Source organism: Cynocephalus volans, chromosome 1, assembly GCF_027409185.1.
Source record: "Cynocephalus volans isolate mCynVol1 chromosome 1, mCynVol1.pri, whole genome shotgun sequence".
NCBI lineage: Eukaryota > Metazoa > Chordata > Mammalia > Dermoptera > Cynocephalidae > Cynocephalus > Cynocephalus volans.
Genome location: NC_084460.1, coordinates 172,807,934 through 172,880,022, shown reverse-complemented (window position 1 = coordinate 172,880,022; position 72,089 = coordinate 172,807,934). Strand labels below are relative to the sequence as shown.

At 39.7% G+C, this 72,089-nt stretch overlaps 2 protein-coding genes across 2 annotated transcripts in view; one reads left to right on the top strand and one right to left on the bottom strand.

Moving 5' to 3' along the window:
• JAM2 (junctional adhesion molecule 2) overlaps window positions 1-6,979 on the bottom strand; it is a 55,513-nt gene extending 48,534 nt beyond the window's left edge. The window contains exon 1 of the mRNA XM_063101827.1: window positions 6,376-6,979. Coding sequence (XP_062957897.1) covers window positions 6,376-6,442 — 67 coding nt within the window. The 5' untranslated portion in view covers window positions 6,443-6,979. The remainder of the gene's footprint in view (window positions 1-6,375) is intronic.
• A 27,304-nt stretch (window positions 6,980-34,283) lies between these two features.
• On the top strand, window positions 34,284-56,307 carry MRPL39 (mitochondrial ribosomal protein L39). Its single transcript, XM_063111551.1, has 10 exons — window positions 34,284-34,381; window positions 35,303-35,509; window positions 37,300-37,439; window positions 39,485-39,584; window positions 43,155-43,222; window positions 46,009-46,121; window positions 48,855-48,920; window positions 49,830-49,983; window positions 53,348-53,395; window positions 56,082-56,307. Exons 1-10 carry the CDS (start codon window positions 34,309-34,311, stop codon window positions 56,127-56,129), a joined length of 1,017 nt encoding a protein of 338 aa, XP_062967621.1. The 5' UTR covers window positions 34,284-34,308; the 3' UTR covers window positions 56,130-56,307.
• Window positions 56,308-72,089: the final 15,782 nt, after the last annotated feature.

Sequence of the window (72,089 nt, the reverse complement as noted above, 5' to 3'; positions counted from 1 at the left end):
AGACCACTCCAGTAACATCTAACTGCTCTCCCCACTTGAACTCACCCCCATCTGTCCATCCTCCGTCTTCCGTCCAACAGGTTCTCTTTGAAATGTAAATCTGACTGATATTCTGTGTTAAAGAGCCTTCAATGGCTTCTCCAGTTTTCTAAGTACGCTGTCAACACATTTAATTCGCCTTAAATCTCTGTAAAATAAGCACTATTATGGGGATTATCACCGTTACAGATGAGTAAACTGACACACAGAAGTTAAATAACTTGTACAGGATCAAATAGCTAATAAGTGACACAAAGCCCAGCATCAGATATAGGTTCTTTACTGCAACTTAATGCCATTTGAAATACAACTCATAAAAATACAGATTTATATCATTATGAATTATTATTTCAATGTAAAAGTTATGGTTGCTCCATGGAATCTAGAATATTCTTGACCACAACACTGATTACATTGCTGCTGTACATATCCTAAGTCTGGTTGGTGTGGTAGGCAGAATAATGATCCCTCAAAGATGTCCATATTCTACTCCCAAGAACCTATAAATACATTACATTACATGGTAAATAAGAATTAAAGTGGTAGATGGAATTAAAGTTGCTAACCAGCTGATCTTAAAACGGGTAGATTATCCTGGAGTACCCAGGTGGGCCCAATGTAACTACAAGGGTCCTTACAAGTGCAAGAAAAAGGCAGGAGAGAGAGAACTAGAGAAATGGCAGCCTGGAGGCCACACATGGGGCCACTCATGGTTGGTCCAGAAGCTGGGAAAGACATAGAAACAGCTTTTCCCCTAATACATCGGGAAGGAGTGCTCCCTGCTAATTAACCTTGATTTTAGCCCAGTTGTACTTATTTCAGACTTCTGATCTCTAGAACTTTAAGATAATAAATTTGTATTGTATTGTTTGTGGTCATTTGTTTCTGCAGCAACAGGAAATTAATGAGTACAGTTGGGTTGTTTTTCTGAGTTCTAGTCTTGTTAAGAGTAACATTTTCTAAGAAAACGGTGCCCAGTTTTCTTCTGCTTTTGCTGAAGGAAGCACCTGACCCCAGTTCTGTTTCTCCTTTTCCATTCTCATCCTCATCTTTCTCAAAACAACAGTCTGGCAATAGGAGTATAATGGAGTACTGACTCAGCAGGGCTGCCACTATATTATTATGGGATGAAAATAGTTATTTTAAATAACTTTCTTTACAGATTTCTGGTGGTCTGACTTCAACCCAGAAACAACAGCTCTTGCCTCTATAGTCCAATATACTTTCTCCACCAAAAAGGCCTGTAGGAGGAAACCAGTGTAGAGGAAACCATGGGTAGTGAACATCTGTAAGCTCACAAGGGCTGCTCTCATTAAACTGCTCATGTGCAAGGATAAATGAGTGTTCTCAACTATAGGGAACTCACTGTTCTCTTCAGGCTAAAGTTTATGTTTTTGACTCTTTTTTTAATGTCATTTCTGTCACAGAAATGGTTATCAGGTCCAACAACAAGCCATTTTGACCTTTATGTTCATCAGATAATTGAGACCATGCCAGGATGGAACCAGTTCTCTACAGCAAATTGATTATGACGCTTTGCTCTTAACAGTGTTTACAGAGGGCAGAATTTTCCTTGCATTGGTTTCCTAGAGTGCCGTTTTAGGTCTGTTCTGTCACGATTTTACAAAAGATCCAGACTTCCCTCTCCTACCACAGTCCTTATCAGTTGATGAGAAATTACAGACTCAGGCCCAGTGTCTGGCTTGGGTTCCAGTCCAGATCTGAGTACCAGCTGCAACCAGCTAGGCAGTAACTACTCTCATTCATGCTCAAGTCTTTGGCTCTGAGGGATCCCCCAAAACCCTCCCCTCTCCCCCACCCCCCATATGGAACACTCATTCCTATTGTTTTTTGAGATACCAGTTTAAGTGTCACCTCAGAGATATCTGACATGCCACTTACTTAATATGAAGTAGGACTTCATGATTTATATTGCAACTGTTAATTCCATCCATACATTTCTTCTACCTACCCTATCTCATCCCCATCTCATCTGCTATGGTCTGAATGTTTGTGTCTCCCCAAAATTCATATGTTGAATCCTAATCACCAATGTGACAGTTTTAGGAGGTGGGTCCCTCAGGACGTGATTAGGTTATGAGGAAGACCCTCCTGAATGGGACTGCCTTATAAAAGAGGCCCCAGAGAGTAGCCTCGCCCTTTCTACCATGTAAGGACAGTGTGAAGGTGTCATCTATGAACCAGAAAGTGGGCCCTCACCAGACTCTGAATCTGCCTGCACCATGATTATGGACTTCCCAGCCTCCATAACTGGTAGAAATAAATTTCTGTTGTTTATAGGCTGCCCAGTTTATGATATTTTGTTATAGCAGCTGGAATGAATTAAGACACCATCTAATCAATAGGTATATATTTAAACCTGCTATTAGCCACACACTTTGGTCAGCACTGGACATACAGGGGCAAGAAGATATCAAGAAATTCCTTCCCTTGTGGAGTGGGAAAGAAAACTATAATTAAACTAAACACAGAAATAAATGTCCATATATCAACAGGGATACTAAAACCATAGTTTAAATAACAGGGGACAACAAAAAGCAGACTACTAAGAAAGATATAAAGAATGTTGATAAATAGCAGAAATAAAATGAAAGAACGGAGTGAGCGTGATATTACACATGATAGGATTGGGACAAAAGAGTGGTACTGTTATATTTAGGAGGAATATTAAAAAGATAAGTATGAAATGCATAATAAACACACTAAGTCTTTAATAAATAAAATACTACTGGATTATCACCCAAGGTATAAAACAAATACTTATGAGCCCATACTGTTAGCAAACAAAAAAAGATTAAATAAATAAATAGATACATAGAGGGAAGACCATGTGAAGATTCAGGGAGAAGATGGCTACAAGTCAAGGAGAGAGGCTTCAGAAGAAAGCAATCCTGCTGACACCTTGATGTCAGACTAGTTTCCAGAACTGCTCCTGCTGCATGCTGCTCCTGACTCTTGTGATACTCAGCAGCCAGCCTCACCCAGCACCCCCTTGGATGACTCTGCAGTGAGTTTTATAGGCATAGCACTTCTCCATGGATGGCTTCCCTGGCACTCTCTCCAGTGGCTTCCCAGCAAGTTCTGGGGTATGTCACCTCACCAAGGATGCTTTGGTGGCTTCTGAGGGCGGATTCCAAACAAGTCCCACTGGTGCAGCATCTCAGGAAACTTCTTGGCCATCCACTGGGTCATGGTTGTGCCCTCTCCAATAAAGTCAGGCTCAACCTGAGCTGGGTGGGGCTTTTTCAGATTTTCATTAGAGTTCCTCTCATCAGTTGGTAGCAAATCCCCTATTGTTCCAGTTTCTTGTTAATGCTTGTGATAATCTAATGTGTCAACTTGGCTGGGCCAGTGTAGGGAAAATACAGGAAAATGGTCAGGGCCCCTCAGATGTTCGGAATCTTGCCGAGTATTTGATGTAAATATGCACGTGTGCCCAGGTGTTCCCTGGTTACTGTCTAATGTAATTGCATATGGGTGCCCAGGTGTCCTGGGTTATGGACTTAGCCACTACTGCCGCTAGAGGCTGTTGCTGCCAGGGTCCCCGGGATGCCCTGAGAGGCCGCCACCACTACCGCTGGAGCTGTAAGCTGCTGCTGCTTCTACTGCTGAGGACTGAGCTCACGCCATCTGCCAATGGCTCCAGGGATTTTTCTCAATTACCTAGCGTGGACCTGCGTATGAGAGGTCTAGTGACCCAGCCTGGCATGTGAGGGGTCTGGTTACCCAGTCTGTACAATGGGTTTGTAAGGCCTGTGAGCCCTAGCCCTGACAATACAAATGGAAACTTTTAACTAAAATAATGAAATGTTTTGGCTTCAGTTATGAATTGCCCTAGCCAGACAATTGGCCTAGTCCCCAACCATACACAGGGTGCCAGGATATTTGTCAAACTTTATTCTGGATGTTATTGTGAAGCTTTGAAGGTGTTATTTAGATGAGATTAACATTTAAAATTGGTGGACTTTGAGTAAAGCAGATTACCCTCCATAATATGGGTGAACCTCATCCAGTCAGTTGAAGGCCTTAATACAACAAAGACTAACTTCCCCTGAGCAAGAAGGAATTCTCCTAGCAGACTGCTTTTGGACTCTTCCCGGGTTCTCCTGCCTGCCAGCTTATCCTACAGATTTTGGACTTACCAAGCCTCCACAATTGTGTGAGCCAATTCCTTAAAATAAACTTCTCTATACACACATAAATAAATGGGGGGGGGGGCGGGGAGACACACATTTTCCACACAGAAGAATTCCGAATAATTTATGAAGGTATTCCACTCTCAAGGAAATGGAGCACTACTCTCCTTCCTCAACTGTGGGTTGCAATAGTGACTTCCTTCCAAAAAATATAATATGGAAATGAGGGAAAAAAGGATAGGTAACCTGTGAAGAAACCTGACCAACACTGCCTTAGCCAGGTGACCAAGGTTAACATCAACAGTAATGTGTTTATAGTATGTTCCCTGGATATGATGTGATGAAAATGGCACTTTTCCTCTGTGATCTTCTTCCAAAGACCCATAACTCCAGACGGACCATGAGAAAAACATCAGAGAAATATCAATTGAGGGACATTCTACGAAATATATAGAACTCTCTATACTAACTTGGCAATTTTTCTTTAAATCTAAACTGTTCTAAAATAAAAACATTTATAAAAACCAAAAAAAAAAAAAAAAAAAACCACCAAAAAAAAAAAAAAAAAAACCCAAAACAACGTTGCAATGCCAGACCTTTTGGCATCCCAGGAACAATATAGAAAATGTCCCCACAACACTTCCAAATTCATCCCCTCCAGGAATCAGGGTTAGCAGAGCCAATAAGTTATGTTTACCCAAAGCTTGAAGACGGTATTTGGCCCATTCATCTAAGCCTTTGTTCGCCTCAGGGTTATTTCTCAGCTACAATTTCAAATTTAGGGTGTATTGTTTCCATTTTGATTACTGAACAGGAATAGTAGAGTAAAACTATTTTCTCTATTTTTAATTACTGACAGGTCTACACTAAAGTCACAGTCTCTTTAGTTTGAAAGTTAGGATTTCAGCAGAATACATAGCTTTCCCAGTAGTTTGGTTACAAGTCTCCAGCCTGCCTTTTTGTTGCCTTTCAACATGAGTGCATTTTTTCCTGAGTGCTCAGTATGATACCAGTGTCAAAACTGCATAAGAGTTTTATTGTGAAACTTTACCCCCCTGATTTGTTTTTCTATGATAGAGGTCAGCACATGTTCCTTCCCTGAGACAATCAGTACCTTCCTTCCCAGCTGAGGACATAACTCACATTACATTGAGCTGAGCAATGATCACTTGGGCAATGAGGGCGTGAGAAGTCATTGTATTGTCATATTAGAAACACATCCAGCAGATTATTTTAAGTATTGTAGGTATTATATTACCAGAACTTGAATAGCAATAATAATAACTCATTTTACCAAAAATAAAAAATAAAAAGGTGGGGGGTGGAGGAAAAAAAGTGAGAGGGGGAGGAAGAGAAAAACGAAAGAAAAAGCTAAACCAGGACTTCATTGCTTAAGGTCTATTGTAATTTCCTCCTTTTTCCTAAAGAGTTGACGCGAAGAAAACAGAAGGAAACGTTTCCAGGATTTTAAATTGCATGAGTCCAGAATCCGTGAAAATCCTGTTTAAAACCACCCTGTGAAATTGGCTTTGGGACGTCTCCCTAACTACTTGATCATTCAGCTTCTGCATCTTTCTAACAATCGTCCCGTTGGACGTCCCCTGAGGACACAGGAGCTGGCTAGAGTCGCCAGACCAGACTTCTCTAACTGAATGTAGAAGCGCAGGTAGCGAGGATAAAAGTAATTCTGGCTCAGCAGGCACGAACTCCCTCCCCCACAGGTGCTCCTCATATCAGCCGCACAGATGGATCCTAAGAAGCCAAGACCACTCTGACACTGCCCGCTCCTTCGGTACTTAAAGTGTGGCCGCGCCTGCCTGCGAGTGATGCCTTCTTTCTTGGGATCTCAGCATCTCAAGAGTAGTGAGTGATTTTTGCATTCTGATCACGTCCCAGTGTCTTTAAAAACTTACCCGAACTTTGCAAGAAGATGAGAATCTGTGGGAAGGGGACCCTTAATTTTCTCAAACTAGAACTAACAAACTCAGATGTACATCCAAGAAACTCAAGACCTCCCGCCCCCGCCCGCACCCCCAGATTCCCGGCTGGCTGGGTGGGACGCCCGGCGGACCCTCGGCCCAGCACCGCGTCTGGGGACTGGGGACTGGGGACTGGAGGTTTGGGGGAGGCTGGCGCAAGCAGGAGTGGGTGAGAGGGTGGAGGTCCCCGAGCAACTTACAGCCCAGGGCGACCACCAGGTAGCGCAGCAGCAGCAGGAGGAGGCGGTGGCGGCTCCTCCTCGCCATCTTCCCGGAGCCCTTGCTGGCTGCTGCGGCGCGGAGGACCGGGGTCCCGGCGGCAGGAGCGCGGGAGGCCGGGCGGGGGCCGCTGAACTTGTGGGGCGGGAGAGGAGGAGAGAGTCGTGGAGCGGAGGGAGAGGCGGGTCTTGATGGGATGGCAGTTTCCCCCCTGCGGGGGCGCGTCCTCAGCTGGCTGCCAGCAGGCAGGTCTTCCAGCCCTGGAAAGGAGGGTCTGGGCTGTCCTTTTTTTGCAGAGGGGATTCGAGGGGGAGGGCGTGGAAGCCGGACGAGGTATCCGCGGGGTCCTAGTGAGGGGCCAGGAGAAGGCGAGCCGCGGAAAGGAAAGCCCTGGCGGGTCGTCCCCCCGCCCCCGCGCCGCCGGGATTGATCGGCTTTGTGTCTGGTCCTGCGCTGGGCTGCCAGCTGTCCCCAGGGCGAGGAGCCCGGAGGCGGGAGGCCAGGGCCTGGGGACAAGGAGGGAGGAGGTCTCCTGTGTAAGGGGGATGGGGGACTCCGCCTGCCTCGCCCCGACTCCTTTCCTCCCCTCCCTGGCGCAAAACTTCTTTTGGGGTTTTCAGCCTAGGGGTGGAGATTTTTGGGAAATTTCTGCTTAACTGGCGAAGCTGCGGGGGAGGCGCTCCGAGGAGATGGGGTTCGCGGGCTCCGCCTCGGACTCGAGAGAGAAAAAAAAAAAAGCAGTCAAGACTCGTGCTGGAAGTCAGTTCTCAGATTTTAGCCATCACCTCGGCCCTTTCTCAGTTTAAGCTTTTTGTTCCTTGGACAGTTAAGGTGTCCTTTGCCTTCTTTGATTTTTCACGTGTCAAAGTTGGAAGTTCATTTAACGGTGTGAAATATTTATCATGTTTCTTTCCAGTTACATAACTGCTGCCTGTGGAGTTTTCCACATGTTAAAACTCTACAGCTGCCCTTTGTCAGGTTTATTTTTGGTCTACCGTGCTTTTAAAAAGGAAACCCATTATGAATGCTCTGTTGCGTGCTTTAAAGTTGGCCCGCACTTATGTTGTACACACGTACAAGGGCTAAACAGGCAATTTTTAACATTTGTCCCCGGGGACCACAAATGTCGGGTACATTCAAGAGTACTGACAGGTGTGGGGAAAGGCCATTTCCAGGAGAAGTTGTTACACATTAGTTTTAGAAGATGGAATAATGGATAAAGTTCTGTATAGGAGATAGTTGGTTTAGTGGTGCACGTATAAGAAATTCAGTCAGCTCAGTGGACAAAGGCGACCAGAGTAAAGGCTGTGTGGAATGAGGCATCCCTGCTGTTGCCTTGGTGACAGTGATGAAAGCTTAGTACCGGTGGGGGTTGGGAAGCAGGGACAGAGGACCCAGGGGGCCCAGAAAGAAAAGCCAAAATGGCAAAATGTTAGAGCTCATACTCCAGTCAAACAAGGAGAAGGGATGCAGATTTAACAACAGGCTTATGCCAGTTTTTCTGGGCAGTAACAAGGGAGATTGAACGTTTAGAAGGAAAGTTGTTGGTGTCCTCTTTTTTCTTTCTTGCTACAATTGTAGCAAGAAAAAAAGGGAGTCTTTCACTTCTCCCTAAAGATATACACACAAAAAAGGCATATTTTATACTTTTTTTTTAAACCTGTGACATCCTTCCTAATTGACTCAGTTTTTTATTTGCCACTCAGCCAAGACATCTGTCAAGTGGCTACAATGTATTAGATGCTAGGGGACAACAATGAACAAGACTGAGGCTTTGATGTTAATGAGCTCACAGTCTTGAGGAGAGAGTCAGTACCATCTGGAAAGACTTCTAATACCCCATGATAAGTGTTGTGGGAGGACAGAAAATATTATAATAACAGCTGTTTTTATTATGTGCTCTCTCAGTTGTGAAGGCTGAATAATGCAGTATGTAATCCCCCAACAACTGTGTAAGGGAGTAAATGTGATCAATCCCACTTTACAGATGAGAAAACTGGACTGAGAGATGCTAAATAGGATAAGAGAACATTCCTTTTGTTGGGGGTGGGAGCAGGGATTTCTTTATTAGGCCTTGAAAAATGGGTCAAATTTTAGGGGGCTAGCCAATTAGCACGACTGGTTAGAGCACGGCCTTGTAACGCTAAGGTCAAGGGTTCAGATCCTCCTACTGATCAGCTTCCAAAAAAAAAAAAAAACCCCAGAAACATCAGTACTTTTAGGACCTGCCTGTGCGGAGCAATCTGGTCATCTTTAAAAAAGAAAAAAAAGAAAGAAAAATGGGTCAAATTTTGAAAGGAAGGCAATAAGGAAGGGCATTCTAGCTAGATCAAAGAGCAGGGTCAAAAGCTGAGGAGATCTAAAAATTATGGCTTGTTTAAGAAAAGCAAGTTTCAACAGCACTACAGTACATGTGGAATTGGGATGGGGGCGTGGTGGTGGGAAAAAATGAACAGAAGGTTGGACAATGGAGGTCATTCAATGTCATACTACTGACTCTAGACCTTATCCTACAGGTAATGAGCTTTTTGACAGCAATGGGGTAGAGTATAAAAAACATTTAAAAATTCTGCTGTTCAATATGAGAGCATCTAAATCTAAATGGCTGTATAAGTTTCAATTGAATTACATTTAGCATTCAGTTCTCCAGTCACAGCAGCCATATTTGAAGTTTTCAGTAGCAACATGGGGGTAGGGGCTACCACATTGGACAATGTATTCAATTTCTATTATCGAAGAAAGTTCTACAAGACAGTACTGCTCTAGAATGATGATTCATGTGGAAATGTAGAACATGGATTAGAGATAAGAGAATCAGAATGGTAGATAAGCCGGAAAAACTATTACAATATTCTGAGTAAGAGATGAAGGTAGTAACTGAAATCTCACACTGTCCTGCTCCATCCTGCCCAGGATATGAATTATTCCTTGTATTCATGCTGTATAGTGCCCAGTAGTCACTTAGTAGCTGCTGTGGATTGATTGAATTGTGTCCTCCAAAGTTCGTATAAAGCTTAATTCCCACTGTGACAGTGTTGAGAGGATGGGAAATCCTATTATGGTAATTGAAAGGTAGGGCCTTGAAGAGGTGATTAGATTGTAGGGCCATACTGTAGTGAATGGGTTAATAATGGTTAAGAGTGTGGTTCTTAGGGATTTAGGAGAGTACATGAGAGTCTTTCTCTCTCTCTCTCAGGTTCTACCATCTCACACGGTGATATTTTGCATCACCACCAAAGAAGACCCTCACCAAATGTATTCCCTAGACTTTGGAATTTCCAGCCTCTAAAACTGTAAGCAATAAATTTCATTTTCTTACAAATTACCCACTCTCAGGTATTTATGTTACAAGCAACAGAAATGGACTAATACAGAAAATTGGTACCAGAAAAGTGGGGTGTTATAACAAATACTTGAAAATGTAGAAACGGCTTTGGAACTGGGTGTTGAGGAAAGTCTGAAAGAATTTGGAAGAGCAGGCTAGAAAAAGCCGAGCTGCTGGTGGGAGTTTAGAAGACAAGAAACCCAGGGAAGGTTTGGAATGCTTAAGAGACTGATTAAATGGTGGCGACCAGAATGCTATTAGAAATATGGACAGTAAAGACCATTCTAAGGCAGTCTCAGGTAGAAATAAGAAGGGACTTATTGGAAACTGGAGCAGATAGATCACACTTGCTATGAACTGGCAAGGAACTTGGCTGCATTCTGTTTATGCTCAAAAGTTCTATGGAATGTGGAACTTCAAGGTACTGACCCAGGGTATTTGGCAGAAGAAATTTCTAAGCAGCAAAACATTCAGGAAGCTGGATGGCTACTTGCAACAGCCCATGCTAAGTTATGGTGGCAAAGGCATGATATCGGTTCAGAATTTAAAAGGAAACTGAGTGTAAAGATTTAGAAAATTTGCAACCTGGACACATGGTGGAGAAGCAGAGAGCATTTTCAGGAGAAAAATACAATGGTACAGGTCAGTGACCATTTGCTAAGGAGATTAGTGCAGAAGAAAGGATTATCAAGAGAAGGGAAAAAAGACCTTGAAGGCATTTTAGAGATCTTGGAGGATGTGTCTTCCATTATAGGCCCAGAGGCCTGTGGAGACAAAATGGTCTTGGGAAACAGGCCCCAGGCACCCTCCACAGTCTTGCTGCCTAGGGCTACCTCACGAAGCTGCTTCTAGCACCAGCACCCCAGATGCTTTGGCTGCTCCAGCTGTGGCTAAATTGGCCCCAGGTAAGGCTGGACCCACAGCTTTGGAAACTATAAGTCAGAAGCCTTGGCAGCATCCACGTGGTGTTAGGTCTGCAGGCTCACAGAATGCCAGAGCTGGGAAGGCTTGGGAGCCTCCACCCCGATTTCAAAGGATCTGTGGACAAGCCTGGGGGCCCAGGAAGAGATCTGTCATGGGAGTGGAGCCACTGTATAGAAACTTCGCTAGATACCAAGAGGAAATATGGGGTCAGAGTTGCAGCAGAAAAACCCCACCAAGGCCATGCCTAGTGGAGCCATGAGAGCGGGACTGCCATGGAGACCCCAGACTTGTAGAGTAGTTATAGGTAACTGAGATTTCTAGCCTGTGGAGCTGTGTGTGATGGTTGTCAATAGTATCATTATCTGAATAACAAACTTAGAGAGCACACGGTTCCAGCAGGTTTGTGATGAGTTGATAGGGGAAGGTCTAGCTTGAGGTGGCCAGCAATCTGTTAGAATGATGGGGCTAGAGCTCAAGAGACCCTCAGGATTGACAAAAGAAATGATGTAAATGTCATCAGCATCTCCTAGAATAACGATCACCAAGACTATCTGCTCCTCAGAATCCCCTGAAGATCCATTAATACAATTCTTTCCTTAAAATTATGGGAAAATTCTGAGTTCCAGAAGTTTCCACCTCAGTGACTGCTCAGTAGCCATACTTCTAACAAGTACCCTGGTTGATTGGGATGCACCTAATCCATGGGCTGGTGTTTGAGGACCTTTCTGGAAGGCAGGAGAAGCCATGAGAGTGAATGAGATCAATCAGGAAAAAAAGCGAGTATCAAGGACTCATCTCAGGAAATAACTGCAATAAGAGGTAGGAAGAAGACCCAGGGAAGGAACACAAGAAAGAGAGTCAAAAAAGCCTGAGAGGAATTGGGAGAGAATCAGGAGAAAAAGGTGGAGGCATTTACAGTGTCAAATGCTAAAAAGAGGACTGAGAATTGGCTCAGACATTTAGTAATTATAAGGGCATCGATCACTTGGATAATAGAGAAAGCAAGCCTCCAAAAAACTTGTAGAAAAAATTTCCAAACTTACGTTCTATATTTAATAAGCAACTACCACATAAGATATGTTGAAGAAAAAATTATTCATGGCACTTGTTAAAGATGGTGAGACAGACTTTATTCAAAGGGGGAGGCCACGGCAATAGGTTGGGGAGCCTCTACAACAGGGTCTTACAGTCGAGGGGAAAGATTGGACTCAACTCTGATGCCAACAGGGACAAGTGGATATTTCTAACCAAGGAGCAGGTGGGGTAGTGGATGGAAAATTGCTAAGCAGAAACATCAAGAATAAGGGGTTTCTGGCTACACTGACTTGGTAGGATTATTGCTGAAGCAGGCCAGCGTGATAAAATACTGAGGGTGGTCAGATACCAAAGGTGGAGGGTTATCACTAAAATGACTTGGCAGGATTTTTGCTCAAACTGAATCCTACAAGAGTAGGAAGGCCAAGGTTGGGCCTAGTAAAGTAACGGACTCAGAGGAGCCTGAGTAAAGTTTTGGTCAAAGGAGAGAGTCTTCGTCAGATAGAAACAAATAATGAAATGGTTAAAAAAACATCAGGAACAGGATGGTGAAAGGAGTTGCAATAGGTAAAACTGCTTCATTAACACGTGGTTGGGAGTTGGTGTCATTATTGTTCAGCTTGTGAGAATCCGTGCACGAGGGAACATGGGCCGACTTGCAGGAAGGAACAGAGAGGAAATACCACGGAGTCCCTCTAAACTCTGTTCCATTCTCCACGATCATATGGCCCCCCACCCCACCTGTTACAATCACTTTCACACTATAACTAGTTTTGTCAGGTAACCATAAATGGGGACTTGGTGTTTTAGGACATCTTAACCATTCTTTATTTTTTTCTACCCACTCTAATTCTGAATTCAAAGTAATGTTGAGAAGCTGTTGAGGCACATTTCCTAAAACAAGCAATAAAGGAAAAGGCTCGGTTTAAATTGAATGATTCTCACAACACCTCAGACTTGGTATTTCTGTGTTGGATAGGTTATTTTTCTTCATGGGTGTGGAGAAGGTGCTGGAAAGTGCCCACACTGCAATTTATAGAAAAGGGAGAAAAAAAAAAAGTCTTCCCTTTCCAAAACCACATAAATTTCCAAGTGTCTCATATAAGTTATATTTTTAAAAATTAATTAATTTAAAAAAATATGACTGGTAAGGGGATCTTAACCCTTGACTTGGTGTTGTCAGCACAATGCTCTCCTAAGTGAGCTAACCGGCCATCCCTATATAGGATCCGAACCCGTGGCCTTGGTGTTATCAGCACCATGCTCTCCCAAGGGAGCCACAGGTCGGCCCCCATAGTTTCCCTGTTTTTAGAACATTTCTACCTAGACATATCACTCAGAATCAATGTCTAAAATTAAGCTGTTCATCTCCCCATCCTGCCTTATTTTTCTCCACTTTTTCCCCTTTCTCTCTCATCCTTTCTATTATCCATTATCTAATGTAAAATAAGTAACTACTACAGGCCAGCCAATGTGCTAATGGGTAGGGACACAATTATATGCAATAAATATATACAGTGTCTCCTCTCGTGGAGATGTAGGTGGCGGAGGTAGGCACTGGGGGAGCTGTTAAAAAGTGGTTTGCCTAGTTAAGGAAGGCTTCTCTGGGGAGTGACATTTAGGCTGAAATGTAAAGGAAGCAGGAGAGGACAGGTGGAAAGAAAAGTATATGAAAAGGGAACATGTGCAAAGTCCTTGTGACAAGTACTAGAGAGAGATGGCTGGTGGGGCCGTAGCACAAAGCTCAAGAAGAGGAGGATGGAGACCATGGAGTGCCTGTGGTTAACATCCTCAGTGGCTTCCAGCAGCTTTAAGAGTAAAAGCAGAATAAACATAGGGCTCCAACTTTTTTTCTCCTCAACCACCCACAGAGCCTTTGCATGTGCTGATTGAGTTGATTCTTCATTCTTTTTTTCTCTCTAGAATTATCTAGAATTTATCGAGTATTCGCTATGTGTTAGGTACTTTGCTAAGCTCTTTTCATATTATCTAATTTAATCCTTGTAAAGTCATTTTAAATGAGGAAAACTATTATTTCTCTTTTACAGATGAGGTAATTAGGACAGAGGTTGAATGCCAGGCCCAGAGTCACAACAGCTTGTGTGCTTGTGATGGACTGAATGTTTGTGTCTGTTCTGCCGGCCACCGCCAGGTTCATATGTTGAAACCCTAACCTCCACTGTGGTGGGTATTAGGAGGTGAGGACTTTGGGAGGTAAGTGGGTCATGAGGGTGGAGCCCTCATGAATGGGATTAGTGCCCTTAGAAGAAGAGACAAGAGAACTTGATTCCTCTCTCTAACATGTGAGGATAAAAGAACACAGCCAGGTGTGAACCAGAAAGAGGGCGTTCACCAGACACCAAATCTGACAGTGCCTTTATCTGGGACTTCACAGCTTCCACAACTGTGAGAAATAAGTGTTTGTTGTTTAAGCCACCCAGTCTATGGTGTTTTGTTGTGGCAGCCTGAACTGATTACGATGTTGGCATGTTGGGTAGGAGCGTGAGGTTTACAACCACACCGGCTGACTCCAGACTTGCTATGCACTTAGCTGTTACATGTGCTGCTCCCCATTTATGTCCGTCTCGTCTGCTCAGGGCTTACTTATCCATCTGCCTCTGCTCAGCTGCCATTTCCTTAGGGAACCTTCCTGCCCTTCCCAATTAGATCAAGCCCTGCTATTGCAAGCTCTCTTTACGACTTTCTCTCTTGCATAATAGCTGGGATTTTACATTTAATTGATTAGTCAGTAATGAGCAGTAGAGTGTAGACTCCTTGAAGGCAGGGTCTGTTTGACTTTTGGCTCATTATTGTATTCTCTTTGTCTAACAAAGTGCTTGTCAGTAAGTGCTCAATAAATAATTGGCTACTGGATGAATGTATAGATCCATGTATCTTTGACAAGAGCATGATTGTAAGTTTTTAAACCTAAGTGTCTTTTTAAAGCCAATAGTACTTTTAAGCCTCGATATCTTTATATGCCCATCTCATTGCTAAATGAGATTGTCATTATTTCCTTTGATCATACATATGGAGGAACTGAGGGTCACAATGAGGGCTGATAAATTGCCCAGGTCACCTACCTGGCCAGGTCTGTCTATATCTGAATGCTTTATGTTCCAACTCTTATAACCATCTTTCCAAATCAGTCAGTCTATTGCAACTTCAGTCTTGATGGCTCCGTTGTATTTAGGGATATAATAACTTATTTAACAGACTCATTTTATTTACTGCTTGGTTGTTTTGATTTTTTAACATTATAAAGAAAGCTGTGAGGCACCTTTTTATGTATTTATGCCTTTGTCTAATTATTTCCTCAGGGTACTTGTGTGTACAAAGTTAGGCGGTTTTTCAAGTTTTTGATTCATGAGGCCAAATTGGCAAGCAGTAATACCTGAGTGTTTAGTAGTGGATTATATTACCCTGCCCATTTGCCAAGAGAATATTTCTGCTATTGTGCCAACAACAAGAAAAAATGACTTCAAAAATATTCTTTGCATTTTTGTTAATTTGTCTTGAAGTACAGGGAAAAACAAAACATATTGAATCTATGGTATCCCTTTTTCTTTAGACCTAGTCCTTAAGGCATTCTTTTGAAGTATAGAATTTAGGCAGATAAATAGGAGTATATGTAGCAAAAAACAGGCTGCTTATGAATTATTTGGTGGTGGTTATGTATCCTGAACACATTTTTCTCTAATGTATCTGTATAAACTTTTATATATTTTTTGCATAATCAAATTCTTACTACTGATGAAATTCTTTACTTAAAATTGCATATCAGTACCTTGCCTGCATTCTTTCATCTATAGAAATCTTTGGGAAGGGGTCAGAGAGTGTGAATAAACTTGATCTACCTTGCTACAGTGAAAATTGGATGCAATGGACAAGGGACATAATAATGCCTTTTCACTTCCAAATATTTAGGAATTCCACTATGTTCTTGAACTTGTCCCTTATAAACCAGGTGGATGGTTTTAGTCTTTCCAGAATGCTCTTTTTGGCCCTGATGAAAGGAAGCTAACTGGAAGAGCAGCAGCAGATTAACATTTAGTCTCACAAAAGATATGCTTTAAAGTGACAACATCCTGTTCACCTTGCAAGCTAAGTTTTCTGTTTCTCTGGAGAAGTTTAGAAAAGTTATTTTCTTACACCACAGCCTTTTTTAGACACACTCGTTGTTTCACTGAATTTTAAGGCTTGCCTTGTGCCTTATAGATGTGAGTGCTCCTAGGAATGAGATCAGTTTTCAAGAAAAAAATGTTTTCTTCTTGGAAGTATAAGATTATAAAGAAAGCCAGGCTGTTGATTCCTGGAGTGCTAGGAATCGTCCACAGACAGAAGTTCAAATGCTTGTCTGCTGGCTTGGAGCCAGTGCACGCCAGGGCGAGGAACGGTGGAGACTTTGAAAATGCCCCTTGGGGTGGGTAGTGTTTAACAAACAGGATGCAGAGTTAGAGCCTGCTGTGGAAATGCACATCCTTGTCATTCCTTCCAAGGACAGGAACTAAACATCCTGGAGTACTGAAAATCAAAGGTGGAGATATACTGGCAATTCCAGAAGTAATGATTTTTTCCCCCTAGACACAGTCCTTGACAAGCTACCTAACTTTCTGGAACCTTAGTTCCTCATGTATAGAAAATGGGACTGAGATATGTGATTTTAAAGGCATTTTTCAACTATAAAACTAGACTGCTCTTATATTGGAAAAAAATTCAGAAAGAATATGCAAGTCTTCTAACAACAAAACCATATTATATTACTGCTTGGAAAGTTGTCAAAATGATAGGCAACCTGCACTAAACTAGTACAGATTATTTTCTCTCTTCCTACCACTAGCCCCTGAAAACTCTCTCACGCACTGTTTAAAGTACACTTAATTTTATTCTGCTAAGCCACGAATGTTAGAATAAGAAGGGATATAGGGAGATAGAAGAATGAGATGCCTTGATTATGGCAAATGCATCGGGGTTTATAAAGCCATCTCTTTTTTTTTGTTTCTTTCTTCTGATTTTCCTCTTATCATCACTTTTTTCTACACTCCCTTCCCTTTCTCCATTCAAAAGCTTCAATGTGTTGACTGAGATTCTTAATTGAGGGAAAGCTACTGGTATTTAACTAAATCTTTCCACAGCATTTTCCAGTAAGGAGTGATTTGGCTTTTGGCCTAACTTGACCACAGTTTTCATCAATAGTTTAAAATTAAAGAGAATTTCACTTTCTACTGTCAGGGCCCCTCTGGAAACACCAAAAAATAAAATCTTAGCTGGTACTTGGACCAATTCTAACAGGTCCAAATTTTTTTCTTCACTTCCTGCTAGTAGGAGAAAAAGTGATGGGAATGATAATGGAAGCTTTCTGGACTGGAAATCTCTTCACTTTAGCCTCAAAAGTGTTAGTTAAGTAAATCCCATCTTTTACAGAAAAAAAGTTATTTCTTTTTAAAAGATACACACTGAAGAATTAGAGATAAAATGTCATAATATTTGTAATTTATATTACAGTACTTCAGAAAATAAAGAGCAAAATGTGGAAAACTGTTAACCTAGGTGTGGGTATATGGCATTTGTTATACTATTTTTTCTTTCTGTGTGGTTGAAATGTTTCACACACATTTCACACGTTTCAAAATTTTGCACACATATCAAAAAAATAATTAAAAAATAATCTCATCTTTATAAGTAAAGAGCCAAGTGTATTGTATGAATTCTGTACCTTCTTACCGCATGCTAATGAAGGAGTTCGGGACATGCTACCCCAGAACTTTTTTTTTTTTAAAGATGACTGGTAAGGGGATCTTAACTCTTGACTTGGTGTTGTCAGCACCACGCTCTCCCAAGTGAGCTAACTGGCCATCCCTATATAGGGATCCAAACCCTTGGCCTTGGTGTTATCAGCACCACACTCTCCTAAGTGAGCCAGGGGGCTGGCCCCACCCCAGAATATTTTAAGCTGAAGGAATTTGAGAAAATGGGAGAAGCAAGAAGGTCACTCTTACCTTCCCCCTGGTCTCTCCCCTGAAACAGGTCATAGGAGCCTCTTGTGATAGGTGCCCTTCCTAGAGCTGGAGGAAAGGAACATCCTTATCTCTGAAGATGAAGTGTTAAAGAGAAGAATTCGAACAAACATGCCTTGCTACGTTTCTCCCAGTTTATTACCATTAGATCACACCCTTTTTCCCTATCATACTTCTGCACAACTATACACTCTATCAAACCTGCTCTAAAAAACACCCAGGTTTACCCATTTATTTGACATTTTGTTTCCTTATGAAGTCTCCCATGGCATGTAAAATTTTATTAGACATATGTGTATGCTTTCTTCTTGTCTTTTGTTATAGGGACTTCAGCCATGAACCTACAGTAGTTTGAAGAAAAGATATTTTTCCTCCCCTAAAGTAACTTGGTGGCTCTTGAAAACAGTAAAATAGATAAAATTTCTTTATTTTGTTCCTGGCTCCACTTGATGAAGAGAAATGATCACTGTCACAACAACAACTTTAATTTTACAGAGGCCTTGGCTGAAAGTCAGAGGGCCAACTCATTGGGGAGAAAAACAGAAACCTCTTCTTTATTGTTTTTATATTGCTCTCTCCAACTAACACCCCTGCTTTTTGGGAGAGAAGAACACAAGGAAGGAAGAAGAGGGAAGCCCGAGGTGAGACTCCATGGGCATGTTCACTTGCTTAGGAAAAGTAAATAAAATTAACCTTTCTCAAACACAACACACCCAGCTCTAAGTTTAATAAATAATATTGATGACTTTTAAGAAAGAAAATAGATGTATTAGTCAGAACTTGAAAGGAAGGTGTGTGCAGAGGGGAGGAGGAGTTAAAAGCTGGTTATAGGCATATTATTTCCATTCATACATTAATGTTTCCCAACTGAGTAGCGGAGTGTGCCATCAACCAGCACTTCCCAGCTTGTGACATGCATCTGAATCAACGGGGCTCTTGTTGAAATGCAGATTCAGTATTTCTGAGGTGAGGCTGGGATCCCAAATTTCTAATCTCTCACGTGCTGCTGCTGCTGCTACGTGGACCACCCTGAAAAGGAAGGTGATATTCAAATGTAATAGAATAGCTACATCTTTTTCTTCTGATGAAAATAACAAGCTGTGGGAAGAACCACATCCGAGGAAGTTTGATCATCCTACATTTTCTTACCATATAAAATCAGATACTTATTCTATACCATGCATTCTCAAGGGAGGCAATATTGTCCCCAAGGGGGAGAAAATTATTTTATTGGAAGTGGAAAAAAAACCCTTACTCTCTTTATCTGTAAAGCAGATGTAACAGCAGGACCCCCCATATTTGATCATGTTTGATCCTTTTCCCCTAGGGCTGGAGCAGACCTCAGCCTTGGAGGAAGTTTGTAAAGCAAACTTGCTGGCTGAGTCCCCAGAAATAGGAGTACACTTGTCCAACAGAATATGAGATAAACATACAGGCTAGCTAAGCATGCATTTCTTTGAGTTCCCTCTTTTCCGAAGGTTATTTGATATTTTGAACCTTGGTTATGGGGCAAGATGACATTATTTACATAAACATTAAGTTGTTTTCCAGTCAGCCTGGAGCTGCAAACTTGCTAAGAGGCACATACTGTCCAGACTGAGAAAGCAAGGAAGGCATCAACAAAACTATGCTGATTCCACCCTGAAGCAAATCAGAATCCTGCAGGATGGGCTGGCCCGTGGCTCACTCAGGACAGTGTGGTGCTGATAACACCAAGGCCAAGAGTTCGGATCCCATATAGGGATGGCCAGTTGGCTCACTGAATGAGCGTGGTGCTGACAACACCAAGTCAAGGGTTAAGATCCCTTTACTGGTCATCTTTTGCGGGGGGGGGGGGGGGGGGGGGGAAGAATCCTGCAGGACCCTAAGATAATATATCAAAGACGAGAACAGAAGCCAGGCAGATCCCTGAAGAGAATTTGCACCTGGCCTCTTACACATAACCCCCGCAGGTCATGTCTTTCCCTCTTGCTTATCACCCCCCTCTTCTCACCTCATATAAACCCTGGGTTAACTTGAGGATATGGGATAGGTTAGCCTACCATATCCTCAGGCCTAAATAAAGATGCCTTCCCTTTTCACCAACATTTGACTTTTGAGTCTTTTGTTTCTGTTTGGTGGTGGGCAGCTGAACTTGGGTTTCATAACACAGATACACATATGGTACATAAACAGATAAACAGTATATCAAGAGTATTAAAATGTCATGGGGGGTGACTAGGAAAATGTCTCAAGGCTTTTTGGGCAGGGAGTACAATGAAAAAAGCTTGAGAACCAATGCTTTAGATTGTTAAAATACTTCATAAAACTGGGGCAAGTAGAAATCACCCAGCCAGCCTGTTTATAAACTACTCAGTTACCAATATTTGGGACATCTGTTATATATCACCACTTAGACTTTCAAATTGTCATTGACAAACATGATGGCAATTTTTTATTCACATAAGAAGATATAGAGTTGAATTATCCAGCTTTTCAAGCATCTAAATATTGTAGGTTGCAAAGGAAAAGGGTGAAAGTAAAATACACCATGATTATCAGAGATGATTTATACCAACAGGAAAATTAACCTAAATTGGACAAAAAGAAATCAGATTATAAACAAGTGAAAAGTTGAAAACTGGAACTGCAAACACACTTTTTATTCAATATTTATAATGTTCAGTGTCCTCTAAATGCATTTTTTTTATGTCTTTGCCTGAGGGAATTAACCCTACCTTCCTTAAGGAAATACTAACGCCTCTCCTGAGGCAGTTGCCAAGCAAGACAATGCTGATTCTCCTCAGGACCCACCCCCACCAGTCCTTTTTGCCTCTAGATCTATAATTAGATTTGAGTCCCAGCAGGACCCTAAAGATGAGGTATGAAGTGTGACCCATGAGACACCACCCAAAAGTGGACAGCTACAACACTATGGCCCCTTTCTGGGACAACCCTGAAGAACCGTGGTGAAGGGAAATCATCTCAGTGGGCATAACTTTGAACAGTGCACCTGGTTGTTTGCTTATCTTGGAAGGAGAAATGGCCAGATGTGATTATATACTAATTTATGGGCTGCGGCCAATGGTTTGGTTGGATGGTCAGGGACTTGGAAGGAACATGATTGATAAATTGGTGTCCAGGTAATTTGGGGAAGAAGTAGATAGATAGACCTTTCAAAATGGGCAAGGATTGTGAAGATATGTGTTTCCCATGTAGATGCCCACCAAGACAGACTTCAGCAAAAAATGAAGATATATGTGTCCCATGTGAATGCCCACCAAAGGATGACCTTGGCAGAGGAGGACTTTAATAATCGGGTACATAAGATGCCCTGTTTGAAAATCAGTCAACCTCTTTCCCCAGCCACCCCTGTCATTACCCAATGGGCTCATGAACAAAGTGGTCATGGTGGCAGAGATGGAGGTTTTGCAAGCAAGGCCAACCTGGCTATTGCCATTACTGAGTGCCAGCAGCAGAGACCAACACTGAGTCCACCATTTCCTAGGGTGTTCAGCAGGTTGATTACATTGGACTGCTTCTATCATGAAAGGGGCAGCATTTTCCCTTCTGGAATAGACACCTTCTCTGGGTACAGACTTGTCTTTTCTCATGCAATGCTTCTGCCAAACTACCCTCCATGGACTTACAGAATGCCTTATCCACAGTCATGGTATTCCATCCAACATGGCTTCTGATGAAGGAACTCATTTAGCAAAATAAGTGCAGCAGTGGACCCATGCTTATGATATTTACTTGTCTTACCATGTTCCCTCCTATCCTGAAGCAGCTGGCTAGGTAGAACAGTGGAACGGCCTTTTGAAGCCTCAGTTACAGCACTAGCCTGATGAAAATATCTAGCATGGCTGGGGAAAGGTTCTCTAGAAGGCTGTATATACTCTGAATCAGCATCCAATATATTGTACTGCGTCTCTCACAGCCAGGATTCACGGGTTCAGGAATCAAGGGTTAGAATTGGCACCTGTCACTATTATCTCTAATGATGCATTAGCAAAATTTTTGCTTCCTGTTCCCATGACTGTATGACCTATTGACCTAGAGGTCTTAGTTTCAGAGGGAGGAATGCTTGCACTAGGAGATATAATAATGATTCTGTTGAACTGGAAGTTAAGACTATCACCTGGCTACGCTGGGCTCCTCAAGCCTCTGAATCTACAAGCAAAACAGGAAGTTACTTGGCTGGCTGGGGTTATCAATCCTGATCACCGAGGGGAAATTGGTCAACCATTCCACGATGGAGGTAAGGAAGAGTATGACTGAAATAGAGGAGATCCCTTAGGGTGTCTCTTTGTATTACCATGTCTTGTGGTTAAAGGCCATGGAGATCTACAACAAGCCAATTCATGTAAGACTTCTAATGGCCCCGAGTCTTCAGGAATGAAGGTTTGGATAACCCCACTAGGTAAAGAACCACACCAGCTGAGGTGCTTGCTGAAAGCAAAGGGAATATAAAATGAGTAGTGGGAGAAGGTTGTTATAAACACTAGTTATGATCACGTGACCAGTTAAAGAAATGAGGACTGTAATTGTCATAAAGTATTTCCTCCTTGTTTTATTATAAATACATTTGTGTGTGTATACATATACATATATATATATATCTTTATTTTCTTTCCTCACTTATTCCCTTATCATGTAACATAAGATGTAATGATTTTACATCATAGTATTTACATATCATTACTTCTAAATCTTAGTATTTAAGTTGTGGGATGTCAAGAAGAGCAAATGCCACTCAAGGACTTCTTTACCTCTTCTTCTGGGGAAGGGGTTAGTATGTTTTTGGTTGTACAAAGGACAGTTGTATCAGGTGGATTTATTACGTTGTTATATAGTCTTTATTTGGAGATTACTTGTATAGGTTAAGAAGATGCATATCGGTCCCAAGTTTACAAGGGGTGGACTTGTAATGATTAATTTCGTGTGTCAACTTGACTCGGTCAAGATATCTGGGGTGCCCAGATATCTGATTAAACATTATTTCTGGGTGTGTCTGTGAGGGTGTTTCTGGAAGAGAGTAGCATTTGGATCAGTAGACTGAGTAGAGTAGATTGTCCTCTTCAGTATAGGTGGGCATCATCTAATCCGCTGTGGGCATAAATACTACAAAAAGGTGGAGGAATGGAAAATTTGTTCTCTCTGATGGACTGCTTGTGCTGGAATATCAGTCCTCTGCCCTCAGACTGAGACTCACACCATTGGTCCTCTGGTTGTTGGGCCCTCAGACTCAGATCGGAACTATACCACCTACTTTCCTGGGTCTCTAGCTTGCCAACTGCAGATCATGGGACGTTTCCACCTCCATAATTTTGTGAGTCAATTCCTTATAATAAATCTCTTTATCTATCTATATCTATATAATTTATATCTTTATCTATATCATCTGTTGATTCTGTTTCTCTGGAGAACATGAATACAGTTCTTTTTCTGTATTCATGTTCTCCAGAGAAATGAATGGGGTAATAAGGGTCCCTTTAGTTGTTACACTTGATTGAAAAAATTGTAACATTTAAAAACATAATTCCATTTAACTATGGATATGTGCCAAACTGTCTTCCATGCCCAAATGTCTGTGCTGCCCATGGCATAGCAAAGTGGCCTAGCGCCTGTTGCTGGGTTAGGGAGCCCAGTGATGGTACCTGCTGTCATCACCATGTGAAATAGAGTGAAAAATCATCCAAATCTGGGCTAGAACCAGCCCCAGGAGTGTAAAGAGGGCAGTCCCAGTAACAATAATCTACCTTATTAAGTGCACCTGTTAGTCTCTGTATTGACTGTTTTAGTCATTCCCAAATGCTACAAGGCAGATATCATTACTGCAATTTTTCATATGACTAATTGGAAGCATGAAGTTCAAATAAATATGCCCAAAGTCATGAGGCTAAGAAATGGAGAGCAGTGGTTTGAATATAAGCAGCTTGGCCCTGGAGCCTATGTTATATTAGACACTCGCTTACAGGCAGTTCATGATGGTTGCAATCAGGTAATTTTGGGCAGTTTTGGGTGGTCAGGACCCAGCTTGTGTCTTCTCCCGAGGCATGTGAAAGTTGATAGGAAGAGCCAGGCAGGTGCCATGACTAAGGGACTAGGAATTAGACATCTTCCCAAAAGGCTAGCTGGACTGGGTCAGGAATTTTTTAACAGCTTTATTGAGATATAATTTACATACCATACAATTCACCCATTTGAAGTGTAAATTCAGTGTTATTTAATATATTTACAGGGATGTGCAACAATCACCACATCTAATTTTAGTCCCTCCTAAAAGAAATCTAATACTCATTAACAGTCACTCCGTTTCTAAGCTTCCTTTTCCCAGTCTTAAGCAACTATATATCTCCTTTCTGTCTCTATAGACTTTACTGTTCTGTACATTTAATATAAATTAAGTCATAGAACACACGATCATCTGTGATAGACTTCTTTCATTTAACAATGTTTCCTAGATTTGTCCATGTTGTACCTCATTTTTTTTTTTATTGATGACTAATATTCCATTGTATGGATATACCACATTTTCCCCATTCATCAGTTGATGGTCATTGGGGTTGTTTCCACTTTTTGGCTACTATATGTAATACTGGTATGAATATTCATGTACAGTTTTTTATGTGGATGTTCATTTTTCTCTTGATATTTACCTAGTAGTTGAATTGCTAGGTTATATGATAACTCTATGGTCAACATTTGGAAGATCTGCCAGCCTGTTTCCTAAAGCAGCTGTACTACTTTACATTCCCGCCAGCAGAGGGTTCAAATATCACCACATCCTCACCAACGCTTGTTAATGTCTGCCTCTTTAATTACAGCTATCCTAATGGGTGTGAAGTAGTATCTTATTTGGTTTTGATGTGCATTTTCCTGATGGTTAATGATGCTGAGTAGCTTCTCATTGCTTTTCATGCTTCTTGGTCCATATGTTCTTTGGAGAAATATCCAAATATTTTTTCTGTTTTAAAATTGGGTTAGTTGTCTTTTTTGTTATTGAGTATGTGTTTTATATATTCTGGATACAAGTTCCCTATCAGATATATGATTTGCAAATATTTTTCCCATTCTGTGAGTTGTCATTTCACTTTCTTGATATCATTTACAGCACAAAGTTTTATTTTAATATAGTCCAATTTATTCGTTTGCTCCTTGTGCTTTTGGTGTCTTACCTAAGAAAACATAGCCTAACCCAAGGTTAAAAAAAAAAATTACTCCTATGTTTTCTTCTAAGAGCTTTATAATTTTAACTGTTACATTTAGTTTTATAATCCATTTTTAGTTAATTTTTTGTATATGTTGTGAGGTAGCAGTTTAACTTTTGTGTGTTGTTTGGTGTGTGAATTATCTCTTAGTATATAACTCCATTCTTTGTATGTGGATATCCAGTTGTCCTAGTGCCATTTGTTGAAAGATTATTCTTTCCCCATTGTGTCCTAACACATTTGTCAAAAATAATTGACTGTTAATGTAAGGGTTTATTTATGAACTATCAATTTATTCCATCACTCTATATGTCTATACTTATGTCATTGCCACACTGTCTTGATTAACATAGCTTTGTAGTAAGTTTTAAAATCAGGAAGTATAAGTCCTCCAACTTAGTTCTTTTTCAAGATTTTTTTGGCTATTGTGGATCCCTTGAATTCTGCACTAAACTTAGGATCAGCTTGCCAGTTTCCTCAAAAGCAGATGGGATTTTGATAGAGAGATCTGTTAGTCAATTTGGGAAGTTTTATCATCTTAACAATATTGTCTTCTGATCCATAAACAGTGGATGTCTTTCCATTTATTAAGGTCTTTAAACAATGTTTTGTAGTTTTCGGTGTACAAGTTTTATACTTCTTTTGCCAAATTTATAACTAACATTCTTTTTGATGCTGTTGTAAATGGAATTGTTTTCTTAATTTATTTTTAGAATTTTCATTGCTAGTCTATAAAATGCAATTAATTTTTGTGTATTGATTTTGCATCCTGCAACCTTGCTGTACTCTTTTATTATTTCTAATAATGTTTAGTGGATTCCTTAGAATTTCTATATATGACGGTCCTTTGAAAAGTTCATGGGAAGATTTTATTATTTTTTAGTTCTATTTTTACATAAAATTTTTGATGTACCCACGTAAAGTACAAGATCATGTCATCTGCAAATAGAAATTGTTTACTTCTCTCTTTCCAACCTAGATGCTTTTTATTTCTTTTCTTGCCTAATTTCTCTGGATATAATGTCTAGTAAAATGTTAAATGGAAGTGGGAAGAGCGGTCATCCTTTTCTTTCTTGTTCCTGATTTAGAAAAAAATATTCAGTCTTTCACCATTGAGTACGATGTTAGCTGTGGGTTTTTTCATATATGCCTTTCCTCAGGTTGAGTAAGTTCCCTTCTATTCCTAGTGTGTTGAGTATCACTATCTTGCATTGGATTTTGTCAAATGCCTTTTCTGCATTAATTGAGTGATCATGTGGTTTTTGTCCTTTATTCTATTAAACAGTGTATTGCATTGACTGATATTCACATATTAAATTACCCTTGCATTCTTGGTGCAAACCTCATTTGATCATGGTATATACTCTTTTTATATGTTGCTGGATTCAGTTTGCTAGTATTTCATTAAGGAACTTTTGCATTCATGTTCCTAAGGGATTTATGTCTGTAGTATTCTTTTTTGTTTGTTTGTTTATTTGTTTGTTCTGATGTCTTTGGTTTTGGTATCAGGGTAAATTTGGCATCATAAAATGAGTTAGAAACTGCTTCCTCCTCTCTTATTTTTTGGAAGAGTCTGTAAAGAATTGGTATTAATTCTCCTTTGAGTGTTTAGAAGACTTCACCAGTAAAGCTATCTGGACTTGGTCTTTTATCTGTGGGAAGTTTCAAAATTACTAATTTGATCTTTTTACACATAAAATTCTCTATTTCTTCTAGAATCAGTTTTGGTAGTTTGTATCCTTCTAGGAATTTGTCAATTTCATGTAAGTTATCTACTTTGTTGTCATACAGTTGTTCATAGTTTTCCTTGTAATTTTTTGTGTTTCTATAAGGTTGGTGATAATGTGTCTTCTTTAATTCTTGATTTTTGTTACTTATGTTTTCTCTCTTTTCTTAGTCAGTCTAGCTAAAGTTTGTCAATTTTGTTTACTTTTTCAAAGAACCAACTTTTGGTGTCATTGATTTTCTGTTTGTTTTTCTGTTCTCTATTTCACTGATTTCTGCTTGAATCTTTATTACTTCCTTTTGTTAGGTTTAGTTTGCTTCAGGTTTACTTTGCTCTTCTTATTCTGGTTCCTTAAGGTGTAAAGATATCTACTGATTTGAAATCTTTTTTTTAAATTTATTTTTTATTTTTTAAAAAGACCAGTAAGGGGATCTTAACCCTTGACTTGGTGTTGTCAGCACCACGCTTTCCCAAGTGAGCCATGGGCTGGCCCTGAAATCTTTTTTTTTTTTGAGCAGTAAGGGGATTGCAACCCTTGGCACGGTGTGGTCTGCACCATACTCAGCCAGGGAGTGCACCGGCCATCACTATATAGGATCCAAACCCACGGCCTCAGCACTACCAGTGCCGCACTCTCCCGAGTGAGCCACTGGGCCAGCCCCTGAAATCTTTTTTAATGTAGGCATTTACAGCTACAAATTTAGGTAGGAATGGGGACCATTTTGGCCTAAAGAAGATTTAAGAGTCTGATAGAAACCTACTAGTAAGCCTGAACTATGTATAATTTTACTTGGATGCCTTTACTTAGGCTCTGATTTTACGGCAGAGTAGCATTCAAAATGCACAAGTATAATACATTACCTCCAGTAGAGCTTTTGTTTTGGTATTGGCAATTATTCAAACAGTTTGTATAATTTTCAGTTTTGAAGGATAAATTATTTGATGACAATTGTGGAACTCTCAAAGCTATCACATGTAGCAATTCTGCAGTCTGAGAAATTGTTACTGGTATTTGCAAGCATGGCAGAAATTTAATAAACTGTCGCCAAACCATTTGCTTGTTTGAATGCCAAGGTTTCCTTTCCCACATCACATGCAGTGTCCTGCTGCCAACAGTTATCAAAATACTCCCACAGTTGTCACAGATAGAATTGTTCAGGGAGTTCTAATTTCTTTACTCTTGTTGTCCTTATATTTCATTGCCTTGCCACTTCTACGTGGAGGTTATTTGAATAACCTGAATAAGGTCAGTATGGAGATATTAAATAATGGATTTAAACAATTAAGTATTAGATAGTAAATAATGGATTGAAAAAATAATATTTGAGATATGGCAATAGATATAAAGATGCAGAGTGCAGCAAGATTAAGAAGGATGACTTTCGTGCTTTACCCTCTATCTGTTCCTAATATTTAAATTTTTATAGGGAGACTGTGTTGTTTGTGCAATGTAAAACAACAACAAAAAATGTAAAAGCAGTTAAGAGAGAGGGAATCAAGAGGAAAGTTCTAATAAAAGTCCAGTTGGTCAACTCATTCTGATCAAAGGTATGCAATTGTGTGGTACAAAAAAAAGGCAATAATATGGCTTAGAGATAAAATCCAGGCCTTTGAATCAGAGATTGACAAGAAGTTGAAATTATTGACTCCTAGTTTGCATTTTCTGTGATGACCTCCACAAGCAAGTGCCAGAAGAGGTTTAAAAAGCTCTTGCATATGAAACATGAAAGGTGGATGATTGGAGAGTGTGATCTCCAAATTGAAGGATGCATGAAAATGTAGCCTTTTATCACTAGGATAATATTTACAACTATCACTTGAAATAAACATATTTCTGCTTTGTCTTGCATGTTAATGGCTTTGATAGACACTTTGGCAGTCCCTATCAATATCTCAAATGCATGTACTCTTGACCAAGCAGTTCCACTGCTAGGAATTTCTTTTGAAGAAATACTTAGCCAAGTGCACATTTAATAGATAGATGCTTACTGCAGCAAAATATTTCAATTATCTTAAGTGTACATAAAAGAGAGAAAGAGATATTAGGTAAATAAGTAAATTATGGTCCAATTTGCCCAAGGTCATAAGGCTAAGTAGTGGAGAAGAGCTGGGACCTAACTAGGCATTTACCCCTCAGTATACTACATTTCATGAGTTAGTCAGCGAGTGTCGGTGGCTTTTGGGTGATCAGGACCCATCTGTGTTTTCTTCTCAGGGTGGGTGAAGACTGGATGATGGGGAGAGGAGAAGGGGCAGGAAAGTGTCATAGCCAAGAATATGGCAGGGTAGGGATAAGGCAGGGTAGATCAGGAATTTAAAACAACAATAACAAATAGAAAAACAGTTATGTATAATTAAGGGAAAAGGATCTTGGAGGAAAGTATCTTGTTTTACCAAAAGAGCATTACCTTAACCAATTCTCATGCTACCTGCCAGGAACCATAAACCCCCATCCTGCAAGGCTCTAAAAGCCCATAGTTAGTTTTATAGGTTTTCTTGCTTTGAAGTAGGATGGGGAACTGAAGGAGGAGCTTACTACTGTAGAACATATTTGTCCCTTTTCATAAAAAAAAAAGCCATATTAACATGTGTTTGAGGGATTAGTACATCTTTGAAATGCTGAGCAAATGGGAGGAGAATTCTTGCTTTGTTCACAAAACTATGAAATGAAGAATTTGGTGTGGCTGCTGCAGAGTGGGATGATTCAGGATATTTTAAGGACCACATGCCAATTTCAGGAGTCCTGAAATTTTCCGCATGCCGTCGTGTTTCCAGTTCTCCCAGATGCTATACTAGTGTTCTGTACAACCTTGAGTCAAATACTAGACTTTCTGTGACTCATCTTCTTTATCTACTAAATGAGAAGGGCAGAGTAAGTGATCCATTCTATCCCTGCAATTTGTGATTTAATTTATAATTTTCAACACTTGCTGGATCATCAGCAATTTAAATAAACATTATTTGGTATTCATTAATGAGGGTTAGAAAGATAAAAAAATTTACTTAATATAATTCATATATATACACAAATATACATATAATTTTTTTTGTAAAATGAAACAAAATATTACATACAAGAAACTATATACCTTGGTGATCTGCACCCTTGTTTTTTTCTTTATTCTTAGGATAGAACTGATCAGATTTTCTTATGGTGTAAGGGAGAAAGGAATGGTTTAAGGAGGAAATGATGGCTGAAGAAGTAGACTATGTGCATCTTTAGTAGACTAAAGGCAATTTATATTCAATTGCCTTTTCTTTCTCCAGAAACCCACTAATACACACACACACACACACACACACACACACACACACACACACACACACTCCACTACCAACTCAGCCCACACAGGAGGTGATAAGAAATGGTGTTGAAGTAAAGGGACCATTTAGGCTCATGTTATCACACACCAATAGAAAGAAAAGCCATAGTCTCACTTGCTTTTTCCTCTCGATATTTCACAGAAGGGTGCATGTCCATCTCAGGTGGAAATGATATAAAATAATTGATAGAAGTGTGTTTATGTGTGTTTATTATGTTGGACATGTAAAATGTGTATCAAGTGCTTTGATTATTTGATTCCTGAAATATGGCTTATCTTATGTGCTTCACAGACCTCCAATTACAGGGAACATAATTGACTCAGAGCCCCAGCCACTGAGCTCTAGAAGACCATTGACATGTTTGCTCTGACACTACACTTCCTGCTTCCCATGGGCTTCTCCCAGCCAAAGACTGAGAGCGATGCAGATATCAAGGCAGGCCTACTGCTGTAGACACCCCTTTGATGGTGGACTTTGGCTCAGGACCACCACCCCCCCAGTGGCCTTGACCAACCTTTAGACCACACGAGTGGTCAAGAATGCTTATACTCAGTCTTCCTTTCCTCTCTACTTCAAGAGGAGTCAGCCTTACCTGGCTACCTTTCCCTTTTCTCTCACAGGTATTTCCCCTAATAAAATCCTTGTGTACTAAACCCTGTCCTGGCATCTGTTCCTCAGAGGACCGGAACTAACACAAACTGATTAAAAGCACAGCTTTGCAAGACACAGAAACGTATGTTGCATTTTAAGTCAAAAAGGGAGAAAGTAAGGATATACATTTGAGTTAGCTGATGGAGGCATTGAGAACTCTCAAGGATATTCAAGAAATTATTAACAGTGGTATCCTGTGTGAGGTTTTAGTAAGAACTTGTGAATGGAGAAAAGAACTAGGAGGGAAATTTTTCACTGTGTACCTTTTAATATTTTTAAATTTTCCAACCAAGTTAATATATAATTTGAAAATGTAAAAATCAAATATTTAGACTAAAAAACATAAAATTGAAAACAAAGAAAGTATAGGCTTTGGAGACAGCCAGGTCTGAGTTTGAGTCCTACCTCACCTTTGTGATCCTGGGAAAATTATTGAGTTATTGGATTCTTGATTGCAATGATTTGCTTTCCTCCTTGAACACCAATTCTATAACCTCATTCACTGACTTCCTGCTGGAGGCATATCTCTTGCCTATCCGATACTGGTCTTGGCTGTGAGACTTGCTGGGGCCAGGGGACTGTGCATGGCTGAGACCCGGTCGAGTCTGAGTAGCAGCTTTTAGGAGTCAGCGCACGGGGTAGGCATTGCGCTCCTTTCCCTCCACCACAAGAAGCACAAGAACCAAGTAGTGGCTGTTTCTATAGCCTGGATTCTGGAATAAAGTTGCCGGGCCATAGCTGGCCTGGAGCTGCTGCCACTGACATGCAATGTGAGGAAAATAAAATTTCATAGTTGAAAACAACTGTGGTTATTCCCTAAACTTTTTATTTAAAAAAATTTCAGAATAAAGTTGAAGTAGTCCAATTAACACCCTCTCTTAGATGCACCAATCGTTAACATTTTGGCACATTTGCTAATTTTTTTTGCTCCCTCTGTCAATATAGAGTCTCCTATTTTTGCTGAACCATTTGATAGTTAGCTATAGGCATAATGATACTTCCCTCCTAAATATTTCTTTCTATATATATCCTAAGGACAAGGACTCTCTCCAGAATGACCACAATACTATTATCATATCCAAATATAACGTTGATACAATATTATTTAGTAGACAGTTTATATTCAAATTTCTCTGTACAATAATATCCTTTGTAATTTTTATTTTCTTTCTGATCCAAGATCCAAGCAAGGATCATGTATTGCTATTAATTGTATGTCTCTTTAGTCTCCTATAAAACAGTTCCTGATCCTTTTTGGTCCATTTTTCATGAAATTTATATTTTTGAAAAGTTCAGACCAGTTCTGTAGAATGTATTACTTTCTAGATATATTTGATTTCTTTATAAATGTTTAGATTTGGGGTAAATATTTATGTTAGGAATACTACATAATATTGTTCATATCACAACTAGGAAGCACAAATAATGTCAGATTGTCCCATTTTGGGTGATGGTGTTTGACCACTTTGTTAAGGTGATATCCATCAGATTTGTCGATTGAAAAGGTTATTTTATTCCTTTGTGTGTAGTCAATAATTTGTGAGGTGGTACTTGATGGCTATGTGAACATCTTGATCCCTAACAAACTTGCTCCATTGGTTTTAACATCCATCAGTGATTCCTTCCTGTACCAATTATTACACTGGCAATTGCAGAACAGTGATTTCCCCCATCCTATTATTCCTACTAAATTTACTATCTGGCATTCTTTTATAAAGAAAACTTGCCCTCCACTCTCCACCCCCACTGATTCTTGAGTATCACTATGGACTCATGACTTTTAAATAGATACAATATTATAATCCTTCATCATTATTCTTTTTGTTATTTAAACTGTCCTAAATTTGGACAGTGAGAGCCCCTTCCAGCTGGATCCTGTGTCCTTTTATTACGTTTTGTCTGTCTGTCTGTGAGTATTTCCTTGCTTTCTGGCACAATAGTGTTCCAGGCTCATGTTAGGTATTTGCTGCTGCAGACCTGATTCTTTTTATTTGGGAAAGAGATTGACAGAGTGAGACCAAGATTTGGGGAGAGGGTTCATAAAAAAGGCAAGAAAAGAGATTTAGAGTAAGGAAATATTTGGGAGGAATTCTTGGTCAAGACCTATCTCAGGTAGATGTCTCAAGCTTTCCAAACCTGAATTTCCTCTCCTGGAAAATGAGAATTGGTATGGCTGTTGCTCAGGTAGGTTGTGTGAATTCATAAACTCAATCCTATGATTGTCACACATTGGATATTGGCTGGCTGTTATCAGTAGCGACATCCTACCAACTAGGTTCATTTCTGTGATATTGGTGAGCTCCAGTTACCTACCTCCAATGCATTTATAATTAAACTTGTTTATGTGTAGAAGCTTTGTTTAAATGTTGCTTTAAAATGTTCTAAGGGCAACTAATACTGTTTCTAGATGGAGTTAAACGGGTACTGTCTCTAAAAGCCTGGTGAAAACAAGCTTTCAAGGGAATCGTGTGTAAATTGAAGGAGGAAAGGATACACACACATACACACCAAACCTATATGTGTATATATGTACATTTCGTGGTTGGAATTAAGATCTTAAATAAGTGTCCAAGTACGATGTAGACTGTGCTTAAAACCAAGCTCCGCCACTTACATTTCTCATTTCAAAAGTGCAGATACTTACACTTTCCCTGAGCAGCTGTGAATCTTAAAATCTGGGCCAAGGAGACAGTAGAACTGTGGTTTGGAGTCTTATCATTATCGTTTGTACATTAGGCGGCACTTCCACCTGGTGGCAGTGTGTTTCGATCGCAAGCTCAAGAGCAGAGCGGGCTGAATTTATAAATCTACACCCCTTGGTAAAGCTACCGCATTAAACTACTTTGAATAAAAACATTTTCATACTTTACGTATGGAATGCTTACTTCAAATAACAATAACTTCCTGGTACGACAAAAGGATTGGACACTGCGCTGGAGTTTCTTTTTTGCAAGGGTTTTCACTCATTCAACAAATCCCTTCTGAGTGCAGACTGTGTGCCCCGCACTGTTGTGCGCGCTTGGGATACATCAATGGGCAAGAGACAAAAATTCCGCCCCCTGATACCTTTTACTGTGCTCTCTATATGCTCTTTATGAATACTATATAAACTAACCTAGATAATTTGTGAAGAGCTCTACGGATTACAAAATTCCCTCCAATGTAAACGACGTGTTTCGAGGCCCATATGGCTAATTAAGTGAAGAACCTGTGAGCAGACTCACTCCAGTCGATCTAAGAACCCACCTTGCAAAACAGAGTTAAACCAGGAGCTAGAAGATGTCATGGGCTGCCTACGAGAGTAAACAGAGCCATCTTTTCTCAAAATTTCTCCCCAGAAATAAGTTCTTTTCGGCAAGCAAGGGCTTCTCTCGGTTGGCGGGGCTCGAACCCGCTGAGAGCGGAGGGCGATGGCGCGTGTGGAACTCTGCCCTTCCAAAGGGGACATTCGTTTCCCTGCAGAGCCCTCGAGGTGACTGGCCGACCGGCCTGGGGGCCAACACCTATGGGTCACCCACTGCTTTCCGGGGACGTGCCCCTGCTCCGGACTCGACCTCCAGCGACTAATCCTGAGCGAGGCGCGAACGCGCCCCCGGTGGCGAGGCTCAGCCCGTCGCCGGGTCCGGAACGGAACTGCCCTACGGAACTCGGGTGCGCGCTCAGAGTTTCCGGGGGAGGAGAGCGGAGAAGGACCTGCGCGCGGCCGTCCTACGGCTGCAATGGAGGCGATTGCTGTGGGGGTCCGTGGGCTGCGGCTTGGGCGGATCTCTCCCCTCGGCGGGTCCCGCTGCAGTGAGTTTCCGAGTCCTTGGGGACGGGGATCGAGGCCTAGAGAGTGGTGTCTGCCCAGATTGAACCTCAAGCGGGTGGTGGTAGGTCCTGCGGGGCCGAAGAAGGGGGAAGATTCCTCAGTCCCCGCTGTGGCTGCCTTTCCCCTTCCAGCTCGGGAGGACGAATCTGGGGGCCAAGGGCTATAGAGAGAAGAGGCGCGGGGCCGCGGGCCGAACTTGGGGCACCTTTGGGAAGGAGCCCCTGTTCCGTGCAAACCTGTCCTTGTCTTCCCATTGGAAGACTCATATTCCCTGAATGGACGTTTGGAAAATAAGCTCAGCATTTCCCCTTGATACTGATAGTTTTGGTGTGGGACCTCCATCTTCTGGAGCTTTGGTGTCTTCCCCAAGACCCTTTCAAACAGACAACTTTGCTCACCTTCCCAGTGACTCTAGTTTTCACTCGCCTTCCTGGTTACTTTTTGCCCCTTGTTGTAAAGCACAGATTGGAATACAACAGTGGAAATTGGTGGGAAATAAAAATCTAATGTGAAAGAGCAAAGTTGAAGTAGAGATGTGGATTTGGGACAGCTGCGGTATTCTTCCGTTTTTTTAGTATTATTATTTTAGTTATTAATATTAAAAAACAATGTTGTTTTTTTGGGGGGGGATGGAGTGGGGTGGCGGCTGGCCGGTAGCAGGGATCGAACCCTGGAAATTGTTATCAACGGCACGCTCTAGCCAACTGAGAGACAACCTGCCAGCTCAGAAAGTGCTTTAAGTTTATCTCTGAGCCCATTTTTGGCTAACAAACGGCATTTAAAATTCTGTTGCCTCCTATTCTTTCCTTATTATAGGAGGATGTGGTACTGGAGAGGGGTGGGGGATCGGCAGTATGTTGTTCATTTTTTCAGCCCTCATATTTGTTGTAACTTCTCCACAGGATTTATAGCAACATCTCCAGCTTCTCAGCTGTCACCGACCGAATTGATAGAAATGCGAAATGACCTCTTTAATAAAGAGAAAAACAGGCAGTTGTCATTAACTCCCCGAACTGAGAAGATTGAAGTTAAACACGTTGGGAAAACTGACTCTGGAACTGTCTTTGTGATGAATAAAAACATTTCAACTCCTTACAGTTGTGCCATGCGTAAGTACCAGAATCAGGATACAGTTTTGATCATTTTATGTGAGCTGTGTGGAAGAACTGGTGCAGAGGAGACAAGATGCTGTGATTGCTTCCTGAACTTCCCAGGAGTTCTCCTTTATCTAGCACCTTATTATGTGTTCACTGTCTCTTTAGCTGTGGAGGTACTATGGGTATTACAGGGTTGGTACTGTAGTGCACAGGTTGGGTATTTTTAGGGTAGTAAATTTTTTTCTGGCAGAAGAAGGCCAGATCTGAATGCATTGTTTCTAGTGTGCTTTCTCTTTCTAGACAGGACTCTGATGTAGTGGGTGCAGTAACCATGTGGGTTTCTTTAAAGGATTTTGGGATAAAGGGACTGTTGTGGCCACAGATCACCAGCTTTTTTGCTGCCTTTCCCTTTCTAGCTCTTTCTAGCCTAACCTACATCTTTTATCTGCTTGCAACTTGCCCCTGTGTGTGTTGTACTTTTGTTTACATTTATATAAACATGTGGTAAATGTTTGAGTTGAAATGTGCATGGGGTGAATGTGATTGGGGTAAAAATATTTGTTCTGTTCATATTTTAAGGGAGGTAACAGTGCCCCATGTGTGATTTGGTGTGGAAATAAATGAAGGGAACAAGGCCTCTAAGTATTATTTTTGATCAAAATGTTTGGATAGAGTTTTGATAGAACTGGTCATATTTAGAAAGTCCCAAAATAGATATAGCTGCATTGTTTAGACTTTTGGAAAACTCAGTAATGATTTCACTTAAGTAGTTAAACTTTACCAGCTTAAGCTTGCCTAAAGATTGTACACTCTCAATCTTCCTTTGTTCTGGCACTTAAATTAGTTCTTAGGATAATTACTTATTTAGTTTTCAAGTATTTTTTTGAAACTCTGCTGTATTATAGGCACTAGGATTACAGAGAAGGATAAGACAAAGCTCAGGCATTTGAGGATCTTTATACACCTCACACAGAGATGCAGCTTCTGAACCATCCTGAGCATGACCCCTGCCCTAAGAATTTCGTGTCATTCATACCTTCAGTCAGTCAGTAAACTTTTATTGAGCACCTCCTATATTCCAGGCCTGGCACTGGGCTCTGGATATACTGGTGAGTGAGCAAAAATAAAAACGATCCTGCTTTTATAGAACTTATATACTGTTGTGGTTGATACTTTAGACCCCGTAGTTTGACTACTTTTGAGAGTAGCTGTGTACTTGCCAAACATCTAATCAGGGTTTGAGTTGCATTATGGGATCACAGAACAGACCAGAACTGATTGGCTTATATGTGAATCCATATTAATAATTAAAAAATGGTTGCTACAGTATTTAATTGAAGAGTCCATGTCATGGAGGTAAGAGATGGTTTGAGAGCAAGACTCAAAACCAAAGAAAACAGATTTATGTTGATGTATGTTAATATATTTTCTCTTTTCTTCTAAGATGTTTGTGCATCTGTCCAAATGTATCCATGATGCTGTTCTCTGAATATATTTAAGTGTAGCTATTAGAAAATTGTTTTATTGATAATTGACAAATTAATTTCAAACTAGATTTTTCCTTAATGATTTTTGTAAATGGTTTGAGTAATTTTGTTAGTAATCAACAATACCTTGAGTGTGTTGGGTATTATTTTTTTGTTGGTTATAGATGTAATATGCAGTTCTTTTTTTCTCCAAAAATGATAATCTGCAGAATCTTGCTTTTCCATTGTTTTATTTCTTAACATAGCACTTACATATGGAGCTTTTCACTTAGGGTTTTGTTAGATTTAGATTGTTAATCTATTTTAAATTCCTAGATTTAAGTGAGTGGTACTGCAGGAAGTCCATTCTAGCTCTTGTGGACGGACAGCCTTGGGACATGTATAAACCTTTGACCAAATCCTGCGAAATTGAATTTCTTACTTTCAAAGATCGTGATCCAGGAGAAGTGAATAAGGTATTTCTGTCTCTGCATTCTTTTTTTATTTTTTTCCCCAATTATTTTCTTCTCTTTTTTATTAAAAGCTATTCTCTGTGGAATGTAAAATGTAAAAATATGGCCAAGGTAAAATGTTGTACTGTATTAGATAGTGTCTTACTCGTTAGATTAGGCATTTTCATAGTTCAAAAAATACGAGTGGCATCCATTTCTCTGTATTTTGGATTGAGAAAACTGTGTGACATGTCTTTTACATTCATATCTTAGATCAGCTGACATGTCTTTTACATTCATATCTTAGATCAGCTGACATGTCTTTTACATTCATATCTTAGATCAGCTTACATTTATTGATCACACTCTCTGTTGAAGGTGATTCCATTCCGACTGTTACTGCTGGAACCCAGCCTTTGACCATCTTCTCTGGATAATTTCAATAACTTTTTTCACTCCCTCACCCTCAACCTCTCCTTTTTAAAAAAAAAAAAAAAGTACTTAAAATCTTTGTAGTCCTATAAAAGTTTTATTAAGTGACACGATTAAGGATCATGTCACTTACACCTAAAGAACTTATCTACCCGATAATGTTCGCATAACCTTTTGGCCCTGCATAATCTGTCCCTAGTCTGCCTTTCTAGCTTCACCTCCCACTGCATCTTCTACTTCCTCTTTGCTCCAGCCACGCTAGAGTACTTGGTTTATGCTCTGTTGTTCTTCTGGCTATTGTTGATGCTCTTCCTTCAATGCTGAGCATTTTTTCTCCTCATTAAAATCTTATTTATCTTATATAGTTCAGTTAAAATGCTGTCTGCTCTGTGGAACCTTCTAGGTTTCTGCTTGTCAGAATTAATCCTTTTCTCTAGGGTCTCATAACACTTGGCTAGTGTCTCTAGATATAGTATTTTAATTTTGCCTTGTAACATGAACTGTTGCATGCATTAGCTTCTAGACTCTGTGGAGATAGGGACCATTTCCCTTATTGGACCTAGTCCTTGACTTACATACAGTGGATGTTTAATAAAAATTTGTTGAAATGAAATAGTTAAGCAAGAAAATGATAGAAATGATATAGTAATAGCTAGCACTGAGTATTATGTATCAGGCATTGTTCTGTATGATTTATAGGTATTAACTCATTTAATTTTCATGCAGACTCTACAGAGTAGGTGCTATTCTCCCCTTTTTCCTGATGAATAAACTGAGACAAGAGATTTAGCAGCTTGATCAAGATTGTGGTTTAGGAAGTGTTGGAGCCTGCTTTCGAACGTAGGCATTCTAATTGAAGTTCAACAGACATTTAAAAACATTTAAGTAGGATAAATGAAGAAGTACATTTTGCTATTTGCCTTCAAGGCCTGGGTTTGTACTTATTTTTAGTGTAATTTGGTTGCATAAAATACGTAATGGAGCAGTCTCTGCCAACAACCAAGTGACACCACTCTTGTAGTCCTCAGATGTGGAGAAGAGCTTATGAAAGTCAAGTGCCCAGTTAGAGTAGTGGCAGTAAGGGGAATAAGATGGGCAGATATGGTGCAGGATGCATATTTCTCCTTATGACTCTGATAAGGTCATTGCATAAATACCTGTATCATACATATCCATGAATCAAAATGTGCTAGTGAAATGAAAACCCGGTTAGTGGTGAGGCTGCTTTGCTGTAAGTATCAGGGACTTGAGTGATGTGTTATGTGATGTTAGGTATAGGATAGGAGTCATCAATTATATTTTAATGTATTTATTTTATTTTAGCATAAGTTTGTTAAGTTAACTTTATCCTGGGTTAAAAATAAATACTATAAGATAGAAAAGCTATCCATTGGTTGATAATTATTATAGTGTCTGTTATCTTGCTAACAACTTGAAGTTGGTGCTTCATTCTTTCCTGGTTTTTGCTTGGTAGAAGAAATATCATGCCCTGATGGTAAGTAAACATTGCTACATGCTGAGAATGGACAGATATTTGAGAAATATTTCCTAAGTCAAAAGTTGACTTAAATTTTAATATTATAGAAACTTTAATGAATCTTAGTGTGTATTATGTCTGTACTATTATATTTTTCTAGGCTTATTGGCGTTCTTGTGCCATGATGATGGGCTGTGTAACAGAGAGGGCATTCAAAGATGAGTATATGGTCAGTTTGGTCAGAGCTCCAGAAGTTCCTGGTAATGTACACATATAAATATATATACTTTTTTAAATCCTTGAATATTTTGGTACCTACTTTTGATGTATAGAGTTCATTTCTAATTTTATCTAATATAAGTTACTGTCATACATATTTCATTTTTGTGGGTAACAAAATTCATCCTATTAAGATGAAATATAAAGTAATTTTTGGAGATCAGTAGTTAACATAATAGAATTAGTGGGAAGTGTTTCTCTTGAATAAGAATTTCATGGAATTACACTGACTCACTGTTTATTTCTTGCCACTTTAAGCATTTATTTCAAAATTTAATGTGTGGAGGAGGAAGAAATGGGAGTATAAGTACTGCTGGAAAGAGCTGTGCTTAGGTGGTACTATTTTACCAGAAATGATCATGATTCTGGAGAGGCACACCACTTTGATGAGGTGGAAGGGTTCAGACTTTCTGTAAATTTGCTAAAACTAAGATTTCACAACAATATGTGTAGTAGGATTATGTGAATTTTGTTTTTAAATATGTACACCAAAAGTATTTGAATGAAGTTCAAGAAATGATTCTGAGAACAAAACATCAAAAATGGCGATATTTAGGAGATTTTATAAAAGAAATTCAACATTTCATGTTCATTTAGTCATTCACCTACTTATTAAATACCTTGTTTTGGAATTTTTATACCTAGTAACTATTTGAAATCTCTATAGTAATAGTATTCCTTAAAAATCTTGAAGCTCTCTCTTTCTGCTTCCACCATCTTGCAATGTGAGACCCCTGGGTTGCTGTTGCCACCACCGGATGGACTTTGGACTTCCGAGCCTCAGAAACTAGATTTCCAGGAATGGGATGTCATACCCTCCTAAGGGAGATTCATTCCTGTGGTAACATGGTTGAAATATCAGTCCGAGTGATTCAAGGTGGCAAATCCTCAACACCAGCATGGAATTTTTGTCTTTAAGCTACAATGAGCTTGCCTGTCACCTCTGAAATGGAACCAGACTCCTATGTAGTCTCAGCTGGAGATGGACCCTGGGGGCAGGAAAGTCTGGATCCTGAAGACAATCTGCAACCATACACCTAGAACTCCAGTTTCTTCTTTGGAAACGTCCCTCTGGATGCTACGTGAGGATGATTCTCTGAACAGGGCAGCGTTCAGATGAAAGGACATCCACTTGGCATTGCAGCAATTCCAGTTGCTCTTCCAGCCCTCACACTCCAAGCCCACTCAGTGACAATGGGGAGAAATAGACACAGTAAGATTAATCGTAACAGCACAAAAGCAAAGGAGCAGACAGGATAAGGATCCCTTCACTGAAAAGTAAGAAGTGATTGTAATGGTTACTGAGCCTCCAGGAGACAGATCCAGAGGTCCTGAAATGCAGAGAATCCAGAAAAATCTAAATTGATAACACCAATGATGCCACCTTCAAGCATTTATCACAGTTACCAGTTTATATTTGCACAATTTTTTTAGTGCTTGTTTCCTAGTAGAATGTCCTCTCTACCTGGGAGGGCTACTGTATCTTAGAGTCAGTGACATTTGATTACTGACTTTAGAGGCAGGTCTACTGGGCAGGTCCTGGAGATAGCTTCTTCTCAACATTGCTGAGAAGTGTGAGACATCCTCTGTAACATGGAGACCCAATTCCTGCTGCTGCAGTAACTACTGGAGGTTGTCACAACAACTGGGGGTGCTCAGGCTGAGCCCTGGGGACATGTGGTATTGATATCCAGGCCACAGGACTGGCCCACAGAGCTCTTCCCTCTCTCCAAGGAGATCTTGGGAGCAATGTAAACGAGACCAGACCTCGATTTAGACCTGTTCCCTACTACCTTGCTGTCCGCTCTGAAGCAATGCCAGGACTCCCCACAAAAACCCTTCCCTGCCCTTCAGACCAGCAGTGCCCAATTCTTTGTTCTCAACTCATTCCACGTAATGATCAGAAACCCCAGGATTAAAGGTGGCTTAAACCATTTCTCCACACACAATCCAGGGCAATAGGAGGCAGATAGTTACTGGTCTGGAAGAGTTGGAGGCTGGACAGATTTCATATGGGCATTGTGTACAGGGTCAACAATATCGATGAAAAAGTGAGACCTTATCTGTAAGCTGTAAGCAGACCCCAGCTCAGGCTGGGTTATGTCCATGTCTATACCTTATGTCCATGTCTAAACCTGTCAGTGGGGAGTCAGTGAGGGTTCAGGCTCCTCATGGTTCCCTCTAGGAAATGAGTGAGGGAACTCTGAGGTCTTCCTTCCCTAAGCACATTGGGTGACTGATTCTTGCTGTGGCAGCTAAGAGTATTCCACAGGCACTGGCAGTGCTGAGGACCCAGGGAAGATCAGAAGGTACAGCATAACTCTTGAAAGCTTTCCTCATGCTTGGCACTCACAGGAAATCTTCCTGGTAGGATTGTTGGGGTGTACAAGTGTAGTAGGCTGAATTCTAAGGTGGCCCCCAAGATCTTTCCATTCTAATCCATGAGACTGTGAATATGATGAATTTTGCTTCCGTGATTAGGTTATGTTATGTAGCACAGCTGACTTTGAGAAAGGGAGATTATGCAGGTGGGCCAGATCTAATCCCATGGGCCCTTTAAAAGCAGATAGTTGTGGGCCGACCCCATGGTGCACTCGGGAGAGTGCGGTGCTGGGAGTGCAGTGACGCTCCCGCCACGGGTTCAGATCCTATGTAGGAATGGCCGGTGCACTCACTGGCTGAGTGCCGGTCACGAAAAAGACAAAAAAAAGCAGATAGTTGTTAGCAGAGAGAAAGAGATCTCAAGAGTGGAAAGGATTTATGCTCTATTACTGGCTTGAAGATGGAAAGGCCCACATGCCAAGGGAAGTGGTGGCACCTAGGAGATGAGAGTGTTCTCCCGTGGACAGCCAGCAAGGAAATGGAGCTCTCAGTCATACATCAGCAAAGATGTGAATTCTGCCAACAAGAATGAGTTCAGAGTTGAATTTTCTCCCAGAGCCTAGAACTCCAGCCAGAACCTTTATTTCAGCACGAGCAAAGAACTTAGCCATTCTGTGCCACAATTCTGACCTCAGAACTGTGAGCTAATATGTGGGTATTTTGGAATTGAGGTAATTTGTTACATAACAATAGAACGTAACACCACAATGTTGGACTTTTGGCAGATGGCGCATATATTTCACGTTGTTTGCGTATATGTACATGCCACTCTAGCAGCAAAAGCTGGAATTTATTTCACTATTACTAATTTTCCCATTTGCCTTAGCCTGCTATATGTCTCTGCAAGACTCTTCCTTATTTTTGTATTTTATTCATCATAGATAATTTACATGAATTTTGGTTATTAAAATATGGTATTAAAAAAAATCTTGGATGCTTAAAAATATTGGTTATTTGGGCTAACAAAAGGTGAGTTAATTTTTTGAGCAGAGGAAATTTGATAGAGTCCTGGCAAGCAGCTGGGATAATGTTGGCAAGTTTTATAATTTGTAGAGTTGGGAGAGATTGCTAATCCTTCATGTTATGGTCTAAATACTCAGTTGCTGGAAATTAGTAGCTTTCTGCCCTAACACGTTTGACTTTGCTTTTTATTTTGGTTGGATTTACAGTTATCGCTGGAGCATTCTGTTATGATGTAGTTTTGGATAAGAGACTTGATGAATGGATGCCAACAAAAGTAAGTATACTCTTTGGAGTGTTACTCTGTGCCTTTCTCTGCTAGAATAATTCTATATTTGTATTGTTGAATGGTACTGCATATTGAAGACATATAAAAGAATCTATCTATCTGTGTATCATTATTGCTTTTTCAGTGTATTTACGACAGAGATGTATGAGTGAGGGTATTCACAGCAGCATGGTCAGTTATCTTGAGGCTGTATGTCCTGCTTGACCTTTTTCTTCAAGTGCCTTCTCTTCCTTGAGGTAGTGGTTTTCAAGATGCCTATAATATAAAATATAGAAGCTTAACCATCTTGATTGATGTGGTGGTAGTGGGCTTGGGGACATACATTTTTGGATAACCAAAGCACAGTTTGAAAACCACTGCCCTAAACCATTTTAGCTTATTGCATACTGTGATATCCCTGTATAAGCAAGAGTCACATTGAGAAATGGGGTGAGTTAAAGAATCAAACTTTGACAACACTAACCCAAATAGCAACAAACTATACTCTTCGTGAGTAGTCTACACTCATAATGCGGGTGGTCCTTGTTGGTCTGGGACTTGGGTAGCAGCAGGGCCTGGCTAGGTAGGACGATCTAGGTCAGGAGGTAGGGAATACTGATGGTTAACAAAGGTCAAGCCTGGATACTTAGTTATGATTGTGGAGAGTAGGCAAATGCCTAATTCTTAATTAAACAAAACTATATGTCCTACAGATTGGGAGTCTGGAGATCAGTAAAGGGGAGGCAGTGTAGCATACCATTTTATCAATTCCACTATGTACATTTTAAAAAATATTTTAATATCTTTGGAAATAGATGTGCCTTATAGTAAATGGCATCTTATAATCGGTAGTGTGTATATGTTTTTTGTTTTTCTGTTTTTTTTTGTAGTGATATATTTCAGATTTAGTGAAATACTGTAGTTGTTAAAAGCAAGGGTTTTGGGGGCTGGCGCCTGGCTCACTTGGGAGAGTGTGGTGCTGATTAATACCAAGGCCACAGGTTCGGATCCCTGTATAGGAATGGCCGGTTAGCTCACATGGGAGAGCATGGTGTTGACAACACCGAGTCAAGGGTTAAGATCCCCTTACCAGTCATCTTTAAAAAAAAAAAACAAAAAAACAAAAACAAGGGTTTTGGAGTCTGGGTATATCCCCCTTTAAATTCTGGCTTTGGAAGTTACTTCTTATGTAATCATGCCCATATTACCTAATATTGAGAGGCAGAGGAAGAAAATAGGAAGGAAGAACGAGAGAAAGAGGGGGAGGTGGGGAGGAGGGCAAGGAAGGAGTAAGAACTGTTTCTTCATGATGTGCCTTCTTCCTTTTCAAGTATGTACCCAAATTTAAGAATAGATTTTTACTTATTGAGGGGAGTTAACTGAAAACTAATGAGATCAGGATTCAATTCTCATTATCTATGAAACTTGCTGCCTCTTTTTTCTTTTCTTTTTTTTTTTTTAAAGATAAGACTTCAAAAAAGACATATACCATGTGAGGATTAGTTAATTGCAGGCTCATTGGAGCTGAGTGCATGGCTTAGAGAAAGTAGGGGAGAGTTACTTGGAAGGAATGGTTATCTTAATATAGATGTGGACTTTATATATTAAATTATCCCTTTAAGAATGGAGAAGAGTCATTTTATGTAAGAAGGTCTAAAAGGAAGCTTATGGGAACAATTTTATTGTAAAAATTATTTGTGTAACAGTATTTGATCTTTTCTGTATTAGTAATGACTTGTAGTATGAAAGCTCAGTTATAGTTTTATTAAAAATTTCATAAACATTATTAATGTGTATTATTAATCAGTCATTTTAATCGTGTAAAACTGACATTTTCGTTAAACAGAAATTTATAATATTGGACATATGCCATGAGGGGTCTTCAAAAAGTTCATGGAAGGATGCATGTTATCTTTTAACTCCATTTTTCCATGAACTTTTTGAAATGCTTGCTAATATTTTGTATATAGTTTCAGTGATGATGTTACATTTCTAGTGAAATTTTGCAAATTAGGAAAACAATAATTTTTCCTCATGTGTCTTAGTGTGTTTTATGCTGCTATAACAATATCACAGGCTGGGTAATTTATAATGAATACAAATTTATTTTGCTCGTGGTTCTGGAAGCTGAGAAGTCCAAGACAGAGGAGTTACAACTTATGAGGGCCTCTTGCTACATCATATCATGGTGGAAAGCATCACCAGGGTAAGAGAGAGCAAGAGACTGAAATTGTGGCTTCAAGCCTTCTTATAACTGGCATTAATCACTTCTTGAGCGTGGAGTCTTCATGACCTAAATACCTCCCATCAGGCTCCTCCTCCCAACACTGTTGTACTGGGGTTTAAATTTCCAGCAGTGCTTTTGCAGGGACACATTCAAACCATAAATTTAATGCACTTAGTTTTATTCATAGTGTAAACACACTTTTATGTCTTGTTATTTGTTTACTAGCATTTCTACTTGTTGCATCATAGTTTTGATAATCATTTATAGGGCCGTATAATTTGGATGAAATATTTATTAAAATTTATTTGTAGGATTATCTTTAATAATTACTATTAATAGGGACTGATATCTTAATTACAGGTAAGTTACAAGTTTTATAGTTTGTAGAGTTGGGAGAATGTTTATGGTCTAAATATTCAGTTGTTGAAATTAATAATCTCACCTAACAAACTTTATTTTGCTTTTTGTTGGATTTATAGTACTAAGCATACAATTTTATCTTCTCTGGCTTATGGAGAAATGCTTTTAAGTGAATTGATAACTAATGATTAATACTTTCATTTTTAAGGAGAACCTACGTTCCTTCACAAAAGATGCTCATGCTTTAATTTATAAAGATCTTCCATTTGAAACTCTGGAAGTTGAAGCAAAAGTGGCATTAGAAATATTTCAACACAATAAGTAAGTTTTGGCTTCCTTTAGAGCAAATTAAACTTCCCAAAATTAGATGTAATGAAGAGAATCTGGCTCTTAAGAATTTTTATATTTAATGTACATATTGATACCGTTTTATTTTCTGCTATAAGATCTCTTTTTCTGCACCAGCCTATTTACTTTCGTTCATATCTTTGTTTATTTCACTGAGAAAAATGTTCCCCAACCCCCTTGGTAATTTTCTCACTTTGTTTTACTTCTCGTAGGCCAGCCCTTCTCTTTATATCAACATAGTGGTATGTTTCCCCTTTTTCTTTCCCCTGTGAAGTGATAACATACGTTAAGTAACCATTTTGTGCACTTGGCAGCCTTCTCCTCCCATCCTCTTTAAATGAAAAGGATAAGATTGGAAATGCAAGCAGTTTGGAAGGGAGTTAACAGCTGAAGTAAAATGTTTATACAGGCAGGTCTTAGTCTTCCGCATGTGAATTATCTGTTTGATGGATTTTCTTTGTTAACATTTAAAATGCTGCCTGGTTTCTCAATTCTATTTCTTACCCAGAAAACTTCCAGTTCACTTTCTACTTGTTGTAAGAACATACACCAAATTTTAATATTAATCTAACAGAAAATTAGAACTAATTAGAGAGAAATCTGTGCTACAGAAAAATAGCATAGTTACTATATAGTCTGAAGCCAAAATATGCACCTGCAGATTGTTAAAGGTTACAGATTAGAATTCAGATCACAAATTCTCATAGGATAGTTTACCGTAGATATATTTTTGGGGTAGTTCAGTAGAGTCTCCTCAACTCATACTCCAGTTGGCATTTCTCAAAGCCTCATAATATTTTCCATAAGAAATTCATTGATATGCTGAAAAATGAGTACTGTGTTCAACTGAGTTTGAAGAACAGTGACATAAAAAAATATATTGATTGCTCTCTAGGATGTCCCAAAGTGGATATAGAAAACTGTATTTTCCAAATGTATTAGCCCATTTTTAGCATATCCTGCAACCCAAGTACTTAGAAAGAAGTAATAAGTAGTAGTATACTATTTTACCTTAACTAGAGTACAGATAGTACTGTAGAACAAAACCACTGTTTATAGCATTGATTCTATACGAGAATTCCTTAGATTACTGGAACATATCAAGTCAACCTTTGTGTCAAAAGTCAATTACACATACTGTCCAATAGAAATATAATATGAGCCATCTATATAAATTAAAATTTTCTAGTAGCTACATTAAAAAAAGAGAAAAGGTGCAGTTTAATCGAATTTATCTAAAATGTTATTTTAACATGTAAGCAATAATAAAAACTTATGATTTTATCATTAAATATTTTTTGTTTAATGATATTTTATGTCATTTTTCATAATAAGGCTTGAGAATCTGGTGTGTATTTTACATTTGAGGCATCTTTTAATCAGGAATAATCTGTAGCTCTATTATTGGACAGTGTACTTTTGACTTCCATTCTGTGTACATTGATATTTCCCTTTCCCCCATTTAACTGTCAAAGTCTGGAAGGGGCGTCTGGGACCTAGTAACTTAGTTGAGTGTGCGATGGGAGGAAGGGGATAGTTTTGGGACAAATTTGAGAGGACAGAGAGTGTTGGATTATTGAAGGTGGGTCAGAGATTAGGTCTTTCCACTGTAGGGGGAAGGGTGGGAACTTTTGATGGTTTTGGCTCACAGGGGACAGGAGCATCTCTTAGAGATGGCAGAGGATGGACAAGTATTCAGGGAATTGACCCCTTCAGTAATGCACAGGGGGCTCTGGAAGAAGGGATATGGCAGTCAGTGGAAATTTTTGCATAAACCAGTGCTTCCCAACCTTGTCACATCATTGTGTGCACACGTGTGTCCAGGCATGTAATATTTGCTTAGTGCCCTGGGGTAAACAGACAAAACTGTTAGTAGTAAGTGGTAAAGTCGTGATTTGAACCTGGGCTGTGTGTTTCCATCTATGCTTTTAGCTAAAGTGACAGAATCAGGTAGCTTTGAGAGACATTTAGGTAGTAGAATTGGCAGGGCTTGGTAATGAATTGGATGTAGGGGGTATAGCGGGAGAAGGAGGAATCAAGGAAATCTAGGTTTTTTATTTGAGCACGTGGGTGGTTAGTGGTATCATAATCAGGAAATTCAGGAGGAAGAACAACTTTGAGTGTGGAAAAGGGGGATTATTTGTTCACTTTGCTAATATGGGGGTTTAAGATGCTTGTGGAACCATCCTTGTGGGTGTCCAGAAGGGTCTTGGATGTACAGTTTGGGGCTCAGAAGAGGTGGGTGGGTTAGAGTCAGAGGCATGGAAGAAACAAATGCATAAGTGATAGCTAAAGCTTGCAAATCAGGAAGCTAGCCTGGGGAGGATGCTTAGAGCGAAAAGAGGATCTTGGTCTAGGATAGAATCCTTAAAGGGTAGAGAAGACAAGAGTGGCTTAGAAGGCAGTAGGGAAGGCCAATGAAGCCTGTGGAAAGAGCGCATTGAGAAGTGGAAGTGAGTAGTGGTGTGGTGTTAAGAAAATGAGGACCGAAAAGTGTTTACTGGGTTGACGTCAAGCACGTGCCTGTGACTCTAGCAAGACCAGTTTGGTGGAGTTGTGGGGCTATGGCCAGATTAAAGAGAGGTGAGGAAGGGGAGGCTTGAAATGTAAACCATTCTCAAAAAGTATGGCTGAAGAGGAAGAGAAAGGGAGGTATCTTTAAACACCTTTTTGTGTATTTAAATTTTTTTCTTTGCTGCTTTTCAGGTACAAAATAGATTTCGTAGAAGAGAAGGCATCTCAGAATCCTGAGAGAATAGTTAAGCTACATAGGTAAGTAAAAGTCTAAAAATTGGCTGCTATGTTAATTTAGAGTAAGACTTATTAGCTTTATTGTTAGCTGAGTGAAGTGTATCTTATTTTGTTCTTACTACCTTATTTTCTGTTGCTTTGTTCATTGTTTTGATATGGTGATAAATGGAAGCTTTAAATTATCTTCAGGAGCAGCTATGGTTTCTGTTCCTCATTTTATTGTTATTTTTATTTCATTTCAAGAGTTGAAAACCATTGTTTAAAAATGTCATTTTCAAGAGTTAATTTTGAAATTGGGCAAGCTGTTCATGTTATGAATTGAACATTACAGTTCATGTATGTACAGAAATATGAATACTGACTAATTAGTTATTACTTATGTTACACATAAGTAAGTTAAACTGCTATGTGCTTTCTGACACATGGATGAGAAAGGTACACTGCTTATGTTGAGATCCTTCCATGGGGAGCAAGTTCCAAGACAGTGTATTATGCAGAAATGACTTCATGGCCTGGATCTGTTTTCTCAACCTCATGTTTTCTTGATTTGGACTTAACTTTTTCCTCTAGGAAACTGCTCTTTGTTTCTGGACACAATCCGTTCTACATACTAAATTCTAAACTCTGTTTTAATGGGTCATTATAAGGTTGTAGGTTATCAGTTTTAGACTTGGATCTACATAGCATTATATGTTCCATGACTCCTAAGAAATGTTTAGATTTATATCAATGCTAATTAAGAAAAAGGTTCACTTGTAGTGTCTTTACTTGAGATCATTATATCAGGGCTTGTTAGAGATTGAATTGAGCCATATAGAATGTTCTTGATTAGGGCTATAGCAGCAAAGACAGTGAATAGTTTAAAAAAAATTTTTTTTTCCAAACTATTACAAAATGATGAGGTTTTCTTTATTTTTAAAATCAAATCAGAATTGGTGACTTCATTGATGTGAGTGAGGGCCCTCTTATTCCAAGAACAAGTATCTGTTGCCAGTATGAAGTGTCAGCGGTTCACAATCTTCAACCCACCCAGCCAAGTCTTATACGAAGATTCCAGGGTCTCTCCTTACCCATTCACTTAAGGGTAAGTAAAGCTTAAAGTTCCACTTCCAGTTTGGGTGTAGATATGATTCTGGACTTGATTTTATACCAATTTGAAGGAGATACATTTTAATTTTCTCTAAGTTGTGTGACACTACAGTATTTTATAAACTCAGGTTTATGATTAAAAACAAATTTTCCCAGGATGTAAACAGGTAATTGTACAGATAAAATTGCACAAATTAAATCAAATTGAGATAGTATTTTTAATTTTTCAAATTAACATAGGTGAAGGTGCATTGAGAGGGGGTATTGGTGTGCATGTTGGTAAGACCTTTCAGGAACACCTTTTGGCCTTACATTTGGCATGTTCTTCCCCCTAATTATAGTGATCTGTTCCCAAGACCCAAAGCCTATCACTTTTTACATTGCTCTCACCCCTTGCTAATCCTTTTTTTTAAATTTAAACTTTTGAGTTTTGAAATAATTATAGTTATGAGAAATAATAAAGAGAGATCCTTTGTACCTTTACCCAGTTTCCCCAGTGGTAATATCTTGCAAAACTAAAATACATTATCACAACCAGGGTATGGACATTGATCCAGTGAAGATACAGAACAGTTCCTTCACTGCAGGGATCCCTCATGTTGGCCTTTTATAGCCACGCTCATTTCCATCCCCTTCTCTCTGCAGCCCCCACCCCCCTGCCTCCTTACTTCTGCAACTACTGATCTGCTCTCCATTTCTAAAATTTTGTCATTTCAAGAATGTTATACGAATGGGAACAAACAGTATGTTTGGAATTTCTTGGAGTTGGCATTTTTCACTCAGCATAATTTTCTGGAGATTTATCCAAGTTGTTGTGTGTATCAATAGTTTATTCTTTTTATTGCTGAGTAGTATTCCTTGGTATGGATGTACCACGGTTGGTTTAACCATTCCCCCATTGAAGCACATCTGGTTGTTTCCACTTTTTGGGTATTAAAAAAGTGCGAGTGATCAGTTTTTTCACATCCTTGCCAGCATTTGAATACAATTTTTAATTTTAGCCATTCTGATGGGTTTGTAGTGATTTCTCATTATAGTTTTTGCATTACCCTATTGGCCAGTGGTGTTGAACCTCCTTTTTTGTGCCTATTTGTAATCTGTATATCTTCATTGGTGAAATGTCTGTTCATGTCTTTTGCTCATGTTCTACTTGGATGGTTTACTCTTTTATAGTTGAGTTTTCAGCATTCTTTAGGTTCTAGGTTCTAGTCCTTTGCTACGTATATAGTTTGCACATTTCTCTGTGTCTGTAGCTGGTCTTTTCATCCTCTTAACAGCCTTTTGCAGAGCAGAAGTTTTTAATTTTAATGAAAGTTTATCAAATTTTCTTTCTATGGAGTGTGATTTTGGTGTCAATTCTAAGAACTCTTAGTCTAGCCCTAGATCCTATTTTTGTATTTTTTCCTAAAAGTTTTATAGTTTTACATTTAAGTCTGTGGTTCATCTTGAGTTAATTTTTGTATAAGGTGTGAAATTTAGGTTGAAGTTCATTTTTTTGCCTATAGATGTCAGATTGCTCTAGCACCATTTGTTGAAAAGGCTGTCCTTCCTCCATTGAATTATTTTTGCATCTTTGTAAAAATCAGCTGGGCATATTTGTGTGGGTCTCTTTCTGGGTTCTGTATTTTGTCCCATTGGTCACATTTGACCATCTCTCCACCACTACCACACAGTCTTGATTATCGTAGGTATAAATAGGCCATGAAATCAGGTAGAATAATTCCTCCCATGTTATTATTCTTTCTCAAAATTGTTTTAGCTATTCTAGTTTCTTTGCATTTCCATTTAATTTTAGGGTACTCTTTTCTGTGTTGACAAAATCTTGGCATTCTAGTAGGAATTTCATTAAACCTAGATAGCAATAGAGGGAGAATTGACGTCTTTAATATGGTGAGTCTTCCAATCTGTGAACTTAGTATATCTTTTCATTTATTTAGGTCTTCTGTCATCTCTTTCATTTTGTAATCTTCAGCACACGTCCTTTACATGTTTGATTTTTCTCCACATACCTTCTTCCTTTCCTAGCCTTCTCTATTTCAGTAAATGGGAACATCATCTACCTAGCTCTTTGAGGCAATCCTTGATTCTCGTTCCCTCATAGCAACGCCCCCATTCCATCAGTCAGCAAGTCCTTTCAACTCTTAACTCTAAAACATACCCCGAATCTACCCACTGCACAGTGTCTCATTTACTGCTGCTTCCTTTATCCATGTGCCTCTTTCTCTTCACTCGTCTTCCTTGCTTTCACTCTTGCACTCCACAGTGCACTCTCTACTTAGTAGCCACAATGGTCTTTTTTTTGGGCGGCTGGCCAGTATGGGGATCTGAACCCTTGACCTTGGTGTTATAACACCGCACTTGAACCAACTGAGCGAGCCAACTGAGCTAACCAGCTGGCCCTCACAATGATCTTTTTAATACGCAAATCTATTACATAATTCCTCTGCCCCATACTTTCCAATGGCTTCTTTTGAACAATTCCCAACCCTTTACTCTCTCTCAGGAAGCCCCGCCTGCCTCTCTTACTTTCTCTCACACCACTCTCTTTCACCCACTGTGTTGTAACCACACTTTAAGATCTCTGCACCAGCTGTTCATTCTGTCTGAGTCAGGCATGGTTTTACCTTTTATACCATGCTGCTCTTTCTCCAGAAGGGTTTGCATGTAGATATTTAGTAATTTTACTTTTTATTATAGATTTCATGAGCTCATTCAGTGTGAAATAGTCACTGGCCTACCTGTATGCTTCAGTATCACCTTCAATTGACTGAATAAAATTGATGTGGTCATTTTGTACTTTACAGTTTTCAATAATTCCCATAATCCTCTGCTACATAAGATTGTTAAGGATTAAGGAAATTGGTTCTGTAATTATACTATTGTCTTAATTAGTTTCTACTTGTTCTTTAGGGTAGTTTGCAAAATCCTCTGGGTCTGCAATTTCAGTGTGAAGATGGCACAGTCAGTTCCTAATGAACCCCTCCTTGTAATTGCTTGTGATTTGAAGAATGACCTCTAGGACATTGAAATTAGCTATTTTAGGGAAGAATCGCTATCTATGGGAAAGTGAGGCAGATTTTTGCTTCTAATTAGAAGGAATGCTTTCTATGATGGAAATGATTAAGAGGGACAAAAGAGGAAGAATGACATATTGAATATTGAAGTCTTTTTTCTTAAATATCAAACAAAGAAGCTGTTCTGTATAGTACCTTTTCTTCCTACTGTGATTCACTTTTGTGAATAAGCCACATTGGTAACACCTAGTTTTTGGTTTTGTTTTAAAAGCTATGTGAAGACTCAGTCCCTTTTATTTTAACTTTACTGCTTTATTTAGTTTATAGTAAATCTTTTCTTTTCAGGCACATTTTACGATATGGGATAAATTATTGGAGAGATCTCGGAAAATGGTAAGTGTTCTTGACAGATAATGACTATTCTTTGAAGAAATTTTCATTGAAATTAAGCAACAACAACCAAAGGGGGGGGGGGGGAAGAAACAGAGGAAAAGAGAAAAAGTAATATGTTGTCTCAATAGCCAAAGCAAATTTGTGATTATTTATACCAGTAGTATTTTGGCAGGAGTAAAGTTGTAATTTGGCAGTTCTCTTATTTTTGCTTCTCAATATTGTGGAACTGATACAGTAACTTGAAGAGAAATAGCACCATTACTGTATAGCATCAAAGGATCTTAATAGTTGTAATGGTATTAATTTGATCTTATGATTTTTTTGGTAAGCTTAATTAACATTTAAAGGATTAGAATTTGTCAGATATATCTTAAGGGTGTTTTGACTGTTGACATTAAATGTGCAAATGTCCTGAAAAACCAGATTTTCTTTAGTGTATTCTGTCATTCGCATTTAGATTTCACAAGAAAGAGTGATTATATTTCTTGGCCACAACTATCCCTATTCACTATTTCATAGGCTAATTGTTCCTCATTGACTTATGTTATCTGATAGTTGTCTGTGTAATCTGGCCTCATGAGCCCTTCCTGCTACTCTACAAACACTCTAGTCAAGCTTATAAACATACTAAGTAACACATATCAAACTTATTTCTTCATGACAGTTCTGTCTGGACTTTGTTTTCCATTCTCCTCCTGTCTGTTCACATCCTGCTATTCTTCAATACCTTCTTGAAACACTCTCAGTGTAATCTCCTAACAAATAATTATCCATATGTATAATTTCCTGCTTAATTGTATACTTCCTCATATTGTTTTCTGATTGTTTTCTTTGCCAGTATATTTACATGCAGTCTGTTAACCCATTGAGGGTTTGTTATATTTGTGTAAGCCCAAATTTTGAACACAGCATTAGCACATGGGGGATTACTCAAGAAATACTTATTGATTTTTTTCATAACGACATATAAGCCTAGTATTTATTAATAAATTTACATATGGAATTTATTATTTAGGGACTTAGCCATAATAATGTTCTTGTGTAAAAGTTATGTAATTTTTTTTTTTTTCTCGTGAGAAGGAAGTATATTTGAGTGGATGGAATAATTTTGTCTTTTTGGCTGGTCACAATGATCATTTTAGATTAAGAAACTAGAGAAGAAATGAATATCTCAGAAATGGTTTGGGAAAATCAAGAAGCAATAGTAACTGAACACTTCAAAGGAAGGAAAAATGCAGAAAAATGGTAGAGACCATAACCTACCTAGAGTATTTGGTAGTCACTAGTTCAGCCAATAGATGTTTTTGAAACATTTATTACGGTTTAGTTTCTTTCTTCTACTGTTCATTTTGATTGTCCAAAGGGAGCAGATTAAACATATGGCTCATTGATTCAACTAACCCAGACTTACTGAGTGTTTATTGTATGCCAGCTACTGTTATGTTTTGGAGGTACAGAAATGAACAAAATATACCTGCTGCCTCAAGGAAGTTACTTTTATGGGATAACTATATTTATAAGCAGACAGTCAGGTGCACATGTGGGGCTCTGGCATATAGAAGAGAAGGACCCAAACCAAGATTAGAGTTGGTTGACTAAGTAAGGTTCCCAGGAATTAGAATCTCTTAAGTGAGTTTTAGAGGATGAATAAAAGTGGGCCAGGCAGACAATTTACTGAAGGATGTGTTGGGGGTTATTTCAGAAGAAGCCACTTGCGTAGAGGCATAGAGGAATGGAGAACATGGTGAATGAAGATGAATGTGAATGTACAGGTCACATGTAGGGTGGATGATGAGTCAGTCCAAAGAAGTTTGTTGGAAGTGGAATCTGAGGGGCTTGTTTTCCATGCTGTGGAACTTGTATTCCCAACTCCCCCTAACCCCCTTGAAGGTGATAGAGGGGTAACCTGGAGAATTTGAGTAGGGAAGTGACCTGCTAATCAACTGTTCCTGTTTAAAAGCTCATTCTGGGGGCAGCTGGGAAGGTAGCTGTGATTTAAGCTGAGACTTCTGTTAGGGGATAGAAAAGGATCAGGGCCTAAGGGTCAGCCATGGTAGTAAGAATGACTGATAGTTACTTAGGTTGAATTAATAGGACTGTGGATGGAATATGCAAGTAAGAAGGGAGTGGACTCTCAATGCTAGGTTTAGGCAGCTGGGTAGAGCCCTTCATTGAGACAGATAATTCAGGAGGTGGGGCAGGTTTTAGGGTGTTGAGGAATTCAGATTTAGTCCTGTTTGTTTGGTGAGTCTGAGTGACATGGAGTAGAAATATAGACATATAGACTAATATTTGGACTAAATCTGTAATATGCTCTATTCTAAATAGAATTATACCTCACAACAAAGTAAATTGATTTAGAATACCAGCACTTCTCGTATTTTTTCTTATACTCATGATTTTGTTTTATAAATGAAAAATAAAATGACAAACTTGAGAAGCCTAGATATAATATGTTTCAGATTCTAATTTAGAATGGCATTGTTGTACTTTACTTGATAATTTATATTGGTAACTTGACCTTTAAGCATTTCTTTTCTTCCTACTTAAGTTTTTATAATTACTATTGAAGGAAAAAGACAAAGGGTTATTATAAAAGAACGAATGTGGAATGGTTTAAAATGGTGGGTGAAGGGTAAAACTGAAAGGTTTTATTAGAAAAGTAAAGCTATTCATGTTTTCACAGGTAACTGAAGACCAAACTAAACCAACAGAGGAAAGTGCATCTACCTGATAACTGCTAAAAATTTAAATATGTATAGTATAAATTAAAATAGAATTTTTAATATAATATTTGTGTGTTCTTATAAAGATAAATTTTATTCTAAGATTGATAGTGATCATTACATTTTTATTTCTCTAAAGGATAAAACAACTTTTAGGTTGCTCACAATAAAAATTTCATGTAACAATCCCCTCCTCTCCTATTCCATGGATGCAGTACTTTACTATGTTTTCTCCTTTTTTTCTACATATGTAAACATATATGTGCACATACAACTGTAATTTTTAAAAAACAAATAGGATTGTACTGTACTTGTTTGCATTTTTCACTGTGGTGTAGTAAACATCCTTGTGCAAAATGGTAAGTTATGCTGATAGATGAAGAATGATATTAACTGAGTATTTACTATGTGCTGGGCATTGTGCTAAGCCCTTCACATGGAGCATTTAATCCTCCCACATCCAGTTTAGAAGGTGTTTCTGTTTTGGGCTGGCCTGTGGCTCACTCAAGGGAGTGTGGTGCTGTGTGCTGATAACACCAAGGCCACAGGTTCGGATCCCATATAGGGATGGCCAGTTAGCTCACTGGGTGAGTGTGGTGCTGACAACACCAAGTCAAGGGTTAAGATCCCCTTACCAGTCATCTTTAAAAAAAAAAAAAAAAAAGTGTTTCTGTTTTGTAAGTGAGGAAACAGGAAACCATAGAGCTTGAAAGTGGCACAGCTGGAATTTGAACCCAGGCAATTTCACTCACGTGCTCTCATGTACTGCTCTACACTGCTGCACACATAAGTAGTTTTGTAGGGATAGTTTTTTGGTAATTATTGACAGATGTTACCAGGTGCTAGCCTCCCGAAGGTTTTGCCAAATGATATTTGAACTGTGTCTGAGTGCCTGTTTCCCCATACCTTAAAAATAGTATGCCAGAAAATTTCTTTCTGTTCTAGTCTGAACTGGCTTTCTGGAACTGGTGCACAGCCTTCTTCAGAAGACCTTATTTTTTCCTGGAGTCTGTATCTTCCTATTTCTTGATTAACTTTCTCTTTTTGCTAGAAGATTTTTCCTTCCTGAGGAAGACTCTAACAGGAGGTGAGCCCTTTCATATCTAAAGTGGCTCGGTTTTGCACTTACATCTGATCAACTGTTTGACTCGATATACAATTCTAGATTGAGCAATAACTTTCCATAAGGACTTTGAGAGCAGCTAATTTATCTTCTGGCACCTAATATTGCTAATAAGAAGTCTGATGCCAGTCTGATTCTTCTTCCTTTTTATATGATGTTTTAGTCTGTTTTGTGTTGCCATAACAGAATTACCTGAGACTGGGTAATTTATTAAGAAGAAAGGTTTATTTACGATTCTGGGACAGCCGTGTCTGGTATGGGCCTCAGGCTGCTTCTACTCATGGTGGAAAGTGGCAGGCAGCTGGCGGGTACAAGCAGATCACATGGCGAGAGGAAGTGAGAGAGAGAGAGAAGGTGCCAGGGTCTTTTTAAGCAACGAGCTCTCGTGGGAACTAATAAAGCGAGAACTCACTCATTAATCCCCCCTCCCCCATGGAGAGCATTAATCCATTCATGAGGGATCCACCCCCATGACTCAGTCAGTTTCCAACACTGCCACATTGGAGATCAAATTTCCACATGAGTTTTGGAGAGGACAACACATCCAAACTCCATCATTCTGCCCCTGGCCCCCCAAAACTCATGTTCCTCTCATATACAAAATATGATCATTCTATCCGAAGAGTCTGAAAAGTGTTAGCTTGCTCCAGCATCAACTTAAAGGTCCAAAGTCCAAAGTCCCCTCTGAGACTGAAAGCAAAAGTTCTTCCAGCTTTGAACCTGTAAAAGTCAAAATGAAACTTATCTACTGCCAAGATACAATGGTGGAACAGGCATTGGGTACACATTCCCATTCCAAAAGGGAGGAATAGGCCAGAAGAAAGGAAAAACAGGCCCCAAACAAGTCTGAAACACAGAAGGGCAGACATTATGTCTTAAAGCCCGCAAATAATGTTCTTTGACTCCAAGTCCTGCATCCTGGGCACAATTGGGCATCTGGGCCCCCAAAGCATCAGGCAGCCTTGTTCCCACAGCTCTGCCTGGTGCAGTCCAGTAGGCTGCACTGGTGCCTGCAACTTTTCCAGACTGGTGATCCACTCTGGTAGCTCCATAAGTCTGGGGTCTCCGTGGTGGTCCCCTTGGCTCTAATAGACATTTCCCTGGTGGGGTCTCCACGTGGGGGCTCCAACCCCACTTTCCTGCTCAGCATTGCTCTAGAAGATGGCCTCAGCAGTGGCTCCGCCCCTACGGCAGGTCTCTGCCTGGGCCCCCAGGCTTTTCCATACATCCTCTGGAATCTGGGTGGAGGGTGCCATGCCTCTACTGCTTGCATGTCCTGCTGGCCTGCAGACTTAACGTGGACACCACCAAGGTTTCAGGCCTCTACTCTCCAGGCTGCTGCACAAACCACACTTGGGGCTGCTCCAGCCACAGCAGCTGGGATGCAGGTAGCAGGATCTGGAGGGCAGCTGCCCCCCAGGTCTGTCCTCCAGGATAACTCAGTCCTTCTAGGCCTCAGGGTCTGTGGTGGGTGGGGCACCCTTCCAAACTTCTGAAATGCCTGCAGGGCTTTCCTCTCATTTTCTCTGCTATTAGCATCTGGGTGCCTCACCGCCAAGATAATGTCTTTAGCAGCCAGTTTATCTGCTTCACCCTTGCATTGTTCAGCTCTCCGTTTCTTTATAGCATGGCCAGGCTGCAAATTTTCCAAATCTGTACGCTCTGCTTCCCTTTTAAATTCTGGCTTTACATCATGATTTTGCCACCATAACTCAGAGAAGGCTCTTAAAAGCAACCATGCAGCTTGCTTAATGCTTTGCTGCTTAGAAATTTCTTTGGCCAAATGCTCTGGTTCACAACTCTTAAGTTCCACCTTCCACAAAGTCCAAGGGCATGGACACAATGTAGCCAGGTTCCTTGCTATGGTGTAGGAAGGGTGATCTTTTGTACAATTTCCAATAAGTTGCTCATTTCTATCTGAGACCTCATCATCTGCTGGCCTTTACTGTCCCTATTTCTATCAGCATTCTGCTCGCCACCACATAAGTCTCTAAAACATTCCAAACTTTCACTCGTCTTTTTCTCTTCTTCTAAGTCCTCCAAACTCCTCCAACCTTTGCCCATTACCCAGTTCCAAAGCTGAATCCACATTTTCAGGTATCTGTTTAGCAACACCCCACTCCTTGGTACCAATTTTCTGTTTTAGTCTGTTTTGTGTTGCTATAACAGAATTAGCTGAGACTGGGTAATTTACAAAGAAGAAAGGTTTATTTGGCTTACGATTCTGGGACAGCTGCATCTGGCAGGGGCCTCAGGCTGCTACTACTCATGGCGTAAAGTGGCAGGCAGCCGGCAGGTACAAGCAGATCACATGGCAAGAGGAAGCAAGAGAGAGAGGAAGCAAGAGAGAGGGAGAAGGTGCCAGGGCCTTTCTAAGCAACGAGCTCTCGCAGGAACTAATAAAGGGAGAACTCACTCATTAATCCCTCCTCCCCCAGGGAGAACATTAATCAATTCATGAGAGATCTGCCCCCATGACTCAATCAGTTTCCAACACTGCCACATTGGAAATCAAATTTCCACGAGTTTTGGAGGGGACAACACATCCAAACTCCATCACATGATCTGCAAGCTCTGTATCCCTTCCCTCCAGCACACTGAATGCTGTTAGGACCTTATTATGCTTGCTGTTGTAAAATTCTAAAATTTTGTATTTATATCTAGGTCTCGTCAATCACTTATTCTGCTTGGTACATAGTAGGTCCTTTCCATTTTTGACATTTCTTCTCAGGTCTAGGAAAATTTATTTTTTACTTTATTCTTTCTCTTTTCTCTGTTCTTCATTTCTCTAACACTTTTTAATTGGATTTGGATCATCTGTATTGGTCCTCTGTATTTTTTCCTCTCTCTGTCATTTTTCCTACCTTTATATTCTAATCTTTATAATTAAAGTTATTATGTCAAACATATTTTAATTTCTGAAAGCTGTCACTTCATGTTCATAGTATCTTGTTTATGTTTAACAGACATGGTATATCTTCATGAATCTCTCTGAAGATAGTAACAGAGTTGTTAATCATTTATTTTCTAGTTCCTGAATTATCTCTTTCCTCTGGTGACAGATTTTTTTTTTTCTTAGTCTTTCAATTTATGTTTAAAGGCAAATGTCTAGTTTTTTTAAAGATGACCAGTGAGCGAACCAGCCATCCCTACATAGGATCCAAACCCTTGGCCTTGGTGTTATCAGCACCACACTCTCCCGAGTGAGCCACGGGCCGGCCCTCAAATGTCTAGTGTTTGTTAGCTCATAGCTCATAGTTGAAAATGTAGCTGTAAGGAGATTGGTTGGCAACTCTGGTCTGGTCTTGGTTCGGCTTTTTGTAGGCATCACTAAGGATGAGTAGGCGGAGCTAGCTATTATGATGGGGGTTTCTAAATGCTGGAATCAAGAGGACTTCAGTCTTGGCTACCAATTTCTATACTGACTGTTGTTTTCTTGAGACGGTTCTTTCACTTATTTCATTAAAGATCCCTCTAATGTTTTGCCTGGGGGCAATGCCTGGATTCAAGCCCTTCTGCATTTGAAGATGGAGGATATAGAATAAAGGTCAACTGGTTTGTATACAGACTTACTCCTTTTCTTTTTAGCCCCTTTACTGCCTTCTGCCATCTTTGAGCTTCTTTTGGCCTAGCTGGGCAGGTCGACTACCTTCTCTGATGGAACTCTCTCTCCACGTGCCTTTTAGGTGCTGACATTTCATTAGTCACTTTTCCATTTTTTAGGAGTTGGTCGAAATTTCTTCTTTGCTGCTGATTTTCTCTTCTATTCCCTTTGTTGTTTGTGAATCCATACTTTATTTTTTCTTTAAAAAAATTGTGAAGTATTTTGAGCATGTGGAAAAGTACAGGGAATAATTTATCAAATGCCTATTTGAGTGGACATTTTTCATGCTTTTTGGGCACCTAGCACTGTCTGAACACCCACTGTTTGGTGACTTCCCACCCTATGGATCTTACTTACCAAGTGTAAGAGTGAGCCTAGTTGCTACCCTTCCTCGAAGCCAGGACTCAGACAGGTAACCTAGGTTCATCAATTAGACACACCTGTGGGAAATTTGGAATGGAGTGCTGTGAAGACATTAACACATGGAATCCATTTTGATGAAGGGAGCAGTGACGTGGCTTTCAAGGCAACAGTGGCAGAGGTGTCATGTCATGCAGGGTGTGGGGTCTGTGCTCAGCAGGTTTACCACAGCAGCTGCTCTGGGGTGTAATAATGGGCATATGTCAGAGCCCTGTAACCTGACCTTCAAGCCTGATACTTGAGAGCTAGTTCTTTGCTTAAACTAGCTAGTGTAGATCTTGTTTGCAACTAAGGATGTTGACATACAGCCCCTGTCCAATTGTAACCACTGTTATCCTTTTTTCTTACTTTAGATCCTTTTGTTTTTAAATAAAAGCTACATATCCATTATGATCTTCCTTATGTCATTTCCTTCCTCCAAGAAGAACCACCATCCTGTTTGTACCTATCCTTACCCTTCATGATTTTATATTTTTACCACAATATATGTAGTGTTCTTTGTATTTTAAAACTAAACTTAGTTGGTTTTATGATATATATCCTTTTGCAATTCGCTTTTATTGCTCAGCCTTATGTTTTTATGTACAGCATGTTGATAAATGTAAATAGAGCTAGTACATTTATTTCACCTGCTATAAATATTTCATTCTCTGCTTAATCCCATTTTTAAGTTATTCTCTTACTGATGACCCTTGAGGATGCTATTAACTTTTTAGTATTACAAACAGTATTGCAGAAAATATCCTTGTGCATATTTTTCATGTTCTCACTTGACAGTTTCTCTAGGGTATGTACGTAAGTGGACCATGCATCTTCAACTTCACCAAATATTATTAGTTGGCTGCTGTAATAGTGGTACTAGTTTACTCTATCAGCAATATGAGACTTCATGTTTCTTCACTCCCTCACAGACACTTACCATTTTCAGACATTCAAATATTTTGTTGGTTGAATATGCATGATCCTACCTCATTTAATTTAATTTGTTTAATACTGATCATATCGTGCTGATGAACATCTCTTCATTTGTTTATTATCTAATAGAATTTCATCTTCTATGAGTTACCAGTTAACAACCTTTGCCCATTTTTTTTTTAAATTGGTTTTTTGGTCCTCTCATATTAATAGGAGTTCTTTATTCAGAAAGGTAAACCTTTGCCACTGCAAATATCTTCTCTGGTCTTGCTTACCTTTTAATTCTGTTTATGCTTTCTTTAATTTTAATGTCAAAATTATCCAACTTTTCCTTTATGATTTCTATGTGTTTAAGAACGTTAAGAAAGCCTTCTCTAACTTGCGGTTATAAGACAAGGTAGTCTTCAGTATTTTTTATTTTAAAGTCTTGCTTTTCACATTTAATTGTATAGTTTATTTGAAGTTTATTTTTGTGCACAGACTTTAAAAAAGAGGGGGATCTAATTGTGAATCCCCCTCTCTCCCATGTGATAGTTGGTTATTCTGGACAATTTATTTCCTCCCTATGCTTAGTAGTTAATGCCATTCTACCTATGTCATGTTCTTTTAAATGCCTGGGTCTGATTCAGTGGTCCATTTGTCCATGACTGTACCATTGTCACACAGTTTTAATGATTAAGCTTTATTACATATTTTGATTTCTGGAATGGTGAGTCCTACCTTATTCTTTTTCAAAATTGTCTTGGTTATTGTAGGATCAGCTTGTCAACTTCTGAGTGACTTGTCTTAAAATCGGTTTAATCTGATACTGATATTTATACATCTGATTTCTTTATACTAGTGGTAAATATTTTTCCATTCCTTTCAACTTCTTCATGTCATATGTCTTAGTTTTTCTCTTAAATAGAGTATACAGGAATCTTTTTTTTTTCTTAAATCCATTCTCCAAAAATGATTGTGTATTTAATAATTTCTCCTTGTGATTAAATCAGTATTTGCTTATTTTGGGATTATTTTGTTAGCATTGTGTATTCTGGTTTGTGATTTTTATAATTTGCTGGTAAATTGCTTTTTTTAATCATTAAGTAATGATCCTTTCTATTTCTAGTAATGATTTTTTTACCCTTAATCTGGTTTCCTTAATCTATTTTTTTTCTTTAATTTAGTTCTATTGTTACATTAGGTTGTTGTTACTATTTACCTGGTATATACTGTACATACCTTCAACCTTGTTATTTACTACGTTTTATGTTTGTTTTTTGTAAATAACATAAAACTTATTTTCTTTTTAAATACAGTTTTGGAACTACTATCTTTTAATAGAATTACTATCTTTTAATATCACAGTACACTTTACTGTGATAATCGTTTCTTTGCATTTTTTTCTCCTTTCCTGTCATATGTCGTATTGATCCAGTTCTTCTTATTTTCCCTTCCTTTTGAAGAAATTACTATTTTTTCAATATGTAGCATTCCATTTACAGGTGCTGTGAGGAAAATGGAGATAGAATGGTCAGGCTCCCTGACCTCATATCCGGCTGAGAGTGACTCAGCACGTCTGTTGTAAATACGTTATGTAAGAGTGGTATTAACTGCGCATGTGCACCCATGTGTTCCTTGATTTTCTGATTGGTCCCCATCTGTTCCTTAGTTATCTAACTCTAAAAGAAAACAGCTCTGATCCACTTGGGGGCCGAGTTCACGTCGGAATAAAGCGTGTTAACCTTTCCAATGGCTCCCAGGGTCTTTTTCCAACTACCTAGTTCACGACCTGCATATGAGGGGCCTGTGACCAGGTATGCACAAAACGGGTTTGAAGAGTCTGTGACCCAGTCCTACAGGTGTACCGTTATCTAATTTGTTCCATATTGGTGGTTCATTTTTAATTTTTGCTATTAAAAAATGGTTCAATTAGTAACCTCATATATATGATTCCACACATATGCTATTAGAACTGTAAAATACTTATAAGTGATTCCAGGTCAAAGAGTATGTATATTTAAATTTTTGATACATATAGATAACATCCTCTTAAAGATACATTTATGTAATATCAGATTTTATAGTTCATATATGGTTAAATCTATTGAAGGAAAGGGAAAATATTTAGTTTTAGGGGAGGCTACTACTGCAATGTTATTTCCAAGGGGTTTCAGATTTGGGTGTTATGCCAGGATTGCCTGTAGAAATGAAAATACTGAGGACAAATTTTCATATATATATTTTTAATAATGGAATTTTCTTGGAATGAACATGGAGACTGCCTTCCTGATCTGCAGAATTTAGAGAAAGCCAAATTGATGCTTGAGCTGTCTGTAATGAATCTGTACAAGTTAACTGGAAGGACAATTCTTCACGTTGGGAAACACATATGCCAGGTACAGATAGTTTCCAACATCATAACAAGTTGAATTTCCAATGTCAGTGAAGACTTGGATACATTTTTTCATTCAATTTAAGCAACTGTGAGCAAGGCCCTTAGCTGGGTGGAATTAGAAAAAGATGAAGTAATTTGCTTGTACAGAAAAGATAAAAATGATACTTCTTTTCTACAGGAGCTCAATCTAGAAGAGAGCATAACATGTACACAAATAACAAACCAAATGTGAAGCATTTTTATAGGGCAGTAAAACTGCTTTGGGAGGGCAGAGGAGAAATCACTTCTGGGTGCAGCCCCTTTCAGAATTCTTTTACTATGTGCTCTGCATGGGTTAAGGGATCAGAAGTTGCTGAGCTGTCAGCATTTGGGAAAGGGCAGGATTTTCCTAAGTGGATACTGGGTATAATGATGTTGAAGCTTTGGCAGCACAAGTAAGAGGGTAAGATGGGATGGCAGTGACTTTTGTGACTGTTCCATGATTCAGTCCACTCTTTGCATAGCAGAAACTGGCACCCAATCTCTTCTCATTGACTCTCTCTCTACCACTCTGAGCAGCAGCTGATTGCTTGGGTCTAGATAGTATTATCAGATCATTGGTTGGTTGCAGCTTATGGTAGAACATAGGGCAACTGGTTTCAGTGAGGGAGATTTTCAAGTCAGGTGGATTTTATTGAGGTGGTTAGGATGTTTTTGGTGGGGAGGGATGATGAGACTTAAAATTTAATTGTTGCTTATCCCCAAAGAGGTCAACCACAGGAATCTCTTATCACTCAGCCCATGTTGCAGAATCTCTCATTAGACAGAGTGAACAGTGTGTTGCAGGATTTCTGCTGAGCACCATTCCTAGTTACCACATCAACAGCAACACTGTGTATAAACCACTATTTCTCAGAGTTGGTTTACAAACCACATGCATCTGGATCACCTGGTAAAAACGTAGTGTCCTCAGCATTGTTGTGGAATCAGAATTCTGGGATGGGAGCCTGGGAGCCTGCACCTTGATGAGCTTCTCAGGTGAGAATCACTGCCTGTAAAGCTAGGGATAATGTCAGAATCCTGCCAATGTAGCCCAATTGGAAAGCTATAGGACTATGACAATTGCTGGGTGTAAAGCTAGGGGTAGGGCTCACAGATAGCCTTAGCCCCTTTTTCAGAAGACCATTGCACCGTTCAATCATTCCTACTGCCTGAGGATGATATGGCACATGTAACTTCCCCTGAATGGACAACTGAGAAGCCCACTTCTGTACTTCATGTCCAGTAAAGTGGGTTCCATTATCACTCTTTATGACCAGTGGCTGACTGTACATGGCTATAAGGCTATTCAACACCTTCATAGTGTTTGCCTGGTCTGGGGCCTTACAAGGCCATACAAACAGAAGACCAGAAGCTGTATCAATGGCTGTGAAGATATACCTTTAGTTCTCTGACTTTGGCAGTGATCCCACAAGATCCACCTGCCAACATGTTAGGAGAATCCTCCTCTCAGATTTTCTGCCGATCTGCAGGCAGCACCCAGCAAGCCATCAAGGGTACATCTGCCCACCAGGGGCATCCTTTCTCAGGTTTATGTGGCACCCAGCAGGCCATTGACCACACAGTCTTGCAGCCAGCATGCCACATTCTCTGATGTAGCCACCCAGCTATATCAGCGGCTGGAGCTCTCTCCAGCCATCTTACCTTCGCCAATGCATCAGCTTCATCATTGCCTGGACTGGCTAAGGGAGAATGTCCTGTGACATGGAAAAGACTTATTTCCTTTCCATGTGCTAATTCCCATAACTCTTGCCATATGGCTTGTCCCCACAGGAGTCAGTGATCTACCAGCCACCACTGATACTTCCAAGTAGAGATCCAAAGGGTAAGACTTTTATATACGACCCACTCATATTGTTCCAAGTGACCTAGCAGCATTAGAGCTGCCTTCGTTAAATCTGTGAAAGAATCAAAGGTTAGTAAGACATCATCTATGTAGTGAAACATTGTAACTGTGTTGGGCCTAGTCCACTTGGTTGGGTCCCCAGCCACTAAACCATGACAGATGGTTGAGCTATGCAGATAACTTTGGGGCAGTACTTAAAAGGTCCACTCTCTCCCTTCCCAGGTAAAGGCAAACTGATCTTGGCTATCAGCTGAGATTGGAATAGAGAAGAAAGCGTTTGCAAGGTCGAATACATAATGATAAGTTCTCAGCTGCATCATCAGCTGATCCATCGTCATGAACTGAAGGCACAGCTGCATGCAAAGGAGGTACTGCTTTGTTTAGTTCTCGATAATCTACAGTCATTCTCCAGGTACCATCAGGTTTTTTCACTGGCCATAGTGGAGCGTTAAATGGGCTATGAGCTGGATGAATAATGCCAACTTTCTCTAACTCCAATATAGTGACATCTATCTCTGCATGTCCTCCCGGTAGGTGATACTGCTTTACATTAACTATACATCTTGGCTTGGGTAACACCTTTGGGTCATGTTTAGCTTTTCCCCGTAACAGGCTTTACTGTCCGTATTTACAGCTGAAACTCTCCAACTGTTGTTTGCAGGTGCAAACCATAAAGTACATCCATACCCAAGATGTATTCAGCTACTGGGGATATATATACAGTATACACATGACAGGGCAATCATCCTGTGCCCAATGGCAGTGACACAGCTTTGACTTCAATAGTATATCCTCCATAGCCATCTGTACGAACTGTGGCCCCTGGAAACTTATCTGGATTGCCATATATCAGGATACGTTCTGTGCCCGTATCCACCAACGCCAAAACACACTGCACATTTGTCCTTGACCAATATATTGCCAATTCAATGTGAGGCCTCCGGTCTTCACCTGCCCTCAAAAGATGAGTACCTTGGCCTGCTCCCTAATCAAAATGGAACAGTTCATCTGCCTCCTCAGGAGCAACCAAAAAATCCTTTAAATCCACTGAGTGTAACTTGCTACCTGTTTCTGGACGTTTAGTGGAACTCTGTTCAGGGTGCAATTGCTGCCACAAGGAAAACAGGACTGCATTTGGTTGCCGGTCAATTTTCTTGCTATCAACCCCTGCTGCAAGCAAGTCAAGCCACATCTGCTTATGGCTAGTCTTGCTTGGTCCCCTTGGGATAAAATCCCAAGCATTTCTTGGGGGTTTGGTCTTAGCCACCTTTCGGACCCCTTTTGCTTGTCTCCTACCCACTACTTCACCCAAGCTGGCTATCATGGTCATTAGCTCATGTATAGGATGACCAATGTATGGCGCCAGTATGGCCATCAGTGAGCCAAAGGACGTTGATGGGGCATTCTGCAGCACTGTTTCTCATGCTGCCTGTAAAAATTTCATCGTCCGGGCAACAGGTGTTCACATTAAACATGGACTGCCGCATCCTCAGCTCCTGAATTATTTGAACCAACTCAGCATGTGTTTGCCACTTGCTCACATCTTGAGCAGTTCTTCAGCATTCACCCACATGGTTTGGGCAGCTACATTCACCCATTCCATTAAGGAGTAATTACCTGGCCCTTGTGCATATCTGTGGCTATTCTGTAGCCACTGCCTCAAGGACAGGTGCATGGTAATGGAGGCCAATTTTTCCATCTCCTCACCAGAGGATATCACACTATCCACCCCTAGATCCCATAACTGCAGCAGCCAAGCAGCCAGGGGCTCCCGTTTCTGCCAAAACTGTCTCCCCAAGTCAACCAGTTCAACCTGGGTATATGGGACATAGGTAGTGAATTGGGTCAGCTGTGGATTGCCCACTGGTTGTCCACCTGGTCTCATAGGCTTCTCATACTTCACTTTCTGATGCACAACAGGTCATGCCTGGAGATGCATGGTCTCCCCCAACTTGCCACTGCGTTTGTTGTCCTCCCTGGTGAGAAGCAGGGATGGCCAGTCACTGCATGTCATCCTCCAGGACAATTATCTGTGCTTCCAACAACTCTGCAATCTTCCTCAAATTTCGATCAGTTCACAGCATAGCGAGCAGTAGCCAGGCTCTGGTCAGCAGAAAAGTGGCCATCGGGCACCACATGCTCAAGGATAGCCACATTTCCTCCACCTCTCAAGGGGCTCTCCACTGCATATTTCAAGGCCACACTGCTTCATGGAGTGCCTGGTCTATGCTGACTTGTAGTATAATGAGCAGCAACCGGATCCTGTCAACAGGAAAGTGGCCATTGGGCACAAGATATTTAAAAGTAGCCAAATTTTCTCTTCCTCCCAAGGGGCTATTGGCTCCCGCACCTGCTCAGAATCCTGCCGACTATGCCAATTGTAAAGCTAGGGCTAGGTCTCACAAACTCCTTGAGCCTGTTGTCCACACGCAGGTCTATGAGCTAGGTAATAGGAAAAGGTCCTGGGAGCCATGGGTGAAAAATTAATAGGCTTTATTCAGAGCTAGGAGCAGCTGCCCTAGTGGCTTCCCAGAGTGTCCCGAGAAGTGCCACGTATCAGAGCCGTTAGTCCTTTTTACTTAAGTCCATAACCCAAAATACCTGGGTGTACACGTGCAATCACAGACAATAACAAGGAACACCTGGGTGCACGTGCATATTTACATCAAATGCTCAGCAAGATTCTGAACATCTGAGTGTCCCTGACCATTTTCCTATATTTTCCCAACATTGCCCTAGTTCTTCAGTTAGATGGAGAACATGTCAGCTAATTGTTTGCTATAATCGATGTTTATTTACCAAAAGTCACCTCTTTGAGCTTCATGGTATAGTTAAAGTGAAATATTCATTTTTGTTTTTAGAATTGGACTTGGAATAATAATGGTGTGGTCAAGTCAGTAAACATCTGAGTGGGATGTGAATACACAAGATGGTGGCTTGGCCCTCAAGGTTATCACATCCTCTAATGCAGTCATGCACATCCAAAAACAAATTATGATAGAGTGAGTTAAATGCTAGTGAACTGGGAAGTGCTGAGCACTGCAGAAAAGCGTGGAAGAATGATTAAAGATAGAGAAGACATCATCCTGATGACATTTGAGGAATCCACTTCAGAAATCCAGTACTTAGGTGGTTAGGAGTATACGTGTTAGCCAGGTAAAGAGTAATACTTGCACACTTAGACTGGTTACAACACAGAAGTAACAAAAGTCAAAACAACACCCTTCTATGGGAACGCTATTTCCTTTATTGCTGTGGGAGAATTTGAAATCCAAAGTGGAAAGCTGGACTGTGTTCAAGTTTTACCTGCTGGTTCCATTGTTTTCCACTCAAGATTAGTTGAGAACCACATACTGGGTCAGTTTTGCATGCTTCTCATTTATGGACTCATTTTCTTCAAGCTCTTTTTTTCTCCTCAAGTTTCCCTACTTTCTTTGAGGTTCTGGCCACCTTGTATTTTCAGAAAATTTCTAATATTACATATTTTCTATATATTCTTTAATCCCCTGCCTTTACTTTTTTCTTCCTTATTCTATTTCTCCCCCCCCTTTTAATTTTTAGTTGTTGGGTCTATCTAACTTCTGACAGTGTATAGGAAAGGCCTGGTCTCTAATTCAGCAAATTTCTGGGGAGGTGGGTCAGATCTTAGACAATCTTCTTGATATGCTGCAGTTTTTTAAAATAGAAATTATGTCCTGCACAATTTAATGCTCCATTTAATTCAATCTTCTGTGTACAAAATTGGGTTGCTTTTATGTTCCCCATCCACATCATTTAAACCACCCTTAGTTTGTCACTTTGAAACACACCACATGCATGCACCACCTTACCCTTCCTCCAATCCAAACACACACTCCTTCTTACTCATGCTTCAAGAATTTTTGAAATGATCACATATTTGGTCAGGAGGAATCCATCTAAAACCAGGAGATCGGCAATCAGAAGCCTAGGAAGGTTGGGCATCAGAAAACCCAGTGACCCTAGTGGTATCTAAGTTCTTTGGGTTGTCTCCATGGGATGAATGATTGGAGCTAGGGTGTCCTTGAGGAGATCTGTTATGGTAGATCATTTGATTTAGATGCAAGAAATTTAAAAGTTTTAAAGTTTGTGTTTATTTAACCCTTAGTGCATAATAGACATTGTGCTCCTTACATGCACTATTACATTTAAGCATACCATCCTTATGAAGTATTATGAACTATATTTATCATTTTACTGATCAGGAAACTGAAGATTAGAGAGCGATTAAATAATTTACCTAAGCTTCATGTAGTATAGTCAAGTGCTCTTCAAATAAGGCATTTCACAGTTTTTCTTAAAGTGCTTTTGTGATGTTCATAGTTTTTCTTAAGTGCTTTTGTGATGTGCCTTTTATTATAACAGCAGAAAGGTAATACTAGGATATTTTATTCCAGTCCTAACGTTCTGTGACTTTGTGACTGTAGGCAGTAAACAGGGTTTTGAAGAATTGGCACTCAAAACAAGGACTCCTCTTATAGAAATTGTACCTACATGGGAGCTCCATGGAGCCACAAGTTCATTCCATGAGTTAAGAGGAAAGATTTATCTTGGCAGTACACACAAATTGAACAGAGAGTGGGGTGAGGCTAAGGGGGTGCCCTCAAATGAGAATACTGTGTCCCAGCAGTCAGGAACATTCCCTGTAGCCTCCTCATAATTTTTTTCCATTGTCTTTTTCTGTGTAAATATCTTCTGAAATTACAATTTGTACTTTGCAAAAGAAAAAGGCCCATAACAAAAAAAAATTATTTTAAGTCAACTAAAGACTCATGAGATTTATTTGGACACAGACTTGGTAATACAAGTATACACTAAATATGCTGACAATTATAATTGGCCATATATTTGTTAGTGATAAGCACAGTTATGGAGAAAAACTGCACAGATATCCAAACTGCAAAAATTGTATAAATCAGATCATTAGCTTTTCTATTCTCTAAGAAAGTAGGGAGATTAGTTCTTGGATTAATTTTACTATAACAATAATGTAACACTTTAAATCTAACAAGGTAGTTCTCTACCTCATATAAGCATCACACCAACCTTGTAAAGTTTTATCCCCATTCTGTGGATGAAGAAACAGGTTTAGAGGGGAAAAGTGGATTCTCTAACCTTACAACATTATTGTGTGGCTGAGCTATTGAACTTGGACAAAAATTTGGACCTTCATTTCAAGTATGAATTTTTTAAAAATTAAGTCTTTGTATCTTGTAGGGAAAAGACAGTTCTCAGATGTCATTTACCATGTTCATTCTTTACAATATTTCATTTTTAAAAACCAATTCATTGTTACAGTTGTTCAGTTTCCCCTTGGGATTCAAATAAAGTTATTAATTAATTTTAAGCTGAAGATGTCTAAATAGAAAATTGTTACACTGGGGAAAATACCAATTTCTACATTTAAAAAAAAATGTTGCCATACAATCCATGATGTGATTAGAGGATAGTAGTCTTAATTTTTTTTTTTTTTGTCTTTTTCGTGACCGGCACTCAGCCAGTGAGTGCACTGGCCATTTCCATATAGGATCCGAACCCGCGGCGTGAGCGTCGCTGTGCTCCCAGCGCTGCACTCTCCCGAGTGCGCCACGGGCTCGGCCGAGTAGTCTTAATTTTTAACTACACA

What these genes read in the sequence shown, in the direction of transcription:
- MRPL39 (XM_063111551.1), top strand. Translation starts at nt 34,309, where the DNA reads ATGGAGGCGATTGCTGTGGGGGTCCGTGGGCTGCGGCTTGGGCGGATC. An exon ending in CAGAGCTCCAGAAGTTCCTG is followed by an intron (nt 39,585 to 43,154) that starts GTAATGTACACA and finishes TTGGATTTACAG; the next exon opens with TTATCGCTGGAGCATTCTGT. An exon ending in AGAATAGTTAAGCTACATAG is followed by an intron (nt 48,921 to 49,829) that starts GTAAGTAAAAGT and finishes AAATCAAATCAG; the next exon opens with AATTGGTGACTTCATTGATG.